The sequence below is a fragment of the Mirounga angustirostris genome, unplaced genomic scaffold, assembly GCF_029215605.1.
Source record: "Mirounga angustirostris isolate CCGP_5_RB_7025 unplaced genomic scaffold, mMirAng1.0.hap1 SCAF_16, whole genome shotgun sequence".
Classification (NCBI taxonomy): domain Eukaryota; kingdom Metazoa; phylum Chordata; class Mammalia; order Carnivora; family Phocidae; genus Mirounga; species Mirounga angustirostris.
This window is the reverse complement of record NW_026991724.1, coordinates 49,377,546-49,449,634: the sequence shown is the minus strand read 5'-3', so window position 1 is coordinate 49,449,634 and position 72,089 is coordinate 49,377,546. Positions and strand designations below refer to the sequence as shown.

General features: G+C 40.2%; 1 protein-coding gene across 1 annotated transcript; it reads left to right on the top strand.

Annotated features, from left to right (window-relative positions):
• Positions 1-21,698: 21,698 nt before the first annotated feature.
• On the top strand, positions 21,699-53,033 carry ZNF235 (zinc finger protein 235). The gene is made up of 5 exons (XM_045891691.3): positions 21,699-21,941; positions 23,405-23,467; positions 26,315-26,441; positions 27,375-27,458; positions 49,288-53,033. The coding sequence occupies exons 1-5, from the start codon at positions 21,714-21,716 to the stop codon at positions 51,225-51,227; spliced, it is 2,442 nt and encodes an 813-aa protein (XP_045747647.2). The 5' UTR covers positions 21,699-21,713; the 3' UTR covers positions 51,228-53,033.
• The last annotated feature ends 19,056 nt before the right edge of the window (positions 53,034-72,089 follow it).

The following is a 72,089-nucleotide window of genomic DNA, read 5'->3' as shown; positions in this document are numbered from 1 at the left end:
CAGTAATTTTTTCTCAAGTGACAGTCTTGTTTTGTTCATTTCCAAAAGTTCTGCCAAATACCTAGGTGTGAGCAACTGTAGTTTGTTAGTTCTTTCAAGAGAGGGGTGTCCAATGGGAAAAGATGCCTAATTCACCTCTTAGCTCAAAGAATGGCACAACTGCTTTTCCTATGAACCATCATTGTATGCAGCAGTGCTTTATGCTCATCTGATAAGTAAGTAAACATAAATTTTACCACAGAATATTACAAGAACATATACTCAAGGATTGAGATGCAATAAAATTTATAAGTTTACTATTTCATCAAGTAATTCTTAAGTGAAACTTGGGGTGCCTGGGTGGCTCAGTCAGTTAAACGTCTACCTTCAGCTCAGGTCATGATCCCAGCATCTTGAGACTGAACCCCACATCAAGCTCTCTGCTCAGCAGGGAGCCTGCTTCTCCCTCTCCCTCTGACCCTCACTCATGCTTGTTCTCTCTCTCTAGTGCTCTCTCTCTCAAATAAATAAATAAGTAAAATCTTTTTTAAAAAAGAGTTCATGGTTGCTGACTTACAAGTGTTTATAAATCTAGAAAATATGATTAGGTGTACATGTTTGTGCACTAAGATATAAGCTCTATGAGAGCAGAGACATTATTCACTGCTGAAGCTACAGTCTTTTTTTGCCCCAAAAGCTTATATTTTATTTTTTAAATATTTATTTTATTGCTTTAATTCCAGTACAATCAATGTACAGTTTTATATAAGTTTCAGGTATACAGTATAGTGATTCACCAATTCTATACATTACTCAGTGCTCATCATGGTAAGTGTTCTTGTAATCCCCTTCACCTATTTCACCCATCCTCCACCCACCTCCCCTCTGGTCACCATGAGTTTTTCTCTAAGGTTAAAGAGTCTGCTTATTTTTTTTAAAGATTTTATTTATTTATTTGAAACAGAGAGAGCGATAGAGAGAGCACGAGCAGGGGGGAGCGGCAAACAGGCAAAGGGAGAGGGAGAAGCAGGCTCTCTTCTGAGCAAGGAGCCCAATGTGGGGCTCGATCCCAGAACCCTGGGATCATGACCTGAGCCAAAGGCAGCTGCTTAACCAACTGAGCCACCCAGGTGCCCCAAGAGTCTGCTTTTTTTGTTTGTCTCTTTTTTCTGTGTTTCATTTCTTAAATTCCACATATGAGTGAAATCATATGGTATTTGTCTATTTGGCTTTCTCTGAATGACTTATTTCACATAACATCATTCTTTCTAGCTCCACCCATGTTGTTGCAAATGGCAAGATTTCTTTCTTTTTTTTTGTGGGTGAGTAATATTCCATATATATATATACATATATATGGAGACTATATATATAAATCTCACATCTTCCATATATATATGTACATATATATATATATATATATATATATATATGAGAATATATATATCTCTCACATCTTCTTTATCCATTCATCTGTGGATGGACAATTGGGCTGCTTCCATAACTTGGCTATTGTAAATAATGCTGCAGTAAACATGGGGTGCACATATGTTTTTGAATTAGTGTTTTTGTACTCTTTGGGAAATAACCTGTGCTGGAATTACTGGGTCATATGGTAATTCTATTTTTAATTTCTTGAGGACCCTCCATCCTGTTTTCCATGGTGGCTGCTTGAGTTTACATTCCCACCAACAGTGCAGGAGAGTTCCTTTTTCTCCACATCTTTGCCAACATTTTTTGTTTCTTGTGTTTTTGATTTTAGCCATTCTGACAGGTGTGAGGTGATACCTCATTGTGGTTTTGATTTACATTCCCTGATGATAAGTGATGTTGAGCATCTTTTCATGTGTTTATTTCTGGGCTATTTTGTTCCATTGATCTATGTTTATTTTTGTATCAGTATTGTACTGTTTTGATTACTATAGCTTTGTAGTATATCTTTTAATATGGGATTGTGATGCTTCCAGTTTTGTTCTTTTTCAGTATTGCTTTGGCTGTTTGGGGTCTTTTGTGGTTCCATACAAATTTTAGGATTATTTGTTCTAGTTCTGTGAAAAATGCTGTTGGTATTTTGATAGGGATTGCAATAATCTGTAGGCTGCTTTGGGTACTATGGACATTTTAACAATATTCATTCTCCCAGTCCATGAGCATGGAATATCTTTCCATTTGTTTGTGTGTCATCTTCAATTTCTTTAATCAGTGTTTTATAGTTTTCAGAGTACAGGTCTTCTTTCAGTTCCTTGGTTAAATTTCTTCCTAGGTATTTTTAAAAATACCTTGTAAAATAGGATTGTTTTCTTAATTTCTCTTTCTGCCACTTCATTATTAGTGTATAGAAATGCAACAGATTTCTTTATATTGATTTTGGATCCTATGACCTCACTGAGTTCATTTATCAGTTCTAGAAGTTTTTTGGTGGAGGCTTCAGGATTTTCTATATATAGTGCCAAGTCATCTGCAAATAGTGAAAGTTTTACTTTTTCCTTGCTGATCTGGATGCTTGTCATTTCTTTTTCTTGTCTGATTGCTGTGGCGAAGGCTTCCAGTACTGTGTTGATTAAAAGTGGTGAGAGTGGATGTCCTTGTCTTGTTCCTGACCTTAGGGGAAAAGCTCTCTATTTTTCACCATTGAGTATGATCTTAACTGTGGGTTTGTCATGGCCTTTATTATGTTGAGGTATGTTCCCTCTAAACCTACTTTAAGACTTTTAGTCATGAATGGATGTTGTACTTTGTCAAATGCTTTTTCTACATCTACTGAAATGATCATTTGGTTTTTATCCTTTCTCTTGTTGATGGGATGTTGATTTGTGAATACTGAACCACCCTCACATCTCAGGAATAAATCCCACTTGCTTGTGGTGAATGATTTTTTAATGTATTGTTTGATTCAGTTTGCTAATATTTTTTGAGGATTTTTTGCATCTATGTTCATCGGAGATACTGGTCTGTAGGGTTTTTTTGTGGTGTCTTTATCTGGTTTTGGTATCAGGGTAATGCTGGCCTCATAGAATGAATTTGGAAGCTTCCCTTTCTCTTCTATTTTTTGGAATAGTTTGAGAAGAATAGGTACTAACTCTTCTCTCAATGTTTGGTAGAATTCACCTGTGAAGCTGCCTGGTCCTGTACTTTTGTTTGGTGGGACTTTTTTGATTACTGATTCTATTTCATTGCTGGTAGTTGGTCTGTTCAAATGTTCTATTTCTTCTTGATTCAGTTTTGGGAGGTTATATTTTTCAGGGAATTTATCCATTTCTTCTAGGTTGTCCAATTTGTTGGCATATAATTTTTCATAATATTCTCTTATAATTGTTTGTATTTCTGTGGCATCAGTTGTTATTTCTCCTCTTTCATTTCTGATTTTGTTTGAGTCCTCTCTCTCTCTCTCTCTCTCTCTCATGAGTCTGGCTAAAGGATTATCAATTCTGTTGATCTTTTCAAAGAACCAGCTCCTGGTTTCATTGATCTGTTCTACTGTTTGTTTCTATTTCATTCACTTCTGCTCTAATCTTTTTATTTTCTTTGAAGTAAATATTTATTATTTAAAGGTGTGATCACTGTGGCCATATCTTTCTTTTTTTTATTTTATTTTATTATGTTAATCACCATAAATTACATCATTAGTTTTTGATGTAGTGTTCCATGATTCATTGTTTGCGTATAACACCCAGTGCTCCATTCAATACATGTCCTCTTTAATACCCATCACCAGGCTAACCCATTCCCCCTCCCCCTCCCCTCTAGAACTCTCAGTTTGTTTCTCAGAGTCCATAGTCTCTCATGGTTCGTCTCCCCCTCCAACTTCCCACCCTTCATTTTTCCCTTCCTACCATCTTCTTTTTTCTCTTTTTTTCTTTTTTTTTTTAACATATAATGTATTATTTGTTTCAGAGGTGCAGGTCTGTGATTCATCCGTCTTACACAATTCACAGTGCTCACCATAGCACATACCCTCCCCAATGTCAATCACCCAACCACTCCATCCCTCCCACCCCCCACCACTCCAGCAATCCTCAGTTTGTTTCCTGAGATTAAGACTTCCTCATATCAGTGAGATCATATGATACATGGTCTAATCTTTATTTCCTTCCTGCTACTGATTTGAGGTTTGGTTTGTTCTTTTTCTAGTTCCTTTAGGTATAAGGTTAGGTTGTTTATTTGAGATTTTTCTTGCGCCTGGAGTTCAGCCTGTATTGCTAAACTTCTGTCTTGGAACAGCTTTTCCTGCATCTCCAAAATTTGGGACTATTGTGTTTTCATTTTCATTTGTCTCCATGTATTTTTTTATTTCCTCTTTTTTTTTTTTGAGCAATACAAATAGGAAAGTTTATTAAAGTGAGAGTATACTCTCAAGATGTGAGAGTGGTGCCTGGGGTTTGGATCTCTTTTATACTCAATTAGCCAACATATAGAACATCATTAGTTTCAGATGTAGTGTTCAGTAATTCATCAGTTGCATATAACACCCAGTGCTCATCACATCATGTGCCCTCCTTAATGATTTCCTCTTTGATTTCTTGGTTGACCCATTCATTGTTTAGTAGCATGTTATTTAACCACCATGTATTTGTGTTCTTTCCAAATTTTTTCTTGTGGTTGATTTCTAGTCTCACAGTGTTGTGGTTGGAAAAGATGTAAGGTATGACGTCAGTCTTTTTGAATTTGCTGAGACTTGTTTTGTGGCCTAATTCATTTGGGACATATTCCTCTGTCTCCTCATTTTGTCTAACTCTCTGTGCCTGTTTCTATGGGTTAGGAAAGTCAGCTATGTCTCTCGATCTTGAAAGTAGTGACCATATGAAGAAGAGGCCCTGTAGTGCCCTGCAGTGCGATACCCCCGTATCCACCAGAACCTGGCACTTCAAGTGTGTCTCCTCTGTGTTGTGTGCACCCGACTGTTGTGGCTGAGCTACATTTGCCTTCAGTCCAGTCATGTGCAGTGCCTCTGTTTCCTGGCTATGGGCAGGCTATTTGGCCTTTGTGTTGTTAGTGAGAAGTCTGAGGCCACCTTGGGCTTGAGTTGGGTCAGATCAGGCATTTGCCAGAGATGCAGCAGTACTGAACTGCAAGGCACTCTCCCTGTGTTGTCTCCTGAGAAGCTTTCATTGGTTGGCAGGGCCTGCAGTCAGACCAAATATTTGCCCCCCAGCCCATTGCTAGGGCCACAGTTGGACGGATGTGTGTGCTTATCTTTCCTTATCCCTGGAAAAGGAGTTACTTTGGAGTGGTACCGGCCTCTGTTGTGGCTACTTGCAGACTGCCATGTTTGTGTCACCACTTTGGATGGACTCCTACTGAGGGTGTGTGCAGGAGAGTGCAGGGCACATGATGTTAGCCAGGTTTGCACAGGTCTGCTTTGGGGGACCTGTAGCCACTTTGGGATACTGCTGAGGGTGGGCTAGAGGGGGTCATCTGCAGGAGACGTGGTGGTGGAGCACACTGTTAGCAAGCTAGATGGAGAGTGTTCACACTGCACTGGTTCCTGCAGGTGTCTATGTATCTAGACTGGGGGAGTGGAGGGAAATTGTGCCTGCCAGTTCTTTTGATCTTGCAGAAGTCTCCTAAAAATCCCTGCCCCTCTAGCACATGTTCTGAGATTAATAAATAAATCTCCTTCCCATATACCCCAGGCATTTTTCAAACTTCTGCTTCTATGCTGTATCTCAGTGGGGCTGTTTGTTATGCTCTTTTTAAGTCGGGGGGCAGGCGGGGGGAGGCTCTGCTACCTGTCACCCTCCAGTTCTCCCAGAGCCAAGCCCCACTTATTTTTAAAGTTCTAGGTATTAAAGCCCACTGATTGTAAGAACTCACGAGGTTAAGCCACTCTGGTTTTCAAAGCCAAATGTTACTGGGATTTGTCTTCCCATTTGTCTTACCCCATGCCTAGGGTGCCTGATGTGGTCTGCTTCTCTCCCTTCTCTCTACTTGAGGCATCCTCTCTCGTGTACAGCCCTGCAGGTCAGTTTGGTTCCTATCCACATCTTCACCCTTCCTACCCTTCTTGATGTGTCCTCTTCTCTACATTTAACTGTAGAGAGTCTGTTCTGCCAGTCTAAGAGTCATTTTCTGGGTTATTTACACAGATGTGGGTGTTATCTAGACGTATCTGTGGAACAAGGAGAGCTTAAGATCCTCCTACTCCCCCCTTCCTGAAGCTACACAGTCTTACCATTGCTTAGCACTTTGTAGCTGTGCCCAGAACTTGTTTGTTAAATAGGTAAAAGGGAGAAAACTATATTGAGTTAATCTCAAAAATTTCATATAAAATTTATTCAGAAGAATCCTGCAAAAGGTCTTAATAAAATTAATTCAGGTAAATAGTCAAAATGAAGGCCAATGATACCGCAGTCCGTGATACTAATTTGGCCTGACACTATTGTGATCAGCTCCCATCCTCTCCAAGGCCTCTGTTCTTGTAGCTCAAGTATTTGGGAGGTGATCAAAGGAAAAGACATGACCACGAATTGGCAGTAGCACAGAATGCGTTTTATTTGCGTGGTGCTTTGACAGATATTCGTGTGAGGGGGAAGTTTCTCACAACACAAGAGCTTCCAGAGACAGCAGGGTGTGGCCCCCACCCAGAAGAGGAAGAGGCAAGGGAACTCGAAAGGGGAAACAGAAATTGGAAAGGGAATTTATAGGTCCAAGTGATGGTGCAATAAGGAGTCTCTGGGGCAAAGACTGCAAAAGGTGGCAGCAGTTTAGGGTCTGTTACAGCTGTAGGATTTGCTTTATCTATGGCTGTCAGATACTGGATGCAGTTTTGCAGAATATACAAAAGAAGCATGCCCTAAATGATTAAAAATGTGCTTATTTGGGCTATAATTTAAACAATTGAATGTGTTTAATTGGATTTGAGTGTGGCACCATCAGGCTTCTAAGCTAATGGTCCCAGCCTGCTCTGAAGAACTAAACAACATAGGGCCAAGATACAGAGGCCATCTTTGGCTAATTTATAAAACAGTTCTCAAGTTGGGCTCTTACCATTTGGGACTCTGTCTAGTGTTCCACTGCTTATAGACAATGTGAGTTTAACCATCCTTTGTGATTTTTATGACAGTACAGCCTAACTGAAAATTATTTTTGTTAGCTTTTCAGTAAAAGGACACTACATAACACTTGGATCTTTTGTCCCCACTACAGTGTTAAAGTAGAATTTTAATATAACATTTAGAAAGTGTCAAAAGTACATAATGAAAAATTTTAAAAGTAGTTACTAATAACAAAAATTGTCATAGTAAACTCTTAATTGGTAATTGCTTTTTTTATTCTGTATATTTTCTTTCTTTCTTTTTTTTTTAAGATTTTATTTATTTATCTGACAGAGAGATAACAAGAGCAGGAACGCAAGCTGAGAGAATGAGAGAGGGAGAAACAGGCTTCCCGCCGAGCCGGGAGCCCAATGCGGGGCTCTATCCCAGGACCCTGGGATCATGACCTGAGCTGAAGGCAGATGCTTAATGACTGAGCCACCCAGGTGCCCCTATTCTGCATATTTTCATTGAGGCTTTGATATGATTGTATTCAGAGTGTGGTAGCATTTCTTCCATCAACTTTTCAGGTAGGGTTATGTTGAATTTAAAGGATAGTAGTTTTCTCAAGTTTCCTATTCAGTATTCTCCCTCCCAACCCCCAAAGGAAAAGATTTTTTTTTTAATTGTTAGCATTTGGTCATTTAATTTTTCTTTTAAAAGTAGGCTCCATGCCCAGCACGGAGCCCAACATGGGGTTTGAATTCACGACCCTGAGATCAAGATCTGAGCTGAGATCAAGAGTTGGACACTTAACCATCCAGGCCCTCCTGGTCATTTAATTTTCTTTTCTTTTTTTTTTTTTTTTAAGATTTTATTTATTTATTTGACAGAGAGAGAGAGACACAGCGAGAGAGGGAACACAAGCAGAGGGAGCAGCAGACTTCCTACGGAGCAGGGAGCCCGATGCGGGGCTCGATCCCAGGACCCTGGGATCATGACCTGAGCCGAAGGCAGACGCTTAACGACTGAGCCACCCAGGCGCCCCTGGTCATTTAATTTTCAAATGTATTCATTATTGGGGCAGGGTTGACATCTTTACGCACTTTTCTCTATGGGTGCCAGTAAAAACATGCACAGAGGTTGGAAAGGAATTGGCCAGTATATTTTAAACTGTTTAATGTGTATCTCTTAGATCTACAAATCCTAGAATAGGAAATTTAAAACATAGAAAAGATAAGTATCATATCAATGATGTCATTGAGTTTTTACAAATGGATATAACAAGTGTTCATCAATAGGATTCTGAAAAGATTTGATCTATTCCTGTAACAACATGGAGTTGTTAAAATGATAGCATAAACATGACAAAACATGGGGCACCTGGCTGGCTCAGTCAGTGGAGCACGTGACTCTTGATCTCGGGGTTGTGAGTTCGAGCCCCATGTTGGGTGCTTAGATTACTTAAAAATAAAATCTTTAAAAAAAATGACAAAACATAATGTAATTTACAGGTTTTTTTTTTTTTTTTTTAAGATTTTCATTTATTTAACAGAGATAGAAAGCACAAGTAGGCAGAGTGGCAGACAGAGGGAGAGGGAGAAGCAGGCTCTCCGCCGAGCAGGGAGCCCGATGTGGGGCTCGATCCCAGGACCCTGGGATCATGACCTGAGTCAAAGGCAGATGCTTAACCAACTGAGCCACCCAGGCGCCCCTACAGAAAACAGGTTTTAGTTTTCACAGATTAATATAAAAAATATGTGTTTGTGTCCGTATACATGCATCAAATAACGTGCAGGATACCTCACATAATTATTCTCATAAGGAGGATTTTATGTGGGTTTCTTCTGTCTTTTAGATTTTGCAGTGAATGTCACTTTACCAAAGTAGTAAATCTATGTGAAATGTGGTATCTGAAATTATTAAGTAAATATTAATCCTTTCTTAATTTCAGTTTTGGATTGTCCATTGCTAGTGAATAGAAATTAATTTTTTATGTTCATCTTCTATAGTCTTGCTGAGCTTACTTATTCTAATAATTTTAAGTCAACTTCATAGGATTTTCAACATACAAGATTATCATATGCAAATATAGTTTTACCTCTTCCTTTTCAATCTGAATGCCTTTTTTTCTTCTTCTTGCCTACTGGCCCTGGCTAGAAACTCCAGTACAGTGCTGAAGTAACAAGAGCAGATATTCTTGCATTATTCCTGAAAACATTCAGTGTTGGCTGAATGTGGGTTTTTCACAGATGTCTTTTATCAAATTGTGGAAGTTTCTTCTCTTCCTATTTTATGGACTTAATAATGTGGGTTTTGTCCTTTATTCTATCTGTATGGTACATTGCATTAATGATAACTCAGATATCAAACCAACCTTGCATTCCTGAGATAAACCCCACTGGTCATGCTGTATAATCCCTTTTATGTACTGCTGGATTAAGTTAGCCAGGATTTCATTCAAGACTTTTATATCTACATTCACAAGGAATATTAGTCTTTAGTATTCTTTATGATGTCTTTGTTTGATTTTGGTGTTAGAGTAATATAGGTCTTATAGAATGAGTTGAGAAGTTTCCCTTGCCTTCTATGTTCTGGGAGAGTTTGCAAAGAATTGGTGTTAATTTTTGTTTAAATATTTGGTGGAATTCACCAGTAAATCCATGGGCCCTTTTGTAGGGCTTTGAGGCTTACCCCAACCTGAGGAGGGCTCTTCTTAGCCATCTCTCTCTCTGGTTCTCTCTGTCAAGCCTCTCAGAGGTATTCTGGTTTGGTTGCTGCTACCATGGAGGTACCAACCTCCTCTTAATTCCTCTTCTCCAAAATCTCCCTTATTTTGAACAATGACCTTAGGCTTGCACTCACCCACGCTCTTTCAAACAAAGTCAGTCCCTTTAGGGAGAGCTACAGAGCTCTCTGTTCTTATGGTCTACCTCTCCTCCTGGGCAGAATGACACTCCTCTGGGGCCCACAGGGGCTAGGACAGTGACCCTCCTCTCTATAAGCAGAGTACTGTACAGAGATAGTAGCTCTTGGTTTATTAGCTAGCCTTTCGTGGGGTAAGACTTCTGTCCCATGAGCAAACTGGGACAGGATCAATTAGGGTCCATTTTTCTGGTCCTCGCTCCAAGTGGGGACTGAGTGTGGAAAGGAGTCCCGGACCTCTTGGCCATGCTTGCCTGGAATAGAGTTTCTGCAATATAAAGCTGGAGGGGAAGACAAATGATGTTAGCTTGTCCCTCCTGGGTAGAAACCATAGCCCTATACTGGGAAATGGAGGGATAGGGTCTTTTCTTCTTGGCCCTACTTGCCTAGAGTAGAGCTTATGTCACACTGAGCTGGGGGATTCCGTTAGAGGAAATGATTCATGGCTGACATGGCATGGACTTATTGGTCCTAATGAGATTTAGTGGATTTTCTTGAATAAGTGTTTCTCCATTTCCTGTATGCCTTTGGGACAATTTACAGAGACCAAGTGATTGTTGTTTTTAAATTTTCACCGTTTTGGTGGTTTTTCTGGGGCGAGGTCCTATGGAGCTCCTCACATGGCTATTCCAGAAGTACTTCTGAAAAACTTCACAAAAGACAGGGAATTAGATGCTTACACAACTGTGGGCAGGACTAAGGAAAATAAAGATCAGCATCAAAATGGTGGTTTTCAAGAGCTTCCCCTGAGACTTCTGTCAATCATAAGACTTTCTGGAATGACTCCATCAATAATCTGAATTTGTAGCAGGAAAGTGGGTGATCTGGAAATTGTTTTATACTTTACTTCTTCCTCCAACCACCTTCAGAGAATAATTCCTCTCTTCTTCCACCTTCTGAATATACACAAGGGCTTCCTTAATTGTTGTTTGTAACTTAGAACCATGTTGGGGAGGAGTATCTGGGAAATGGAGAGATACTGACTTATTTTCTTCAATGTAGAGTAGTCCTTAGAAGGGATTAGTGATGGTGCCAGGTCAACAACAGCCAATCCAACACAGGATTCTAAGGGCTTGCCATACAGCACAAGTCTCAAGAGACATCAGAATCCACACACCTGTGTCCAAACCATATAAAGCCATACCTCAGCAATATCACAGGTTTTGTTCCAGACCAACACAATAAAGTGAATATCACAATAAAGCAACTCAAATGAATTCTTGGGTTTCCCAGTGCATGTAAAAGTTATGTTTATACCATACTGTATTCTATTAAATGTGCAATAGCCTTGTGTATAAAAAAGTACATACCTTAATTTAAAAATTTTTTTTTATTTTTGAAAGAGAGAGCACAAGTGGGGTGGGGACAGAGGGAAAGGGAGAGAGAGAATCTCAAGCATGGAGCCCAATGCGGGGCTCGATCCCACAACCCCCTGAGATCATGACCTGAGTCGAAATCAAGAGTCTGACACCCAACCAACTGAGCCACTCAGGTGCCCCTAAAAATATTTTTAATGCTGAAAAATGTTAACCATCATCTGAGCTTTTAGCAAGTCATAATCTTTTTGCTGGGGGAGGGTCTTACCTCTCTATCTTGATGGCTGCTGACTGATCGGGGTGATGGAGCAGCTGTGGGAATTTCTTAAAATAAGACAGCAATTAGCCATGACATGTCAATTGACTCTGCCTTTTACTTGAATCTTTAGAGGCCATTGTAGGGTTACTGATTCATCTATTTTCAGTGTTATTTTGTCAGGGAAGAAGGGGCCCTGCGAGAGGAAAGGAGACAGGGAACCAGCTGCTGAGTGGGGCAGTTAGAACACATTTATTGACAAAGTTTGCCATCTTTTTTTTTTTTTTAAGATTTTATTTATTTGCGAGAGAGAGAATGAGAGACAGAGAGCATGAGAGGGAGGAGGGTCAGAGGGAGAAGCAGACCCCCCGCCGAGCAGGGAGCCCGATGCGGGACTCGACCCCGGGACTCCAGGATCATGACCCGAGCCGAAGGCAGTCGCCCAACCAACTGAGCCACCCAGGCACCCCAACTAAGTTTGCCATCTTATATAGGTACGGTTCCTGGTGCCCCCAAACCATTACAATGGTAACATCTAAGATCACCCATCACAGATCACCATAAGAAATATAATAATGAAAACGTTGAAATGTTTTGAGAATTACCAAAATGTGACACAGAGACATGAAGTGAGCAAATGCTTTTGGAAAAATGGTGCCAATAGATTTGCTTGACACAGGGTTGCCACAAGCCTTCAATTTGTAAAAAAAAAAAAAAAAAAAAATATATATATATATATATAATATCTGTGAAGCGTAATGTGATATGCAATAAAACAATGTATGCCTGTATGTGTTGCTGCAGTAAGGGCTAGAAGTTCTCACCTGCTTGTAGACATCAAAGTGGTTGACCATCCCTATCAGTGATGTGTGAGGCAAGGGTTTTAGCGATAGCTCAGATGGAATATTTTCAGTGTGTCAAAAAAAGACAAAGGATTAGAAATCAGAAGAGGAAAACCAACAGCACACATAATTTAAAAAATCAAAAGGTAAAATTAATAGAAAAAAATTGCCACAGGAAATGAACATGCAAGTCACTGAAATAAAAGTCCTAATTGCCAGTGAAGATATGAAAGGATATTCAGCCTTCTTGGTAATTAGAGAAATCAAAATCACAACCAGATCCATCCCCCCAATGTTATAAAAATTAATTTTGATATCAACTATTAAAGGAATGGAGAAGCAGCTACTCTCATAAACTGCTAGTGGAAGTGTAAATTAGTGCAGTCACTTTGAAGGATTACTCAGCAGTAGCTATGAAATACTTAAATGCGCAGACCACATGACCTTACAATTCCATTCCTAGGCCTCCTCCATGGAGGGTGCTCATACTTGAATGATCACAAGCATGCATGAACACGATGTTTTCTGCAGCTTTGTTGTAATAGTGAAAAACTGAAAACAATTTCAGTATCTTCCATCAGCAGGAAGATTAAATAAACCATATGAGCACATTTGTAAAATATTATGCAGCATATAAAATGAATGATGTTGTTTTCATCTTATAACAACATAATCTACACATTTAAATGGATAGAAAGTAGTCTTAAAGGATAGATACTAAACTGATTTTGGCTTCTACTTCAGGGAGCGGAAATGGGAGAGAGTACGAGGCAGCTATGGTGGTCAAAGGAGAATTTTGCTTTATCTCTAATGTTATGTTTACAAGAAAATAGTTTATTGTTATTTTTTTTTAAAGATTTTATTTATTTATTTATTAGAGAGCGAGCGAGAGAGAAACAGCATGAGAGAGGAGAGGGTCAGAGGGAGAAGCAGGCTCCCCGCTGAGCCGGGAGCCCGATGTGGGACTTGATCCCAGGACCCTGGGATCATGACCTGAGCCGAAGGCAGTTGCTTAACCAACTGAGCCACCCAGGCGCCCCAGTTTATTGTTATTTTTATGATTAAAATCAGTAATATGAACATCACTACTAACAGTAATGGAAATTAAAGTGATAAATGGCCCATGACATCACAGGAATAGAAAATGCAGTTTCTCAAGCTTGAATGAACGGAGGAAATATTTCTCAAAGTTTAACTAAACATGCTATCAACAGAAGTGTGTACTGGGTGATATTCCAGATTGGCATCCTTTCAGGGAAAGCAGGCTTTTTGCCCCACAGAGAGCCATTGTTGCAAGTTGGGTTCTTTGGGCAGAGGCTCTGAAATGGACATGCAGATTGTTGATGCAAGTACTCTTGAGATCACCACCTGAGGAAGGGCCAGGAAGAAAGCAGGATTGGGCAGGGGGAGACACTGACCTGCAGTTCAGTCTAATAAAAGATTCATCAGACCCCTTGGGGAGCATGAAGATACAGTGGCCCTTCAGAGTTGTCCCAAGTTGGAGCAAAGCGCTAGGTCATTGTACCCCCACGTCAGTCAGTGGATGTGGGTCGCCCCAGGAAAGAGATGTGGCTTAGGAGAGGTGTCACTTTAGCTGAGGAAGTTCCAAATGCACTTAAAAATATTTGTTGAATGGGGGCCCCTTGGTGGCTCCGTTGGTTGAGCATCTGACCCTTGATTTCAGCTCAGGTCTTGATCTCAGGGTCATGAGTTGAAGCCCTGTGTTGGGCTCCCCATTGGGCATGGAGCCTACTTAAAAAAATATTTGTAGGGGCACCTGGGCAGCTCAGTTAGTTAAGCATCCGACTTGTGGTTTTGGCTCCGGTCATTATCTCATGGGTCTTGAGATCAACCCCTGTGTCAGGCTCCATGCTCAGCCGGGAGTCTGCTTGGATTCTCTCTCTCTGCCCCTCCCCCCTCGATAAATAAATAAATCTTTTAAGAAATATTTGAATGAAGGAATGAATGGAAAAAAGTACAGTATCTCAATGCTCCAAGTTTATAATTCTTGCCAGGCTTTCTCATTCTGGATCTTTGCTTTCTCTTTTTTTCTTTATTTCTTCCTTGCTTCCTTTCAAACAATCGATTTAAATTTAGTTATTACATAATCACAATTACAGCTGGGATGTATGCACCTCTTGAGCACAGTAAAACTTCTCAAACCTTGACATCAGATTGGATACTGACATCCTCACTTCCTCACTCTTGAGACACCCACTGAGGCTTTTTCCAACAAAGAGGAAGAAAGCTCTGGCTCCCTCACCTGGACTACAGGGAAGCCCACAGTGTTATTCACCTACAGTCTGAGCAGCTGTGGGCTGTCTCAAAAAATACAGGTAACTGGGAATTAGGAGTAGAGAGGAACGGGGGCCCATTCAGGACATCCTGTTCCTGTAATATGCCTTTCAAGTGTCTTGACTGTTTTTCTTTCTTTCTTTTTTTTTTTTTTAAAGATTTTATTTACTTATTTGAGAGAGAGAGAATGAGAGAGAGCACATGAGAGGGGGGAGGGTCAGAGGGAGAAGCAGACTCCCGGCCGAGCAGGGAGCCCGATGTGGGACTCGATCCAGGGACTCCAGGATCATGACCTGAGCCAAAGGCAGTCGCCCAACCAACTGAGCCACCCAGGCACCCCTTGACTGTTTTTCTATTGGCTTGTGCCTCTTCTTATTGAATTGTAAAGTTCTTTTTATATCTCTAGCCTCCTTCCCCCCTACAGATTGATATCACCTGGTTCAAAGTACCAACCCTTGAGTCACGTGGTTAGTTTTTCTGGTGTGATCAGCCCCCATCCTGAGTCATCCCATCATCATAAACTATCTAGGGGCCCCCCATAACTCATCTTTCCAGCATAAACTAGCAGGTGTAGTCTGAGGGACCCCCATGAATAAGAAAGACTCCTATCACTCAGCAGATTCTGAGGATTTAATGGCTGTCTTCCAGGACCTGGAGACAGAGTTCAGCCAACCTATTTATTACACAGGTGCATACAATTTAGAATTGTTCTATGTTCCTAGTGAATTTAACATTTTATCATTATGAAGGGTCTCTCTAGCAATGTTTTTTAAATAGCTGTATTGATATAATTCACGTATTATAAAATTCACCCTTCTAAAGTATACAATTCAGTGGGTTTTCAGTATATTCATAGACTATGCAACCATTTTTCTCACTCCAGAACATTTCCATCACTCCAAAATGAAACTCGATACCTATGCACAGTCACTCCAATTCTGTGTTCCTCCCAGCCCCTGGCAACTACAGACCTACCTTCTGTCTCTTTGAATTTGTCTCTTCTGGACATTTCATGTAAATGGAATCATTTAATATGTAGCCTTTTGGGCTGGTTTCTTTTATTTAGCATAATGTTTTCAAGGTTCATCCATGTATCAGTACTTCATTCCTTTTTTATGCCAAGTTATATTCCATTGTGTGGATAGACCACATTTTATTTACCCATTATCAACCCATCAGTTGATAGACACTCGTTTCCACCTTTTTGGATATTGTGAGTAATAGGCTATGAACATCCATGTGCAACTTTTGTGTGGTCTATCAATGCTTTTTGCCTTAAAATATATTTTATCTGATATTAACATTAAAAAATTTGTCAAAATAATTTCAGGCTTAAGGTGTTATCTTTTGTCCAAAGGGGATATTCACTTGACTCTCAGGTAGCTGAGGGTATTAGCAAATTCAGGATTCTTTTTATAAAGTTTCAAGGATATAGCTAATTTGGATTTGGGCTTCAGACTCCTGCCGGGGCAGATCTATGAGCTGTTTACTCTTTCCCCTAGGTGCAGTGGTTCCTGGTATCCAACACAAAATATAGCAGTTTTTTTTTTTATTAAAGATTTTATTTATTTATTTGACAGAGAGAGAGAGAGATCGAGAGCAGGAACACAAGCAGGGGGAGTGGGAGAAGGAGAAGCAGGCTTCCCGCCGAGCAGGGAGCCGATATGGGGCTCGATCCCAGGACAATGGGATGATGACCTGAGCCAAAGGCAGACACTTAACGACTGAGCCACCCAGGTGCCCCAAAATATAGGAGTTTTATCAGTTCCCTACTTTTCGCAGGCCCTGGACTCAAACTTTTATAACCCTACACCCATGCCCATGTCAAAAATAAGTGTCTTGCTTCTCAACCTTACTGTTTCCAGAACTGGCCTATGCCCCCGAGGGGAAAAGTAGCTCCAAGTAACCAGCTTTCTCTCTAGGTTTCCCTATTCTCCTAAATTACAGGCTTATTCATCCTGTACACATTGTCAGCTTACTGATGCTTCCCAATAGACTTCGTGTGTGTGTGTGTGTGTGTGTAAGTTAATGGTAATTACCTATTTTGCCATTACTCAAAATGGAAGCCTCTGTTATATTTTTTAATTTGGTAGTCATTTTTGTCTTTCCTATTATCAGATTGATCCTGTTTAATATAAGAAACTGCAAAACAAATATTACCAAACATTTTTACTTTTGAGAGGAATCCTTTGATCTTAAAATGGTTAATCCTTAAAATGGTTCTTTTCTTTAAAACCATTATTTTTCTATTGTGGACATTGCTGCTATAAACATCGGGGTGCACGTACCCTTTCAGATCCAGACTCTGAGAAACAAACTGAGGGTTCTAGAGGGGAGGGGGGTGGGAGGATGGGTTATCCTGGTGATGGGTATTAAAGAGGGCACGTATTGAATGGAGCACTGGGTGTTATACGCAAACAATGAATCATGGAACACTACATCAAAAACTAATGATGTATGGTGATTAACATAATAAAATAAAATTTAAACAAAACAAAACAAAAAAACCCATTATTTTTCACATACTTACTGTTACTTATTTTCCTACTCAGAGGAACACTGCCCAGGATTTGAATTGGCTTCAGTTGGTCTTGTTCAGATATTTCCAGTATCATCCATGGCTTTTTTGTCAAAAGAGATGAACCCAAATCTAATCAGGACTTTAGATTTAAACTTGACAGGAATTGAATCACTATATTGTACACCTGAAACTAATATAATACTGTATGTTAACTAATGGAATTAAAAACTTGAAGAGGTGCCTGGGTGGTTCAGTCGGTTAAACGTCTGCCTTCAGCTCAGGTCGTGATTTTGGGGTCCTGGGATTGAGCCTTGCATCGGGCTTCTTGCTCAGCGGGGAGTCTTGCTTCTCCCTCTGCTACTCCCCCTGCTCTTGCTCTCTCTCTGTCTCTTGAATAAATAACATCTTTTAAAACAAAATAAAAACTTTACAAAATAGGGGTGCCTGGCTTGTTCAGTCAGAAAAGCATGCAACTCTTGATCTCAGGGTCATGAATTTGAGCCCCAAGTTGGGTGTAGAGATTACTACTACTACTACTACTAATAATAATAATAATAAACAACTTAAAATAATAAACTTTACAGGAAACACATAGGATAGAGGAACAAATTATTTAATGACACAAAACATAATTGGTGAGATCCAGGATGTGGGACATCATGACAACTGACTCAATTCCTCAACAGGTCAAAGGTTTGAAAAAAGGAACAGAAGGATAGTATTCAAGAATAAATGTGCCTGAGCAGATAAATAGAATGAATGGACTCTGTTTGGACATTGACTTGAACAAAGCAGTTATGAGATTTTGGAGGTAATTGACAAATTTGAATAGGGATTGGGTATGTCAAAAAGCCATTTCTGCTTACTGAATAAAACAAAGCAGAAGGATGTGTTTACTGCAAGGCTTTTGACCTGCAAACCAGGAAACTCAAGGCTACAGAAACAATGAGTTCTGAGTTGTTCACAGGCTAAGGGATACTTATGGGATAAATATAAAAGTCATTTGGCTTTTTTTTTTTTATAATTGAAAGTAATTTTTTTTTTTAAGATTTTATTTATTTATTCATGAGAGACAGAGACAGAGAGAGAGAGGCAGAGGGAGAAGCAGGCTCCCAAGGAGCAGGGAGCCCGATGCGGGGCTCGATCCCAGGACCCTGGGATCATGACCTGAGCCGAAGGCAGACGCTTAACCATCTGAGCCACCCAGGCGCCCCTCATTTGGCTTTTTTTAGTTGATTGGTTGCCTAGTCATCTTCTTTCTTATTTGGATCAGGGTAGCTGAGTCAAGGAAAGGAAGTCCAGAGATGGCCAGGAACAGACTTGGCATTTGGGAATTGGCTGGTGTCTTCTGCTGATTTCTGAGAAGAGATGTAAATTCCTTGAAGGTTGGGTTATAAGTTTCCTTTTTTGCACTTGCATTAACCATCTCCATTTTGTCCCTGATATAAAGAGACTCCATTTTAGTTTGTTTCTGTAACCAAACTAATGTGAGCTTGCTCCTTGGGGAGTTACAGATAGAGACTGTACCAGGTGGAGTTGTCACACAAAGGAAATTTTATTTGCAGCAAATAAGGCGATCACAGGAAATAACTTCCGAAGCTGTGACTCCCCTAGCAGGGATGTGATGTTTCTTTTTAGGGGTTAGAATGAATATTCAGCAAAGGGAGCGTTGTCATTGTATGCAAAGGTGGACATAAGGTTGTGCATACTATTTAGAAAACATGCCTATACAGGCATTCTGTATTATGGAAATGAATCTTGCGGTCCTCCTAGGGTGAAGACTTTAGTAGTATAATGAAGCAGAGGTAACTGTCGGGCAAGGGTAAGGGGCTATGGGCCTGCTCTGAGACCCAGTATAAAGTGAATGAGGTCTTGGTCACATTGTCTTGGGTAAGGAACGCAGGGTCTTGCTTACTTTTGAATTTATTTATTTATTTGATTTATTATCTCTGATGTGGCTAGGCCATATCCTGGGCTGCTAGAGACAGTTTTTGCATTTCCTTTGTTCCCTTAAAATCCACAACTACTGAGGTTTTTGCATTTCTTTGTGATTTTGACACCTCCTAGGAAGTTCCCAAAAGGTGTGCTAAGGCAAGTAGAACCAGGAGGGCATGGATAACGGAAAATAGCTGGGGGTCTAAAGTAACTTCTGCTCTGAAAGCCATGTCTCTCTCCTTTCTTTTGCTGGAGAACCCTAACTCTTTCTGCTTACAGTTCTACAGGTATTAGGAGATATGAAGGATTTATTGGTAATTATTTATTGAGTGTGATAATGATATTGTGGGTTTGAAATAAAATATTTTAAGCAAATATTTAGCAAAGTATTTAGGGGTTAAAAACATGATGCCAGGGGTTTGCCTGGGTGGCTCAGTCGGTTAAGCATCTGCCTTCCGCTCAGGTCATGATCCCAGGGTCCTGGGATAGAGTCCTGCATTGGGCTTCTTGCTCAGCGGGGAACCTGCTTCTCCCTCTGCCTGCTGCTCCCCCTGCTTGTGCTTTCTCTCTCTCTCTCTCTAATAAATAAATAAAATCTTTTTTAAAAAAATGACGCCAGGGATTTGTTTGAAAATTCCGTAAAATTTAAAAATGACAGATGAATTAGATGGTTAAAACAGTTATTGACTTAAATTTGGGATATGAGTATATGGGGTACATTTCACTATTCTCTGTTTTTGTATATGCTTGAAAACTTACATAATAAAAAGCTACAGATGCATTTCTGGCTGAGGAGAAAAATCGTGGCTTCTTGGTTTCACTTGGGTTATTCAATCACAAAATATTTATGTCTGGAGCAAACAGTGAAAGTATGTAATGAAATAATCTGAAGCTGAGCGGGAATTACAAAACAATTTAAATTTTATATAGACACACATCACTGTATTTTCTGAAATTCCCTGCAATAGAGCTATTTTCATCTGCCACAACTATAGAGAGAGAGAGAAAGAGGAAGAGAGAGAGAGAAAAAGAAAGAGAAAGGAAGGAAGGAAGAAAAAGAAAGAAAAAAGAAAGAAAGGAAAGAAAAAAGAAAAGAAAGGAAAGAAAGGAAGAAAGGAAAGAAAGAAAAGAAAGAAAGAAAGAAAAGAAAGAAAGAAAAACAAAACGAACGAACAGGACTAAGGTGTCACTTGCCCCCAGGACAGCAAACTAAGACTTATTTCCCAGGAACGGAATTTTAAACCCATCAGCCTGGAATTCCCTGGTCAGCATTAGTGAGGTAATTTGCCTGATAAGACTCCCTGCCTTCCCCTAAGACAAGGTAAGCTGGCCTGAAATAATCCTTTCCTTCTTTCTTTCTTTCTTTCTTTCTTTCTTTCTTTTCTTTCTTTCCTTTCTTTCTTTCTTTCTTTCTTTTCTTTCTTTCTTTTCTTTCTTTCCTTTCTTTCTTTTCTTTCTTTTTTTTTTTTTTTGCTAATAACCTCCTTATATGGGAGCTCCCTTCCGTTTACTAGAAGGGAATGCTGCTCAATTCATGAATCGTTAAATAAAGCCAATTAGATCTTTAAATTTACTTTTTTTTTTTTTTAACACAACTCATTTTTGTAAATGAAATTCAAGATACTTCTCTTTGGAGCATAATCAATGTTTGTATCAACTTTTTCTAAATTCCCAGCTTATTGGAATGAGTAGCTCATGCCACAAAACAGCGTCAAGTGCCCTTAGGTGCCTTGTGGAATAAAGGAGGCAGAGGAGTCAAACAGATTCCCCTTAACCTCTGTTCCCTCCCCTCCGCACAAGACACACTGCGTGGACAGCTTGGACACAGAAGAATGAAACTTCCTATCTACCTCCCTCCCTTCCCACAATTTACCGTCTATGTTAACATAACTGTTCAGTTGTCATTAGCACGCCTTTACTATTCCAGGAGATTGCTGTCCAAGCAAATTGCTTGATTGTTCATCACAGGTTACATCAACTCTTAAATCCTCTATCAGCTCTTCAATCTCTTCGAAAGAAAGCAACGGCTGGCACCTAAAAACCCTTGCTGTTCCCCCCAATCCTGGACTGTAGTACCATGATCCTTGCGCAAACCTAATCAAGTCCGTCGCATTGAAACCAAGCTTGCAATTCCCAGTGAATTCCAACCTTGACTTCGTGGCCCCGTTAAGGGGCTGTCTGTAAACTCCGTTTATTATCGACGGTTGTATTGGTGATATCGGAGGAGCTGACATTTGATGCAGGTTTGAGATCTTAAGTTCGGCGTTCAGCGGTTCAGCTTGAGTCACTACGTTTTCCATTTTTAGCCTACCCCTTACTCCCGCTAAAGATTTTGTTAACTTCACAGTGCAAGCTTTGTTTTTCTCTTTTATACGACCGAATTTTTTCTTTTCTTTTTTTTTTTTAAGATTTTATTTATTTGAGAGAGAGAGAGAGCACATGAGAGGGGGGAGGGTCAGAGGGAGAAGCAGACTCCCTGCCGAGCAGGGAGCCCGATGCGGGACTCGATCCCGGGACTCCAGGATCATGACCCGAGCCGAAGGCAGTCGCTTAACCGACTGAGCCACCCAGGCGCCCACGACCGAATTTTTTCAATTCGCAATTACTTTCTCGTGAGCTGTAAGAAACGTATAAAACAAAAAGAAATCTGACAGTTACAGCGCCAGAGGAATGACTCAAACCGAAACCCCCTCTCGGTCCGAAACGAGGGCCAGCTGGTGGACATTGCGGTCCCGCGAGCTGCATTCTGGGAAATGTAGTCCAGCAGGTGCGCGAAACCCGAGGCGCTTCCCCTTGGGCATTCTGGGAAGTGTAGTCCAGGAGCTGGGTACAGTCGGAGGGTCGGCGGCACTTCCGCTCGGGGAAGGCGAGGTCGGGGCCGAGACTGCTGGCCGTGAGGTGAGTTAACCCGCGTCCCTGCCGTCCCTCCGAGGCTTCTCGGCCTCGGCGTGGGGCCAGCAGCCAGCCGGCCCTCGCTGCTGGCGAAGGGGAGCCGCGGCCGGCGGCTGAGGGCGGGGACAGAGGCAGCGGCGGCAGAGTGCCGCTGCCCGGCGGAGCCTCCGCGTCGGGGCGGGCGCGCGTGGCGAGCGGAGTTTGAAGGTCTCCCGCGCTCTCCGCGCCCGCAGCCTGGGTCCCGGACCTGCCAGCTGGCTCTGCGTGCGCCTCGCGGTGACACCCTGGGCGAGTGACATAGCATCTCCTTGCGTCGGTTGCCTCTCGGCTAAAGAGCGTTAGTGTCTTCCCAGTGGTGGTCTGAGAATGAAATGAGATTAGATATGAAAGCTAAAAATCAGTGCCTAGTGCAGCATTGGATGGGACCGTGACTTCTGTCATCATCCTCGGGCCCCCTGTTGTTGGGAAGATCCTGGGAGCCCGGCGTGGGCTCGGAGCCCCGGTTGCAGCTCCGCTGGCCCTTCACTGATCTCTGCTGCGGGGCCGGTCCTGGATTCCTGGACTCTTCCGAGACACTTGTTTAGGAAGCAGAGTTATCTTCAGCCGGACCCTGAGGAAAGTTCTCTGTGGTTTATCGCAGAGAAACAATCGTGATCACGGCTTCGCAGAGTGCCTGCGGCGTAGCGAGTCCTTAACTGTTCACAACGTGTAACAGCTGCGTGTCGTTAATTTAAATGCAACAGGATTTCTTAGTCTGCGGTTTTTATTAGTCATCATTTGCCTCCGTGCACACGGGAGAAGAAACTTTGTTGAGGCCCTTCCAGCTTAATAACATGCTCAAGTAATTACACCTGTTAAAATGGTGTAATTGGGGGGAAAATCATGGCAGCTTATCATTAGCCGCAGAACAAATTACCTGTGGGACAACCAGTCAGAATTAGACTTTCCTAGGGTAACGGTAACTCATGGCTCTGAATTCTAGGTTTCTTAAAACAGTCCTTTTCTGAACAGCACATCTGCAAGGGAGGTTTTATGAAGCACAATAGCATCTGCTTGTCTGATACTGGAGGAAATAGGGAATACCGGCATTATTATGATCCCCATTTACAGGTGACTGGATTGAGGCACAGGAAGATTAATACCTCGCTCAGGGTTTGCACTGCTGGGAAGTAGAAAACAATAAGTAGAAATGCAAAATTTGAACCCAGGCACTTTGGCCCCATTAAGTTAAATTATATTGCCTGGATGTCTCTCATTACCTCTCCTACCCAGGCTCAGGAATGCTCTGGAAGCTACCAGAAGCACTTAGGTTAGGGACTGTTCATGAACAAAGGCAGCTGACTGAGGGGGCCTAGGGGATGCTGGAATCCAGCCCCTGTTCTAAATTTTGCCTGGAGAAAGCAGCTTCCTGTTGGCACAAAGCGCTGCACCGACTACCAGCTCTCTCATGAGGACTTTCCCTTCCACAGTTTTGCCTTTCCAGAGCTCTGCCTCTCCCCAGAAGGAAAAGAAGAAAAATGACCAAGTTCCAGGTAAGTTGGGTTTGCCTTTCTGTTACTTAAAATGACATCTCATTTCATAAAGATTGGATGCATTTTTCCCTTGCCTGGGAAGGGTAAAAAGGAACCCAAGGCACCTAATTGTTGTATACCAGGCTCTTTTTGTTTATTTCCAAATAATAGTGTGAAAAGTAATAGATATTTAAAAAAAAAAAATAACTCCCACATTACAAACGTGTTTATAAATCAGCAGTTTTAATTGTCCCGCATTCTTTCTCATTTGTGTTGACATGTCTAGATTTATAATCCTAGTTTAAGTACCATTTTGGGTTTTTCAAATGTAATTTTATATTACCTACAATTTAAATGGTCACATCATTTCCCATAATTTACCTATTGCTTTACCCCATTCTCCATTTATATGCGGATTTTACTATTTTAAAGATGTTTACAACAACAGTTTGCTAACATATAACCTTTCTTCCTGTACAGAAACTCTGAGATTTCAGCCTTTTTTTTTTTTCCCTCTTTAAAGTTCCAGGGACTCCATGGTTTTCTCACATGTGGTGCCTCCCATTTTGTGATAAGAATGTCTAAAGTACGGCTTGGTGCAGCAGAGTCCACCTCAGACTGAACTCAGAGAAAATAATTTTAGTTGTTTTCAAACAAGAAGAGTTAGATTTGGAGTGTGCCTGGCTGGCTCAGTCCATAGAGCGTGCGACTCCTGATCTCGGGATCTTGAGTTCAAGCCCCACGTTGGTCGTAGAGCTCACTTAAAAAATAAATAATTTTAAATAATAAAAAAAAGCTAGATTCCCTTTTTTATTTTAAGTTAAACTGTGTGTGTTATAGTTAGATGTTTATTTTATTCATTGAGATGTTAATATGTTTTAAAGAAGTACATACTTAGTTTTAAAAATCCTTAGTACTAGGGATTTGCCAGGCATTTACTCTGTGGAACAGAGTGTGTGTGAGGATATAGATGGTCTTACCTGCATTTTAACATGAAGAAACAGATTTGTGAACCTTCAGATACCTACTGACATCCACTCGGTGCCCAGTGACACTAAAGTTCCTGTTGTCTAAGCAGGGAGGTTCAGGTGTTTAATCACAGTAAATGGAAAGACCCAGAAGAAAAGAGACTTCTATTCGGGGACCTGAGGCAGCCTGCATGTGTGCATGTCTGGTAGGCGGAGGCCTCCAAAAGTAATATCGTCCTCAGCTAATTCCTTTTCTTAGTGGCTTTCTTTCCTTTGTCAGATGTATCAACTAGTTGTTTAATATATAGATGCTCAGAACTCTAGCTAGAGTTGAGATAATTTTTATTGCCATACAAAAGGTTGTGAGACATATAGGAAACAGGAGCCGGGGGTGGGGTGAAGGTGGGAATTTATACATACTAGGAAAAAGGCTTAATATTCTCAGTAGGAAATTTACTGATATATAAGATATTCCAGTAGGATTATAAACAAAGGAAATGAACAGGTAATATATTTTTAAAAAATCAAAAGATTTTTTATTATTTGAGTATAGTAAAGACCATCTTTTTAAATAAGTGGAGGGCACCTGGGTGGCTCAGTTGGTTGAGTGTCTGACTCTTTGTTTCAGCTCAGGTCATGATCTCAGGGTCATGAGATCAAGCCCTGAGTCAGGCTCCACACTCAGCACAGAGTTGGCTTGAGATTCTTTCCCTCTCCCTCTGCCCCTCCCCCTGCTCGCATACACACACTCTCTAAAATAAATAAAATCTTTTTAAAAAATTAAAATTGTTAGTGGAAAATTTTTAAAAAGTTTATCACTTACCAAATTACCCAAGATTTTAAAAATATTGTCCAATTTTGGCCAGAAGATAGAGAATCAGGGATACTTCTAATCTCTTACAGGAAGAGTTAATTGGGAAAATTGTCATTATATTAGCAAAATAAAGGTGCATATTTTTCAACAGTGCAATTGCCACTTCTTGGAACTTATCTTAGGGAAATAAGACAGTTGGCTGAGATCTGTATAAAAATGTTTTCTGCAGCATTAATAATTAAAAAAAATACTGTTTAATTACTTGGAATCATTAAATATGTTCTAGATCACCACTTTTGTGGAATACTGTGCAACCAGGAACAAGGATGGTAGCCGTAATCACGATGGCTGACGTTTGTTGAGTACTTAGTGTGTGTCAGATGCTGTCCTAAGTCCTTTATGTATTCTGTTTGGTCCTTTCAAGTACCTTATGATGTGGTACTATTACACAGATAAGGACATTGAAGTATTGAGAAGTTAGGTGACTTGACCAGGGTCCCAAAGCCAGTAATGGACAGAGCCTTAGAGGCATGTAGTCTCCAGAACATATGCTCTGAACCCTCAACACTGAATGCTGCTGCGGTTGACAGATAGGTCATGCTCCTGAGATCATAGAGAATGAACTGCGCGCCTGCCTGGGAGGGGTGCTGAAGGCCTGTTAGGTGCGCACACGTGGACGAAATCGTGGTACTGCCCAGTGAGAGGAGGAGACGGGCACTATTAAATACTGTTGGGATGAATTCCTGAAACATTTCTTGTAAAATTTGTCACTATCAGTCAAGTTCTAAAACGTGTATATGCCATGATTTGACCATGGCAGTTCCAGAGACTTAACTATATAAAGGGCACCACGTCACATGTACACAGGTATTTTTCTTTTTCTTCTCTTTCCTTCTCCTCGCCCCGTGACCCTCGCATTTTTGGTATGATTGTGGAAGGGGAGGAGGAGAAACTATTAAGAAGAGTTGCTCAGATCCCTCAGAATCTGGAACCACTTCCCACATAGCTCCTCCACCCCCTCAGCGTTGCCCTGCTCCCCGTGGCCACCGGGTGCGAGATTGAGGTTGCGTGTGCTCGGTGTTGTAGGAGACGGTGACGTTCAAGGACGTGGCCGTGGTCTTCAGTGAGGAGGAGCTGGGGCTGCTGGATTCCACCCAGAGGAAGCTGTACCGAGACGTGATGCTGGAAAACTTCAGGAACCTCGTCTCTGTGGGTGAGCACAGGATCTTTCTGTAACTCATCCCCTCAAGCAGGGTTTCTTAACCTAGGCACTATTGACATTTGGGGGCAGATGATTCTTTGTTTTGAGGACTGTCCTGTGGATATTAGGGTGTTTAGTGGCATCCCTGGCCTCTGCCCACTAGTTCATGGCTTCAGGACTCCTCAGAGGCCAGAGTTTTCCAGTCCCTTTGGAGCACGGAGACAAGACGTTTCTAGTCTTTGTTTCAAGGCAGACGTTGTCGCATGTAGATGAACTATAAATGAACAGTTAAGCTTGTCTTCACCTGGCTCCATATTTCATAGATATTTTTTAAACATGTAGATCATGATCTATTGGTGGGTCAGGAAACTGATTTAGTAAATTGCATCAGCAGTCTTACAGAACACTTACAGAACCGAGTAATAGTATCAGAGCTCCTTAGAATGGTGCACGTTGGTGCACATGGTAGCAGTAACAGCAAGCTGTTTCTAGTGAGGGGTGTCAGACTGGGAAGAATGTGACAAAAACAGACATTGGTTAGAAACCGTTCATTTGAGGGGTGCCTGGGGGGCTCAGTTGGGTAAGCATCTGACTCTTGACTTTGGCTCAGCTTACGATCTCAAGGTTGTGAGATGGAGCCCTGAGTGGGGCTCTGAACTTGGCATGGAGTCTGCTTGAGATTCTCTCCCTCTATACCTCCCTCCACCCCCTCTTAAAAAAAAATAAGAAACAGTTCATTTGATCATTTATTTCTAGACTTTGTGTGGTAGTGATATATCTCTAATGATACCAAGTGTATTTCTTACTATGGGTGGTGATAGGAAAAGTGTTTGACAAACACTGCTTTGGGGAGGGGCAGAGCCTTATTGTATTATGGGATGAGAACCAAAATTTTTCAGTACTTTCGCCCTTAATGGTTTTCACTTTTATCTTATCTTTTCATAGGGCATTCATCCTCCAAACCAGATATGATATCCCAGTTGGAGAGAGAGGAAAAGCTTTGCATGAAGGAGATCCACACTGAAAGAGGTAGGCACTCAGGTAAAAACTGTGCAACCGGGGTCTTTTGTAGGTGACGGTCCCATTGTTCTGCCTCTGTTCTGGATAATCTTCATGCAGCAGCCAGAGAGACCCTTTGAAAACATTAATCATATCATGTCACTCATCTGTTTCAAACCCTCCACAGCCTTCTCCCTTCACTCAGAATAAAACTGAAAGTGTTTGTGGCCCCAGGGTGGCTCAGTCATTTAAGCATCCAACTCAGTTTGGGCTCAGGTCATAATCTCAGGGTTGTGAGATCGAGCCCTGCATTGGGCTCCATGCTCAGTTCAGAGTCTGCTTGAGATTCTCTCTCTCCCTCTGCCCCTGCGTGTGCTGTCTGTCTCAAAACAAAACAAACAAAAACCAAAAAATGGGTGCCTGGGAGGCTCAGTTGGTTAAGTGCTTTCAGCTAAGGTCATGATCCCAGAGTCTCAGGATCAAGCCCTGCATCAGGCTCCCTGCTCAGTGGGGAGTCTGCCTCTTCCTCTGCCCCTCACCCTACTCATGTTCTCTCTCTCTCAAATAAATAAATAAAATCTTTAAAAAAACAAAAAGAAAAACCAAAGTGTTCAAGCAGCCTGGAAGGCCCTATGGTATGTGCTCATTCCCCCAGCTTAAACATTCATTCTACATTTTTCTCCAGTCATCTCCCCCCACCCCACTGCTTTGTCTGCCGGCCTCACTTTTGCCTCAGACAGCACAAATATGCTCTACATCAGGACCTTTTCCATTCTCTTCTCTGGCTGGAATTCTGCCAGCCCGTACACATCCAGTCGCTCTGGCTTTCTTACTCATGTCGAAGGCCTTTCTTCCAAGGCCTTCTCTGACCACCGCTTAAAATGCCATGTCCCATCACTCTCCATATCCTTGACTTGCCTTAATTGTGTGTAAGCGCTATACCACCAGGCTTACTAACATATATGATTTTTAAATTGTGGTAAAATATACATAACATAAAATTTATTTTAACCATCTCTAAATGTACAGCCCAGCGGCATTAAGTACATTCACGTTGTTGTGCAACTGTCAACACTGTCCATCTCCAGAATGTTTCCATCATCCCAGACTGAACTCTACACATCAAACAATGACTCCCTGTTCTTCCCTTACCCCGGTTCCTAGTAGCCACGGTTCTCCTTTCCGTGTCTATGGATTTGACTCTTTCAAGTACCTCACATAAGTGGAATCATGCAGTATTTGCCATTGGTGTCTGGTTTATTTCTCTTAGCATAATGTCTTCGAGGGTGATCGTGTTGTATGTCAGAATTTCCTTTTTTTTATGACTGAATAATACTTCACTGTATGTACATACCACATTTTCTTCATCTGTTGATGGACATTTGGGTTGTTTGTACCATTTGGTTATTGTGAATAATGCTGCTGTGAACATGGGTGTACAAATATCTGTTCAAGTCCCTGCTTTCCAATTTTTGTGTACATATCCAGAATAGAGATGCTGGATTGTATGGTAATTTTTTTTTTTTAATATTTTTATTTATTTATTTGACAGAGAGAGATAGTGAGAGCAGGAACACAAGCAGGGGGAGTAGGAGAGGGAGAAGCAGGCTTCCCGCCGAGCAGGGAGCCCGATGTGGGGCTCGATCCCAGGACCCTGGGATCATGACCTGAGCCGAAGGCAGACCTTAACGACTGAGACACCCAGGCGCCCTGTATGGTAATTTTTTTTAAATTTTATTTATTTGAGGGCGACTGGGTGGCTCAGTCATTAAGCGTCTGCCTTCGGCTCAGGTCATGATCCCAGGGTCCTGGGATCGAGCCCCACATCGGGCTCCCTGCTCGGCGGGAAGCCTGCTTCTCCCTCTCCCACTCCCCCTGCTTGTGTTCCCTCTCTGGCTGTGTCTCTCTGTCAATAAATAAAATCTTTAAAATAAATAAATAAATAAATAATAAAAATTTTATTTATTTGAGAGAGAGAGCGCACACATGCACGGGGTGGGGAGGGGGGCAAGGGGGCGGGAGGGGCAGAGGGAGAGAGAGAAGCAGACTCCCCTTGAGCGGAAGTCTACCAAAGGCAGATGCTTAACCGACAGCCACCCAGGCGTGCCTCGTATGGTAATTCTATTTTTAATTTTTGAGGAACTGCCATACTGTTTTTCACAATAGCCACACTATTTTATGTTCCCATCAGTGATACACAGGGTTCCAGTTCTTCTCATCCTCACCGACATTTGTTGTTTCCTGTCCTGTGGGGGGTTTTCCTTAATAATAACCACCTTGATGGGTATGAAGTGGTATCTTGTTTTGATGTGCATTTCTCCAATAATTAGTGATACTGAGCATCTTTTCATATGCTTATTAGCCATTCGGGTATCTTCTTTGGAGAAATGTCTGGGCAAGTCTCTTGTCCATTTTTGAGTCAGGTTGGTTGTTTTCTGTTGAGTTTTAGGAGTTCTCTGTATTCTGAATATTAATCCCTTACTGGATATGTGATTTGCAAGTATTTTCTCATTCTGTGTGTGGCCTTTTTACTCTACTGATAGTGTCCTTTGATGCATAAGAATTTTTAATTTTCATGAAATTTTCAAATGTTTCTTTTATTCCCTGTGCCTGTAGGGAATTATCCAAGAAATCATTGTCAAGTCCAATATCGTGAAGCTTTCTATGTTTTCTCCTAGTAGATTTATAGTTTTAGCTCCTGTGTTTAGTCTTTGATGCATTTTGAAGTAATTTTTGAATATAGAATAAGGAAGCGTCTGACTTCATTCTTTTGTATGTGGATATCCAATTTCTCTAGCACCATTTATTGAAAAGACTGCCCTTTTCCCATTGAATGGTCTTGGCACCCTTGTCAAAAACCATTTGACTGGGGCGCCTGGGTGGCTCAGTCGTTAAGCGTCTGCCTTCGGCTCAGGTCATGGTCCCAGGGTCCTGGGATCGAGTCCCACGTCGGGCTCCCTGCTCTGCGGGGGGTCTGCTTCTCCCTCTCCCACTCCCCCTGCTTATGTTCCCTCTCTCGCTGTGTCTCTTTCAAATAAATAAATAAAATCTTTAAAAAAACAAAACAAAACAAAAAAAACCATTTGACTTTGTATGTGATGGTTTAGTTCTGAGCTCTCTAGACTATTCCCTTGGTCTGTATGTCTTTATGCCAGTACCCCACTGTTTTGACTATTGCAGCTTTATAGTGAGTTTTGAACCTAGGAAGTGATTACCTCCAACTTTTTTCTTTTTTTAAAGGTTGTTTTGGCTACTCAGGATCCCTTGAGATTCCATGTGAATCTTAGGATGGGTTTTTCTGTTTCTGTATTGTTGGGATTTTGATAGAGATTGCACTGAATCTGTAGATCCTTTTGGGTAGCATTGATATCTTAACAACATTAAACCTTCCAATCCATGAACATGGTCTGTCATTCAATTTTTTTATTTTTAATTTATCAGTGTTCTGTAGTTTTCAGTGTACATGTCTTTCACCTCTGTGGTTAATTCTCAAGCATTTTATTCTTTATGATACTATTGTATATGGAATTGTTTTCTTAATATCCTTTTAGATTGTTCATTGTTTATATATAGAAATGCAACTGATTTTGTGCATGACTTTATACCTTGCTACTTTGCTGAATTCATTTATTAAACAGTTTTTATATGGAATCTTAAGCATTTTCCACATAGAAGATCATACCATCTGTGAACAGTTTTACTTCTTGCTTTCCAATTTGGATGCCTTTTATTTCTCGCCCATTTCTCTGGCTAAAACTTCCAGTACTATGTTGAATATTAGGGACAGAAGTAGGCATCCTTGCCTTATTCCTAATATTAGAGGAAAAGCTTTCATTCTTTCACCATTGAGTCTGATGTGTACTGTGTGTTTTTCATTTAAGACTTTTATTATGTTTAGGCAGTTTCCTTCTATTCCTAGTTTGTTGAGTGTTTTTATCATGAAAGTATTTTGAGTTTTTTCATATGCTTTTTCTACATCAACTGAGATGATTATGTCGTTTTTTCCTTTATTCTGTGAATGTGGCATATCACATTGATTTTTGTGTGCCAAACCATCCTTGCATGTCAGGAATAAATACCACTTGGTCATGTGGTAGTATCCTTTTAAGATACTACTGAATTTGGTTTGCTAGTATTTTTAGATCAGTGTTCATAAGGGATATTTGTCTTTAGTTTCCTTTCTTACTGTGTCTCTGTCTGGCTTTAGTGTCAGGCAGTCCTGGCCTTACGGAATAAGTAGGAAGTGTTCCTTCCCCTACCATTTTTTGGAAAAGTTTAACAAGGATTGATATTCTTCATTTTTATTTTTTAAAAGATTTTTATTTATTTGAGAGACAGAACGAGAGAGATCACAGAGGGAGAGGGAGAAGCAGGCTCCCCGCTGAGCAGGGAGCCTGACATGGGGTCCGACTCCAGGACCCTGCAATCACAACCAGAGCCAAAGGCAGACGCTTAACCAACTGAGCCACCCAGGCGCCCCAAGGATTGGTATTCTTCTTCAAATGATTGGTAGAATTCACCAGTGAAACCATCTGGTCCCTGCTTTTCTTTGTTGGGAAGTTTTTGATCACTTATTCAGTCTTTGCAGTAGTTATAGGTCTACTTAGGTTTTCGGTTTCTTCGTGATTCAGTCTTAGGTTTGTTTCTAGGAATTGTCCATTTTATCTAGGTTATCCAATTTATTGGCACACAATTATTCATAGTGCTGTCTTATAATCTTTTTTTGTTTCTCTACAGTCAGTAGTAACATCCCCACTTTCTAATTTTAGTAATTTGAGTCTTCTCTCTTTTCTTAGCCACTCTAGCTAAATTTTTGTCTATTTTTTTGATCTTTTGAAGAACCAGCTGTTGTTTCTCATTGATTTTCAATTCTGTATTTTATTTATCTCTGCCTTTTGTTATTTCCTTCTACTAGCTTTAGGTTTAGTTCTTTTTCTTTTTTTTTTTTTTTAAGAAAGAGAGAGTTTGCATGAGCAGGGGTGGAGGGCAGAGGGAGAGGAAGAGAGAATCTCAAGCAGGCCCCACGCTCCGTGCAGAGCCTGATGTGGGGCTCGGTCCCACGACCTTGAGATCATGACCGGAGATGAAATCAAGAGTTGGACGTTCTGCTGTTTGAGCTATCCCGGCACCCCAGTTTGTTCTTTTTCTAGTTCCTTATGATGTAAAGTTCCTTTTTTTAATGATGTAAAGTTTCATTGTTGATTTGAGATCTTTTTAATTTTTTTCCAGTACTGTTGAGGTAAAATTGACATATAACATTGTCCACGTTGTACAACGTAATGATTTGATATTTGTATATATTACAAAATGATTAATAAGCTTAGTTAACATGCATTACCTCATATAATTTTTTTCCTTGTGTTGAGAACTTTTAAGATCTACTCTTTAGAAACTTTTAAACATATAATACAGTATCGTTAACTATAGTTATCATGTTGTACATCTCCAGAACTTACCTTTTTTTAAAAGATTTATTTATTTGAGAGAAAGGAGGGGAGAGGCAGAGAGAGAGAGAAAGATAGGGAAGGACTTTTGCCATTTTGTTACTTGTTTTGTATTTGTTTCATGTATGTTTTTAAATTCTTTTTTTTAATTTAAATTCAGTTAGCCAATATATCATTAGTTTCAGATGTAGCATTCAGTAATTCATCAGTTGTGTATAATACCGAGTGCTCATCACATCACGTTCCCTCCTTAATATCTAGCACCCAGTTAAATTCAATTAGCCAACATATAGCACATCATTAGTCTCAGATAGTGTTCAACAATTTATCATTTGCATATAACACCAGTGTCTTAAACCTTTTTTGCCCCTATTTCATTATCACATTTGTTTGTGTTTAGTTGATTTTTTTTGTAGTGACACATTTCAGTTCTATAATTTTTTAAAGATTTATTTATTTTAGGGGTGCCTGGGTGGCTCAGTCATTAAGCGTCTGCCTTCGGCTCAGGTCATGATCCCAGAGTCCTGGGATCGAGCCCCACATCGGGCTCCCTGCTTGGCGGGAAGCCTGCTTCTCTCTCTCCCACTTCCACTCTCCCTGCTGTGTTCCCTCTCTTGCTGTGTTTCTCTCTGTCAAATAAATAAATAAAATCTTTAAAAAAGAAAGATTTATTTTAGAGAGAGACCATGCAAGCAGGGGGAGGAGCGGGGTGGAGGGTAGAGAATCCTCAAGCAGACTCTCCATGGAGCACAGATGCAGGGCTCAATCCCACGACCCTGAGATGATGACCTGAGCTGAAATCAAGGAGTCAGACCCTTAACCAGCTGAGCCACTCAGGTGCCCCTCAATTCTGTAATTCTGACACTGACACCAGTTCTAATATGTGGATGTTATTGCCATACTAAGCAATTAGTCAGGATGCCAGCTGGGTGTCACACATTTCTACTCAATTTTGACACCATCTGTCTGGATATAGCATCAGATCCTACAGGTTAAGGGCTTGGTCCTATAGGATTCTCACCCCTCACCCTTCACCCCCTTTCAGCGGCCAGTCACAAGTCCAGGTTGTTAACTGTGCTTTAGAGGTTCCTGCAGCCCCCACCTGGGGTTCAGTTAATTTGCTCAGTGGCTCACAGAGCTCAGAATATAGTTTATTTACTAGATTGTCAGTTTATTATAAAAGGATATAACCCAGAACAGCCACATGGAAGAGATGCACAGGGCAAAATATGTGGGAAGGGGTGCGGAGCTTCCAGGCTCTCTCTAAGCTCACCACTCTCCCTGCATGTCCACTGACCTGAAAACTCACTGAACCCCTTCCTTTCAGGTTTTTAGGGAGGCTTCATTACTTAGGCATGATCAATTAGGTCATTGGCTATTAGTGATTGGTTCAGCCTTCTGCCCCTCTCCCTTTCCCAGAGGTCAGGAGGTGGGACTGAAAGTTCCAAACCTCTAATCATGGTTGATTGCCCCACATCGTGGCAACCGGCCTGCCATCCTTAGGGGGATTTCCAAAAGTCACCTCATTAACCTAAACTCAGATATGGTTGAAAGAGGTTTATTAGGAAGTACAGGATCCATGTCACCTTTATGGCTACGGAAGGGTTTCGGGAGCTGAGAATGAGACATCAAATATTATAACAAAGATACTCCCGTTGTTCTTTTGTCTTAGGAAATTCCAAGGGTTTTGGGATGTGGGCTGGGAACTGATGACCAAAATACATATTATAAATCACAATATCACATTTTATAGTATTCAGTGGATATGTTTTATTAATCTTTAATTTTTCAGAAGTTTATTTTTTGATGCTAAATAGAATTATTTCATTTTTCAGTTATTTGCTTTTACAACTTAGGAATATAATCAGTTTTTGACATCAACCTTGTAGGCTGCAGTCTTCCCATATTGGTATATTCTAGAGGCATTTTTGTACTTTTTTGTACATTCCTAAAGATTTTCTATGTAGAAAATTGTGACACAAAAATGTACATTCTTTCTTCTTTTCCAATATGAACACTTTTGATGGCTAGTTTGTTTACCTGAATGCATGTGGACAGCATTCAGTCTTTCACCACTGTTAATGGTGTGAACCACAGGTTTTCTTATTGGGTTGAGTTCCCGTCTGTTCTTAGTTTCAGAATTTTTATCATGAATGGGGATCAGTATATGTATATTTGTATTTTATAATATGCTTAGTCTGCATTTACTGAGATGATCATAAGATTTTCTTCTTTATGCTGTGAATATGGTAAAATGCATTGGTGATTTCACATGTTAAAACCACCTTGCATTCCTTCTAGTAAACAAAATTCAGCTGACTACATATTCAAGATCTTATTGGCTTCATTCAGTGATTCATGAATCAGGCAACATTCATTATAGGAGATAGAAAAGCTCCCTGAGGAGCTATATAAAATAAGAGACTTTTATAGGCAGAAGGGAACAGGAACCAGGAAGTTAAATGAGGCAAAAAAAAAAAAAAGCTGGTTGGTTATTGCAGGGTTAGTTTCCCTTAAAAAGATAGCAGAGGTAACTAACTAGAGCAGATGGGGATTGGTTTAAGATTTTGTTTCTGGGTGAGCCAAAATTGATAAGTCTTGGTTTGGTGGCATGGGGCTTAGCATAAGCAACTCCATTTGGGGCCTGTTGTCTTGTTTTAACATTGGGGATTAACCCCACTTTCTCATGATGTACTAGTATTCTTTTTATTACGTTCCTAGAAACAAGACTTGACCTTTGTTAAGGATTTTTGCACCTGTGTTGAGGAGGGCTTTTGTCATATTCTTGGGACTTGATGTCTTTGTCTGGTTTTGATATCAAGGTAACACTGCCCTTAAACAATAACTTTCAAGTATAGCTTCCTCTTCTGTTTCCTGAAAGGACTTTGTATAGGACTGGTATTACTCTTTTCCTGAGTGCTAAGTGGAATTCACTGGTGAATTCCATCTGGTCTTTTTGTGTGAGTGTGATAATTTATGAATTAAATTCCTGAACTGTTTAGATTTTTTGCTTTTCTTGCAACAGATTTGATAATTTGTTTCAGGGTATTAGTACCTTCTTAAAAAACCTAAGTTGTTGAATATATCTCCTTATTTTAATGCCTCTAAGATCTATAGTAAAAGTCTATCTTTGGGGCGTCTGGGTGGCTCAGTTGTTAAGCGTCTGCCTTCGGCTCAGGTCATGATCCCAGGCTCCTGGGATCGAGCCCCCCATCGGGCTCCCTGCTCCGCGGGAAGCCTGCTTCTCCCTCTCCCACTCCCCCTGCTTGTGTTCCCTCTCTTGCTGTGTCTCTGTCAAATAAATAAATAAAAAAATCTTAAAAAAAAAAAAGTCTTTCATGCCTGAAGTTGAATTTTCCTAATGTTTCCATTTATTTGATTTTTACTCTGATTTCCTTAATTTCCTTTTTTCATGGCTTCTTGAGATGGAAACTTAGAAAACAAAAAGTCTAAAATCAAAAACCTACTATAAACATTTAAAGCTATAAAATTATCTGAATGCTATTTAACTGCACATCAGAAATTGTGATATTTTTCATCATTTCAAAATTTTTTTGAGAGCCAAATTGAGACTTTTTTTAAATTTATTTTTTATTATGTTCAGTTAACCACTGCCTAGTATATCATTAGTTTTTGATGTAGTGTTCAGTGATTCATTAGTTACATATAACACCCAGTGCTCATCACAGCACATGCCCTCCTCAATACCCATCACCCTGTTACCCCCTACCCCCACCCCCTTCCCCTCTGAAATCCTCAGATTGTTTCCTGGGGTCCCTAGTCTCTTATGGTTCATCTCCCCCTGATTTCTCCCCCTTCGGATTTCCCTCCCTTCCCCTATGGTCCTCTGTGCTATTGCTTATGTTCCATATATGAGTAAAACCATATGATAATTGTCTTTGCTTGACTTCACTTAACATAATCCCCTCCAGTTCCATCCATGTCGATGCAAATGGTGGGTATTCATCCTTTCTGATGGCTGAGTAATATTCCATTGTGTATATGGACCACATCTTTTTTTTTTTTTTAAGATTTTATTTATTTATCTGAGAGAGAGAATGGAAGACAGAGCATGAGAGAGGGAGGGTCAGAGGGAGAAGCAGACTCCCCGCTGAGCAGGGAGTCCGATGTGGGACTCGATCCCAGGACTCCAGAATCATGACCTGAGCCGAAGGCAGTTGCTTAACCAACTGAGCCACCCAGGCACCCCTGAACCACATCTTCTTTATCCATTCGTCTCTTGAAGGGCATCTTGGCTTCTTCCACAGTTTGGCTATTGTGGACATTTCTGCTATGAACATTGGGGTGCATGTGGCCCTTCTTTTCACTACATCAGTATCTTTGGTGTAAATACCTATTAGTGCAATTGCTCGGTTGTAGGGTAGCTCTATTTTTAACATCTTGAGGAACCTCCATACTGTTTTACAGAGTGGCTGTACCAGCTTGTATTCCCACCAACAGTGTAAGAGGGTTCCCCCTTTCTCCACATCCTCGCTAACATTTGTTTCCTGTTTTGTTAATTTTTGCCATTCTAACTGGTATAAGGTGGTATCTCATTGTGGTTTTGATTTGTATTTCCCTGATGGCTAGTGATGTTGAGCATTTTTTCATGTGTCTAAATATTTTCTAATTTCCCATGCAATTTCCTGTTTGACATGTGGGTTAGAGTATATTTAACTTTGATATAAGGCCATTTCTGGATATCTTACTGGCTTTAAATCTAATTTTTTTATTGAAGTATAGTTGACATAAGGTTACATTAGTTTCAGGTGTACAACATAGTGAATAGACAACTGTATACATTATGTTACTATGTGTCACCATACAGCACTATTACCTGACCGTTGACTGTGTTCCCTATGCTGTACTTTTCATCCCTATAACTCATTCATCCCACAGTTGGAATCCTGTACTTCCTACCCTCCCTGCACCTATTTTGCTCATCCCCCGACCCCCTCTGGCAAGCACCAGTTCTCTCTTATTTATGGGCCTGTTTCTGCTTTGTTCACATGTTTTGATTTTTAGATTCCACATATAAGTGAAATCAAATGTATTTGTCTTTCTCTGACATATTTCACTCAGCACAATACCTTCTAGGTCTATCCGTGTTGTTGCAAATGGCAAGATCTCGTTTTTTTATGAGTAATCCATTATGTGTGTGTATGTATACATCTTCCTTATTCATCTGTTGATGGACACTTGGGCTGCTTTAATGTCTTGGCTCTTGTAAATAATGCTGCAGTAAATATAGGGGTGCATATATCCTTTTGAATTAGTGTTTCATTTTCTTTTGGTAAATATCCAGTAGTGGAATTACTAGCTTATGTGGTAATTCTAATTTTTTGAGGAACCTTCATACTGTTTTCCATGGTTGCTGCAAAAATTTACGTTCCCACCAACAGTACACAAGGGTTCCTTTTTCTCCACATCCTCACCAAAACTACTTATTTCTCATCTTTTTGATTCTAGCCAGTCTGACAGGAGTGAGGCGATATCTCATTGTGGTTTTGATTTGCATTTTCCTGATGAGTGATTTTGAGCATCTTTTCATGGGTCTCTTGCCCATCTATATGTCTTCTTTGGAAAAATGTCTATTCAAGTTTCTGCCCATTTTTTAATTGGATTATTTGGGTTTTTGGTGTTGAGTTATAGAAGTTCTTTGTATATTTTGGATATTAACCCCTTATCAGAGTATCATTTGCATATATCTTCTATTCACTAGGTTGCCTTTTTATTTCATTGATGGTTTCCTCTGCTGTGCAAAAGCTTTTTATTTTGCTGTCGCCCCCATAGTTTATTTGTGCTTCTGTTTCCTTTGCCTGAGGAGATAATCTAGAAAAATGTTGCTAAGACCGATGTCAAGGAGATTACTGCCTGTGCTCTCTTCTAGGATTTTTATGGTTTCAGGTCTCACACTTAGGTCTTTCATCCATTTTGAGTGTATTTTTGTATATAGGGTAAGAAAGTGGTCCAGTTTTCCCAGCACCAGTTATTCAAGACTGTCTTTTCCCCATTGTATAATTGTGCCTCCTTTGTCATGCTCTCCTTAATGCCCTTCACTGTTTTACCTCATCCCCCCCACCCCCTCCCTTCTGTAACCCTCAGTTCATTTCCCAGAGTCTTTCATGGTTTGTCTCCCTCTCTGATTTCTTCCCATTCAGTTTTCCCTCCCTTCCCTATGGTCCTCTGCTCTATTCTTTATGTTCCACATATGAATGAAACCATATGATAATTGTCTTTCTCTGCTTGACTTCACTTAGCATAATACCCTCCAGTTCCATCCATGCTGATGCAAATGGTGGGTATTCATCCTTTCTGATGGCTGAGTAATATTCCATTGTATCTGTGGACCACATCTTTATCCCTTCATCTGTAGAAGGACATCTCAGCTCCTTCCACAGTTTGGCTGTTGTGGACGTTGCTGCTATGAACATTGGGGTGCAGGTGCCCCTTTTCACTACATCTGTGTCTTTGGGGTAAATACCTAGTAGTGCAATTGCTGGGTCGTAGGGTAGCTCTATTTTTAACGTGTTGAGGAACCTCCATACTGTTTTCCAGAGTGGCTGCACCAGCTTGCATTCCCACCAAGAGTGTAAGAGGGTTCCCCTCTCTCCACATCCTTGCCAACATCTGTCATTACATAACTTGTTAATTTTTTGTCTTTCTAACTGGTGTAAGGTGATTTCATTTTGGTTAAAGTGGTTGACTTTAGGGGTTCAGATCTTGTTTTGTTTCAGATTTTTTTTTTTTAATGGTCTAATTGTTTTTTCAGCAACTAAGACAAGTGTGTTGAAATCTCTAACTCTGTGGTTTTGTCCATTGCTCAGTTTGTTTTTGCTTTATTTTGTAGTCTTTGTTAGATACATAGGCATTTGTAATGGTTACGTTTTGCCATATTGACCCTTTTGTTACAGCTCTCTTTGTCCTTAATGGTGTTCTATTTTGTAGTCACTTTTTGTCTGATATTAATTTAGCCACTTAAGCTTTCTTAGGCTTTGCAGAATGTATAGGTCTTTCTATTCTTTTAATTATTTGTATTTAGAATAGGTTTTTTGTTGACAGCATATAGTTGGATCTTTGTTTTTATGTGATCTGCCAACATCTGCCTTCTGATTTTAGGATAGTACATTTACACACAGTGTATTTATATGGGTGTGTTTACATTTACATTTGCTTTTGTTTTGGTCTTCTATTTTTGCTCATCTGTTTGCTCTTTCCTGTAATATTTTGGGCAGGTTGAATATTGTTTAGTTTTGCTCTAATGTCTCTATTGACTTTTGGCTGCTGCTTTTTCAGTCCATGCCCTTGGGGTCTTTGCTACATAAGCATAGTTGAGAGATCTGCCAAAGATGTGGGCAGAGTTTAGTCCTAGTTAGGAACTGACCCTCAGTGATTCCCTTACCTTTGATTTTTCTCCCTTAAATGTCCAGTGGTATTTCCAGCCTTGAGTTCTGACCTCTGACACCTCAAACTGTGTGTGGGTTAAGTAATGCATTGAGTCAAAAGAGAATCAAACTCGCAAATTTTACCCTGTGCCATTAATTGTCAGCCAGGGATTTGGGAGAAACTTAGATTAATGTTACTCCTGTGGCTCTCAGGGCAGAAATTCTGGAAGCCAAAGTTTCCTACTCCCTGGCCCTGAATAGTTTTGGCTTTTTCCTGTCTGATCTGGAAGGGGGGTTAATTTGGGAAGCACTCTAAAGCAAAAAAAAAAAAAGAATCTTTAAAAGTTGTACAAAATTCTCATTCCCATTTGTAATCTCTCCCTCTCTCCCCTTCCTGTCCCCCACCCATCCCCAGGCAACTACTGATCTACTTCCTGTCACTCTACATTACTTGGAATTTTTAAAAATTTTTTTATAAATGGAATCACAATATTTTTTTTTCAGTTGTCTTATTTTACTCAGTATAAGTTGAGATCCACCCATGTTGTTCCATCTATCAGCAGTTCATTCCTTTTTATTTCCAAGTAGTATTCCAGTGTGGATATACTACAATTTATTCATTCACCTGTTGATGGAGGTTTGTTTCCAGCTTTGGGCTCTTGCAAATGAAGATCCTGAATGTTCTTCTGTCCATGGGTGTATTGCCATAGGCCTTCGTTTTTCTTGGGTAAGAATAAGGAATGGAATGGTTGGCTCATGTGGTTGGTATATATGTTAATTTTCATTCATTTTTTCACTGATGTGTGTGTGTACATATATATTTTTAATAGATTTTCACACCACTTTCAGGTTCACAGCAAAAGTGAGAAGAGAGTTCCCATAGATCATGCACACACATCAGCTTTCCCCTACCAACATTTGATACAAGAGTGGTACCTTTGTCATAACTGATGAACCTACACGGATATATCGTTGTCGCCCAGTGTCTGTAGTTTACACTGGAGGTCACTCTTCGTGTTGTACGTTTTAGGTGTTCAGATTTATAATGGTATGTATCTACCCTTAAAGTACCATACAGAATAGGTTGCCTTACAATTCTCTGTGCTCCACCTGTTAATTTCCCTTCCCCTCTCCCCACGGTCAACCAGCGATCCTTTTGTCTCCACAGATTTGCCTTTCCCAGGATGCCATGCAGGTAGACTCAGAGCTTTTAGCTGTTTCAGATTCACCTCTTTCACCTAGTAATTTACAGTTAGTTGAAGGCTCGGTAGGTCTTTTCTTTTGAGCACTGGATAATAGTCCATTGTCTGGATGTACCAGTTTATTCATCCATTCAATTGATTGCTTCCAAGTTTTGACAGTTACAAATAAAGCTGCTGTAAACTTCTGTGTGAGGATTTTTGTATGAACATATTTGGGTAAAGACCAAGGTCCACAATTTACTTTTGTAGTTTTAAGAGAAACTGCCAAACTGTCCTCCAAAGTGGCTGTATCATTTTGCATTTTCAGCAACGGTGAATTGAGAGTTCCAGTTGCCCCACATCCTCACCAGCAATGGTGTTGTCATTGTTTGGGATTTTGGCCATTCTAACAGGTGTAGTGGTATTTTAATTTGCAGTTCACTAAAGACATATGACGATGTCGAACACCTTTTCATGGGCCTGTTTGCTGTCTGTATAATTTTCTTTGGTGATGGGTCTGTTCAGGTCTTTTTACCCATATTTTAAATGGATTGTTTTCTTATTGTTGGCTTTGAAGAGTTCTTTATGTATATGTTGGGTAACATTCCTTTATCACATATATTTTTTACAAATATTTTCTCCCTGTGGCTTGTCTTATTCTCAACAATGGCTTTCACAGAGCAGAAACTTAGGAGTTTGACAGTTTTGTATTTACATTAAGGTCTATGATTTAATCTTTGTGAAAAGTTTAAGCTCTATAGATTTTTTTTTTTTTTGCATGTGAATGTCCAGTTCCAGCACCATTTGTCAAAAAGACTATCTTTGCTTCATTGTATTGCCTTTACTTCTTTGTCAAAGATCAGTTGATTATATTTGCTTGGGTTTTAGGTCTATTCAGATTGTCTGAGTTTGGCAAATTGTTTCTTTCAAGGAATTGGTCCATTTCATCTAGGTTATTAGATGTGGGCATAGAGTTATTCATAGTGTGTTTGTTATTCTTTTCATGTCCATAGTATCTGTATTGATTTTTTTTTTTAATTTTATTATGTTAGTCACCATACAATACGTCATTAGTTTTTGATGTGGTGATCCACGATTCATGGTTTTCGTTTGCATCTGATTATATTTGCTTGGGCCCATTTCTTAGCTCTTTATTCTATTCCAGTGGTCTGTTCATCTGTTCTTTTTCCAATACTACATCATCTTGAATACTGCAGCTTTAGATAGTAAACTTAGAAGTTGATTAATGTCAGTCCTCCAGCTTTGTTCTTCTTCAATATTGTTCTGGGTCTTTTGTGTTTCCATATAAACTTTTTTTTTTTTTTTAAGATTTTTATTTATTTGACAGAGAGAGAGATAGCGAGAGCAGGAACACAAGCAGGGGGAGTGGGAGAGTGAGAAGCAGGCTTCCTGCCGAGCAGGGAGCCCGATGTGGGACTCGATCCCAGGACCCTGGGATCATGACCTGAGCCGAAGGCAGATGCTTAACGACTGAGCCACCCAGGCGCCCTCCATATAAACTTTTAAATCTGTTGGTCAGTATCCACCAAATATCTTGCTGGGATTTTGATTGGGATTGCAAAGGACTGACATCTTGACAGTATTGAGTGTTTTTATCCCTGAACATAGAATATTTTTCCATTTACTTAGATTTTGTTCATCAGTTTTATAATTTTTCTCATACAGATCTTGTTAGATTCATACCTACATATTTCATTTTGGAGGGTGCTAATGTAAATGATAATGTGATTTTAATTTCAAATTCCACTTGTCCATTGCTTATGTATATGAGAGCAATATACTTATCTATATCTTGTGTCCTACATCTTTGCTGTAATGGTTTATTCCAAGAGTTTTTTTGGTTGATTCTTTGGGGGTTTCTACATAGACAGTCATATCATCTACCAACAGTGAGTTTTATTTCTTCCTTTGCAATCTGTATCCTTTTTACTTCCTTTTCTTGCATTTGCTGGGACTTACAGTACAGTATTGAAAAGGGGTACTTTTCAAATCAGAAGGGACTTTCAAAAAGGATATCCTTTTTCCTGATTTTAATAGGAAGGTGTTGGGTTTCTCACCATTAAGATATGGATAAAGAAGATGTGGTCCATATATACAATGGAATATTACTCAGCCATCAGAAAGGATGAATACCCAACTTTTACATCAACATGGATGGGACTGGAGGAGATTATGCTAAGTGAAATAAGTCAAGCAGAGAAAGTCAATTATCATACGGTTTCACTTATTTGTGGAACATAAGGAATAGCATGGAGGACGTTAGGAGAAAGAAGGGAAAAATGAAGGGAGGGGGGAATGGGAGGGAGAGATGAACCATGAGAGACTATGGACTCCGAGAAACCAAACTGAAGGTTTTAGAGGGGAGAGGGGGTGGGGGGATGGATTAGCCCCGTGATGGGTATTAAGGAGGGCACATACTGCATAGAGCACTGGGTGTAAAATGAAAACAATGAATCGTGGATCAGTACATCAAAAACTAATGATGTACTGTATGGTAACATAATAAAATAAAATTTAAAAAAGATATTAGCTGTTAGTTTTACAGGTGTCCTTTATCCAGTTGAGTAATTTCTTCTATATTCCTAGTTTGCTGAGAGTTTTTATTATAAATGAGTATTGGATTTTATCAAATGCTTTTCCTCTTTTGATAGTATCATGTGATGGATTATATTAATTTTCATGTTTTGAACCAGTCTTATGTGCCTTGTGCACTTGGTCACAGTGTGTAATTCTTTTTATACATTGTTGCATTTGATTTGCTAGTATTTTTTGACGATCTTTGCATCTGTTTTTTTTATTATGTTAGTCACCATACATCATTAATTTTTGATGTAGTGATCCATAATTCATTGTTTTCATATAACACCCAGTGCTCTATGCAGTATGTGCCCTCCTTAATACCCATCACTGGGCTAACGCATCCCCCTCCCCTCTAAAACTTCAGTTTGTTTCTCGGAGTCCATGTGTTAATGAAACATACTGGTCTGTAGTTTTTTTTGTCGTGTCTTTGGTTTTGGTGTTAGGGTAATGATGGCCTCATAGAATGAGTTAGGAAACATTCCCTCTGCTCTTGTAGAGAATTAGTATTATCTCTTTCTTAACTGTTTGGTAGAATTGACACGTGAACCCATCTGGGTCTGGTGCTTTCTCTTTTGAAAGATTTAGCTCTATTCAGATTGTCTGAGTTGGGCAAATTGTGTCTTTCAAGGAATTGGTCCATTTCATCTAGGTTACTAGATGTGGGCATAGTTATTCATGGTGTCTTATTCTTTTCGTGTCCATAGTATCTATATTGAGGTCTTTTTTAATTTTATTAGGTTAGTCACCATACAATATGTCATTAGTTTTTGATGTGGTGATCCACGATTCATGGTTTTCATATAACACCCAGTGCTCCATGCAGTACATGCCCTCCTTAATCATGGGGCTAATCCATCCGCCCCAACACCCTCCCCTCTAAAACCCTCAGTTTGTGTCTTTTTCTTTTTTAAGATATAATTGACCTAAGCACTGTAAAATTTTAAGGTGTATATCATAATGACTTGATTTACATATATTACAAAATGATTTACCATAGTAAATTTAGTTAAAATCCATTACCTCACATAACCATTTTTTAAAAACTTTGATGAGAACTTTTAGGATTTACGTTCTTAGCAGTTTTCAAATATACTATATAGCAGTGTTAACTATATTCATCATTACATTACATCCTCAGTACTTATTTATCTTATAACTGGAAGTAGGGACCTTTTGATCCCTTTCATCCATTTCCCCCATACTTGGTAACCACAAATTTTATCTTTTTTGAGTTTTTTTTCCCCTACCTATGAGAGATTATACAGTATTTGTCTTTGTCGGACTTATTTCACTTAGCATAATGCCCTTGAGGTCCATCTATGTTGTCATAATGGCAAGATTTCATTCTTCCTTATGGCTGCATAATATCCCCCCCCATTTACACACAATTTCTTTACGCATTCATCCATCGATGGACACTTGTTTCCTGTGTGCTAGCTATTGTAAATGCTGCTGCAGTGAACATGGTGCAGATCTCTCTCCCACAGACTGATTTTGTTTCCCTCAGATATATACCCAGAAGTGGAATGCTGGGGCATGTGGTAGTTCTGTCTTAAATGCTTTGAGGAGGGACGCCTAGGTGGCTCAGTCAGTTAAGCGTCTGCCTTTGGCTCAGGTCATGATCCCAGGGTCCATCGGGCTCCCTGCTCAGCAGGGAGTCTGCTTCTCCCTCTGCCGGCCGCTCCCCCTGCTTGTGCGTGTGCCTGCATGCTCTCTGTCTGATAAATAAAATCTTAAAATCCTTTGAGGAACCACCACTGTTTTCCATACTGGCTGCCCCAGTTTCCAATCCCGCCAACAGTGCACAAGCTTCCCTTTCTTCCACATCCTCTCCAACATTTATAACCTCTTGTCTGATGCTAGCCATTCTAACAGGCATGAGGTGGCATCTCCTTGTGGTTTTGATTCGCATTTACCTGATGATTAGTGATGTTGAACGTCTTTCGTGTGCAGGTTTCCCCTGCTCTCCGAAAGTAGAGGGTTCCTATGGAAAAATAACAGCAACAATGACAAAAAAGATACAACTCTTTCTAGATTAACTAGAAATATGCCAGATTTATATGAAGGCAATTATAAAACTTTCCTGAAGGCTATGAAGTATTGTGGTCCTGAATGGGAAGAGTCAATCAATAGCTTAAAGAAGTCAGTCCTGGGCGCCTGGGTGGCTCAGTCGTTAAGCGTCTGCCTTCGGCTCAGGTCATGATCCCAGAGTCCTGGGATCGAGCCCCGCATCGGGCTCCCTGCTCGGCAGGAAGCCTGCTTCTCCCTCTCCCACTCCCCCTGCTTGTGTTCCTGCTCTCACTCTCTCTCTGTCAAATAAATAAAATCTTTAAAAGAAAAAAAAAAAGTCCTTCCCAGATTAATATGTACAGCCAATGCAATATCAATAAAAATATGCATGAATAAAAAAAATATTTGGTAAACAAAATGGCATAAAGAAACAATTACCAATAATTTCTATGGAAAATTTTTGGCTGTTCCCAGACCCCAAAAATAACCTCAGGCTTTTTTGGTACCTAAGACACATCTTGCTAGTGGATGCACAGAATAAGTTGAGATAAAGCACAGATGCCCCCAGACACAGTTCAGAGCCGTAGTGGCTGAATGGAGTCCCTGAGAGCCTCACCGTCTGCCGCCCCGGGTACACGCGGTGTCTACAAGGGCTCACTGCAAAACACACACTAAATTCAATGTTCACTTTTCACCTATTTTCATAAAAGTGAAAGATCCTCTTTGGATTTCTTTTGGTTAGCAAATGCCAGTACAAATGGAGGTTTTTGTCAGAATGAAGTGGAGTAACACAAACTTTCAGAAAGCAGGTACCTGTAACTGTTGGCTATTTGAATACAGGCGTACCTGCTCTACAGAACTTCACAGATACCGGGTTTTTTGCACTTCTGATATTTGTGGGTTTTTTTGTTTTTGTTTTTTTTTATGTTAGTCACCATGCAGTACATCATTAGTTTTTGATGTAGTGTTCCATCATTCATTGTTTGCTTATATACACCCAGTGCTCCATGCAATACATGCCCTCCTTAATACCCATCACCGGGCTAACAAATCCCTCCACCCCACCCCCAAAACCCTCAGTTTGTTTCCCGGTGTCCATAGTCTCTCATGGTTCATCTCCCCCTCTGATTTCCCCCCTTCTCCTAATGTCCTGCATATTCCTTATTTTCCACAAATAGGTGAAACCAGGGATAATTGACTTTCTCTGTTTGACTTATTTCACTTAGCATAATCTCCTCCAGTCCCATCCATGTTGATATAAACTTTGGGTATTCATCCTTTCTGATGGCTGAGTAATATTCCATTGTATATATGGACCACATCTTCTTTATCCATTCATCTGTTGAAGGGCATCTTGCTTCTACAGTTTGGCTATTGTGGACATTTCTGCTAGAACATTGGGGTGCATATGCCCCTTCTTTTCACTACATCTGTGTCTTTGGGGTAAATACCCAGTAGGGCAATTGCTGGGTCATAGGGTAGCTCTATTTTTATACATTGAAGGTTTATAGCAGCCCTGCATCAAGTCTTTCAGCACGGTTTTTCCAACAGCATTTGCTCGCTTCATTTCTCTGTGTCACCTTTTGGTAATTCTCACAATATTTCAAACTTTTTCATTATTATTATATTTGTTGTGATTATGCCCGGTTCCTGATCTATAGAGGAAAGTGTTTCATCTGATTTTTGAATGTTAAACCAACCTTGCATTCTCGAAACAATCACTCCTTCATGATTTAGTGCCCTTTTTATACATCATTGGATTTAGCTGGCAAAGCTTTGTATGGATCTGTAGTTGTCTTTTCTTGTCTGATTTTGGTGTCAGGGTAACGCTGGCCTGATAAAATACATTGGGAAGTAGTCACTCTTATTCACTCTTCTGGAGTCGTCTGTATGTCATGATTACAGCTTTGTAATTCAGCTTGAAGTCTGAATTGTGATGCCTCCAGCTTTGGGTTTTGTTTTTTTTTTTCAGTATTCCTTTGGCTATTTGGGGTCTTTTCTGGTAGGTTTGGTTTTTTGGAGATATTTTCCTTTGTAGGAGTTAGGCTTCCTTGTTTGCAACCAGGAACTGGGCAGCCTCCTCCCACCCTTGTCGCACACTCGCCAGGAGGGGTGGGGCAGGCAAAAACTCTGGGAAATTCTGTAGAGCTTTGAGTACATCTTTTACTTGGTTAAACATTGTATTAGTTGCTGCAGCTTAACTGGTTTTCAGAGTTCTCACAAAGTCATTGCTGTCTGTGTGGTGTTGGTTATCTGTTGCTCCTATGTGGTACTGAGGGCTGGACCATCCCATTCTGTCTTCCTGCTTACGTCGCTCTCTCGTGTAGCTCTTTGAGTGTATTTCAGACAATTCTAAAGACCTTGTCTGATATTGCTGATACCCGTCACAGACTATTCGTTGCTGCCACTTTATTCCTCCAAATAGGCCATATTTTTCCTGGTTTTTTTTGGTGGGGTTTTTTGTATGCTTTTGAGACCAGCTCTTTTTTCCAGGGAAGACCTTCACTAATGTGCAGGGTGTGTTGTGAACCCCGGGGTCTCCCCGTGGTGAGGGCTTAAGGTCTTCTCAGGAATGTTCTGAGCCTGTGTCTTGCCTGTGCCTGAGTGGTTTTTTTCAATTCTATCATATACAAAGATGCTTAGAAGGGTCTGAACCTCCCAAAGATGGTCACCCTAGCTCTATGGGGACATAGGTGTTCTCTTGCATTCCTTCACACATAATCATTCTCCCCAGCCTTCTGCAGGTCTGTAATCCCCCTGCAGCTCCCACGAGGTTCTGTCTCCAAGTCAGGCAGAACAGACACTGGTCCCTCCAGCAGCCCCCAAACAGGTTAGACCAGTGCAAATAAAGTCTGCTCTGCTCTGCCCAGTTTGAAGTAGGGAATTGCAAGGTGGGCTCCTGCATCCTTCAGACTGCACCTTACCATAAGTAAAACTGCCACTACCTTTAAAAGTAGCTGCATATGGAGAATGGGGAAAAACCCACACAGCCCCAAGGTAAGACATACTCCGTAAAGACCTGAGAAGACCTTAAACCCTCACTCTGGGCTGATCCCAAATTTCCTCCCATTTTAAGTGTGTTTTTTCTACTGGAAGGTCCCTTGTTTGCTATAGATCTTTTTCAGCTAGCCTTTTTTTTTTTAATGTTTTCTTTGGGGAACAAGGGCTTGGAGCTTCTCCATTTACCACCTTGCTGATGTCTCTTTCTGTCCCTAATTCTTTATCCTTATTCTTTCAGGAGGCAGGAATCAAAATGAGGTGGAGACTCTTCATGAAGCAGGAATAAGGTGCCTTTCATTGGGAGAGCTTTCATGTTGGCAAATCAAGAGACATGTTGTGAGCAAATTAAACAAAAATCACGACTCTGTGATAAATATTCAAGGAAAGAGTTCTCAGTTCTCCGACCAGTGTGAGTCCCCCTGTCAAGTGGGAGCAGGAATATGTATTCAGGCTTCTGTGGAGGACAGCTGTATCATGAATCTTCTAGAGGATCATTCCAAGATTATTGAAAAGCAAGAATTTCTGGCTGGGAGAGCTCATAATTCTTGGAGTAAAATATATCTCAGTGAAACACAGAATTATCAGAGAAGTTGTAAGACTCAGATGAAAAGCCAGTTATGTATATTTGCTCCATACGTTAACATTTTCAGTTGTATTTCACACCACCATGATGACGGTACAGTGCACAAAAGAGACAAAGCTCACAATAGTGACTGTGGTAAGGTGTCCCCTCTTATCCAGCAGACCTACCACTGTAGTGAATGTGAGAAAGCATTCAGTGATGGCCCCAGTCTTGAACTTCATCAACAGGTACACTCGGGAAAGAAGTCCCCCGCTTACAGTGCACATGAGAAGGACACCAGTTATAGCCCAGCTGTTCCCATTCAGCAAAGTGTTTACACAGGAAAGAAACGCTATTGGTGTCATGAGTGTGGGAAGGGTTTCAGCCAGAGCTCAAACCTGCAAACTCACCAGAGAGTCCACACAGGGGAGAAGCCCTATTCATGCCTTGAGTGTGGTAAGAGCTTTAACCAGACCTCACATCTTTATGCCCATTTGCCTATCCACACAGGAGAGAAACCCTACCGATGTGAAAGTTGTGGGAAGGGCTTCAGTCGTAGCACTGATCTGAATATTCATTGCAGAGTTCACACTGGAGAGAAACCTTACAAATGTGAGGTGTGCGGGAAGGGCTTCACTCAGAGATCACATCTTCAGGCCCACGAGAGAATCCACACTGGAGAGAAACCATACAAATGTGGAGATTGTGGTAAACGCTTTAGTTGTAGCTCAAATCTTCATACCCATCAGAGAGTCCACACTGAAGAGAAACCATACAAGTGTGATGAGTGTGGGAAGTGCTTCAGTTTGAGCTTTAACCTTCACAGCCACCAACGAGTCCACACTGGGGAGAAACCGTATAAGTGTGAAGAGTGTGGGAAGGGTTTTAGTTCAGCCTCAAGTTTCCAGAGCCATCAGCGAGTTCACACAGGAGAGAAACCATTTCGCTGCAATGTGTGTGGTAAAGGCTTCAGTCAGAGTTCGTATTTTCAAGCCCACCAGAGGGTCCACACTGGAGAAAAACCATACAAATGTGAGGTGTGTGGGAAGCGCTTCAATTGGAGCTTGAATCTTCACAATCATCAGAGGGTCCACACAGGAGAGAAACCTTATAAATGTGAAGAGTGTGGGAAGGGCTTCAGTCAGGCCTCAAATCTTCAAGCTCATCAGAGTGTCCACACCGGGGAGAAGCCATTCAAGTGTGAAGCGTGTCAGAAGCGATTCAGCCAGGCCTCACATCTTCAAGCCCATCAGAGAGTCCACACCGGAGAGAAACCATATAAATGTGATACATGTGGTAAGGCCTTCAGCCAGAGGTCAAATCTTCAAGTTCATCAGATAATTCACACTGGAGAGAAACCATTTAAATGTGAGGAATGTGGGAAAGAATTTAGTTGGAGTGCTGGGCTCAGTGCTCATCAGAGAGTTCACACAGGAGAGAAACCCTATACATGTCAGCAGTGTGGTAAAGGCTTCAGTCAGGCCTCGCATTTTCACACACATCAGAGGGTCCACACTGGGGAAAGGCCATACATATGTGATGTCTGTTGTAAAGGCTTCAGCCAGAGATCACATCTTGTATACCATCAGAGAGTTCACACTGGAGGAAATCTGTAGACATGTGAGGTGTGGTGTAGCCTTCAGTTAAAGTTCACATCCTCCTCTCTACTGGAAAATCGATGCTGAGAATTGTGGAAAGTTCCTTCAGAACTCAGAAGCCTCAAGGAATCTTCACATGCAAGTAAGCTCTGTAAAGTGCTGTTTTAAGGACTCAGTTGGGAGATAAATTCTTTACAAACATCAGATTTCACAGAGAGAAAACCTATAAATACAGTCAATGTTTGAGTTCTGAATGTCCCAACCTTCAGGATGCAACGCAAAAGAATTTCAAAATTCATCTGAGTCTACCCAGGAAAGAGGCCTTATAAATGAAGATTAGGGGCAGAACTTTAATGAAAGTATCATAAGGGACAAGTAAAATTAACGGCAACGGCAATGTAACCTCCATGTAGGGAAGGATGTTTTTCACTGCTTTATCTCTACCGTGTAGAAGTGTGCTTGGCTCCTAATAGATGCCCAGCAATTACTGAACAAGGAGAAAATCTATCATTAGGACAAGTATTTGAAAATTGTACTCCCCTACCCAGATTTCATAACAACATACTCAAAAGGAATCCTGCAAGTAGCCTTAATGAGATTTCAGGACAAGTACAGAAAATCATGTCATGCTGCCATCTGCAGTAATGCAAATTTGGGATGCAATTTGTGAATGGCCCCCATCCTCCATCCGGCCCTGGTTCTTTATAGTATGTCAGCCCTTGTGTACAGTGTAATATTTAGTATCATTAGTTTGTATTTTATAGACTGAAAATACTGTTTTTAACTAATAACATACTATAATTTATATGCCTGGAAATTTTGGACCCTAATTCATTAAGGTAGGATTTCACTGTTACTCTTTGAAAGTGTTAAAAGTAGTTACTAATGACAAGAAGTTTTTTAGTAAACTTGAATTGTTAGTAATTGGTTTCTTCTCATTATTTCTCTTCACGCATAGGTCAGATTGCCTTTCCTGTGCACAGTCCTTCATCCAGACCTGTGTAGGCAGGGGCTTTGGCAGATTTCAAGGACATTAATTTTGTCACACCCCACCTCCATCTCTTCCCCCCCACCCCCAACAAAGGAGGGCAGAGCAAGAAACCAGTTGGGTTCTTATTGGGGGATGTAACAATTTAGGTGGATTACCATTGACAGGGCATTCTGTGTTCAATACCTCTTGTCAGGAGTGGACATAAACTGGTCAATATATATCAAAATACCCTTTGATCTGGCAATCCTAGCACTAGATGCTTTGTTTAAGAGATTATAGCAAAAGTGAGCATGTATATAAGGATGTTTATACTGATTTTTTTAAAGGAAATAAGTATTAGCAAAATAATGGAATAAATATATTCTAATACACAGCCACCAAAAAAAAAAAAAAAGGACCTGGTTTGTAAGGACAGAGAACCATCATTCATGAGAAAGCTACATTAGAGGCTTCCCAGTATGTGTGGCCCAAGTAATAATATGTATACCTACAGATGCACTTACATACAAGGAGGTAATATGTAGAGGGATGTTCACAGACATGCTACCTGGTTTACTCTGGCAGAGAGGCTTAGGGAGGTTTTAGCTTTTTGAAAAATTATCTACAGTGACTATTATTACTGTTTACCAAAACAGTAAAACTATGAGACAGTAAAATTAAATAAATATTCCTTAATGCTAAATCTAATGTAAATCTAAAGCTTGGGGTGCAAGCGTCTGCCTTCAGCTTAGGTCATGATCCCAGGGTCCTGGGATCAAGCCCCACATCGGGCTCCCTGCTCTGCAGGAAGCCTGCTTCTCCCTCTCCCACTCCCCCGCTTATGTTCCTTTTCTCGCTGTCAAATGAATAAATAAAATCTTTAAAAAATAAAAATTAAATCTAAAGCTTAGAGCTAAATCTAATAATCTTATCTCACCATAGGGCATGAAACCTATTTACAGATCCACATGAAAGGATGTTCATTGTTTCATTATTGGTAATGGCACAATTTGCATTCATCAGTTAGACTGACAAAACAATTTAGGACCTATCCATTCAGTGGAATATTATGCAGAATACAATGAAAAAGTAAATTTATGGTTACTAACATTGGTAAATACCCAGAATATGCATAGAAAAGTGGCCAGAGACATAAGGTTTTGTAGGAGATAGATATACATGTAAATCTCTAATGCCCCCTTTAAAGGTAACCAAATCATATTCATACCTATAAGTTTGTGATCTATATGTAGAATATTCTCATATATGTATAAATATGATCTGATTATTAGTCACCATACAGTATTTCATTAGTTTTTGATGTAGTGTTCCATGATTCACTGTTTGCATATAACACCCAGTGCTCACTGCAATATGTGCCCTCCTTAATGCCCATCACCAGGCTAACCCATCCCATCCCCCTTCCCTCTGAAACCCTCAGTTTCCCCGGAGTACATAGTCTTTCATGGTTCATCTCCCACTCTGATTCCCACCCCCCTTCATTTTTCCCTTCCTTCTCCTAATGTCCTCCATGCTAGTCCTTATGTCCCAATGTTCATAGCAGCAATGTCCACAATAGCCAAACTGTGGAAGAAGCCAAGATGCCCTTCAAGAGACGAATGGATAAAGAAGATGTGGTCTATAGATACAATGGAATATTACTCAGCTATCAGAAAGGCTGAATATCCACCATTTGCATCAACATGGATGGAACTGGAGGGGTTTATGCTAAGTGAAGTAAGTCAAGCTGAGAAAGACAATTGTCATACGGTTTCACTTATAGGTGATCTGATTACTTTAAAAGGGGTTATTATAATACATTTTTAAACTTGTAATGTTTTGAGAGTGTTTTAAAGCCTGTATTTTCAATGTATTCTCAACTTTCAGGAATGATGCAAGAACAACAAAATTCCTAAATAGCCTTAGTGTATCTACTGTGATTAGAGTCCAGCCAGATCATTCAGTTGTCTAGCACCTGAGCTGAGAGAACCCAAACAGCTTTTGTCCCTCAAGCATGTCTTTCTAGCTTTATGTGGACCCTTTGGCATGGCCACTTCATACTGACTGGATGCTATGTGGAGGCTCAGAGTATCCTAAGAGAAACCAGCAGGAGTACTATGGCCTTGTCTAATCTACCGTTGGAGGTTACAGTGTTAGAATCTGAGGAGGCCGTCACAAAAACCTATCTAGGATCAAGGAGAGGGAGCATGGACTCCACCTCTTGATAAGAGAAGTGTCAAGGAATTTGCAAACATATTTTAAGACTACCGGACTTTGCTTACAATATTTTCTAATCTACAACTTATTCAAATTCCACAGTTGTCCCATATGTTTATATCAATTTTTTTTTTCCTATTCCAGGATCAAATCTTAAGATGGGTCATACCACCCTGCATAAAGTTGTCGTGTTTCTTTAGTCTTTGAATCTGGATCAGTTCCACGGCCTTTCTCTGTCTTTCATGAAATTGGTATCTTCAAAGAGTATGGGGTATTTTGTAGATTATCCCTAAATAGGAGTTTGATTCCTTGTGATTAAATCCAAATTAGTGTGGCAAGAATATTCCACGAGTGACACATAGTCTCAGCACATTACAACAGGAAACATGTTTTATCAGTGATAGTTTTGATCCCTTGAATATACTGATGACTTCAAGGTTCTCCACTATAAAGCTGCTGTTTTGCCCTTGAAATTAGTAACTAATTTGTGGGAGATCTTTATGTAGTAACTACCTCATTATCTTTCACCTGCTAGTTTTAGTGTTGATATTTTTGTCTGAAACAGTTATTACTATGATTGCAAAGTGATGGCTTTCTTGGTCCATCCTTCCTCTTATATTTAGCATTTGGCATGCTATCTATAGAGGAGCTTTCCCTTCTTCCCTAGGTCTCTTTTCTCTATCATCAATATGAATGCTTGTTTTCTGATATAATAAAATCTTGGGTTTATCTTGTATACGGTCTGCTGCAGCCACAGATTCTACAGAGACCTGATTCCTTTGAGCAGTTTGGTATTTAGAAACTAAGATCTGGGTGCTGTGTGTTATCATTATTGAGATACCAGTCTTTCATGTTTATGTATGTATGTGTAAAATGTGGATACCTTCAACTTCAAGTAAGTATTTCTAGTTTTTCCGTATTCCATGTTAACTTCCAACAGTCAAATTGGCTCCAACTATCATCAATCTGTTTACTGATTTGTTCAGTCCTCTAATACATAGCAAGTAGTTTGGAGTTGCTACACAAGAGCATTGTAAAAAACAAACCTGATTGTGTTCAGGATTTGTTTATGGGTTCTTTTTCTCTTTAGACCAAGTATACATAGACAAAGTACTTTTAAACAAAGTTAGTTTGCCTATTTCTTTTATCTCCATTCAACCAGTTATATTATTCATGTGAAATAAAGTTAGATTATTTTCTTAAATGTTGATATTCCCTTTCAGGTTCTCCTCTCCCCATCTTGTAATTTATAAAAATTGGGAAGGGAATTAAATTCAGATGAAACTCTAGTTCCCAAAGTACCCTAATATATTTTTTATTTGTGCTGATTTTATTTAGCTATATGGTTTAGACATGTTTATTAAAGTTTTTGATTTACCGCCTTAGAAATATACAATAAGTACTTTTTTTCATGAAATTAATCTTTAATGACTGTATTATATTCCTTTGGGGGACAGGTCATAGGAATGGGGAGGTTATAATGCATGGTGGAAATTGGGTAGATTCACAAAAGTTGGATGGCTTGTAAATGGATGGCTTGTAAATGGTTATATTTTTCTTTATATTTGAAATGTGCCAGGGTTAAAATTTATATATATTTTTATATATAAATGAAAAGAGAGCTAGCGAGTATAGACGTTTAGGGTCAAAGAAAGTTTACCAACTCCGCAGTTGATACAGTTGCCCTGAGGCTTGGACAGTTTAATGGGAAAAAAATTCTACCTGTAAATGAGGCATTGTTAATAACTATTATGAAAGTTCAATGAAGAAAGTTGTCCTCCCACCAAGGACTCTAACTCTTCCAAATGGTCTCCTGTTTTCTCTCATGCTCCTTACCCTAGTTACCAGGTTTGGACATAGGATGTATGTATCTTTGTTCATTTTCCCTTCCAAATGATTGTCTCCCTCTCCACCCATTAATTTGCACAAACTACCCACTATTCCTTCGTTCAGCCACCTACCAGTCTCTGTTCATTCTTCCTTGTTCCTTGGTTTTTATCTCCAGAACCAGTCTTGCTACCCTGTCACTACTCTTGTCAGACTACTTGCAGATTATTATATCCACTTCCAAAACCCTGGCCTCTCAGTTCCTTGACTACTCTGCCACCAACGGTCTTGTCTTCCACAGCACCTCAGCCCCTGGCTCCAAAGGTAAAATCTTGCCAGCAAGAAAGTAAACGGAGGGAATGTGATGTAATGAGCATTGGGTGTAATATGCAACTGATGAATAACTGAACTCTACATCCGAAACTAATGATATACTATATGTTAATAGAAATAAAATAAGATAATGTAAATGGAAACCCCTCTGTAATCGCAGATTCAAACACTCCATTCTATCTAATCAACTCTTGTTTTACCAGCTTATACCCTCTTTGTTCTCATTTTAATAACTCTTAGAACTCACAAGGGCCTAAAATCCATTACTTCTACCCCCCTTTCACTCTCTCTTACCTTAATTCCCCCTATATCTGGAAAGGAGAGCAGACTTCCATTTACATCCCAGTGCCCAAAACTGTGTCTCATGTCAACCTCTAACACAGGAAGAAATACTTCAAGAGTGTTTGTTTCCCAGTCTATAGAAGAGGCAGAGAAGAGCAAATTGGGTTAGGAATATATGCTAGATGAAGCAATCTACAATATGTGGTTCAGATAGGCTGTGACTTATGTGTATTTTTGCCCACTAGTTCCAACCCTAATTTTTATCTTTCACTTAAGAATATTGCAATTCTCAGAAAAAAGGCTATTACAGTAATAATGCCAACACTCAGGATTAAAAAAAAAAGTTTCAGACTTTTGAGATTGATCAATTGTTAGAATAAGTTATCTGTGCAACATTTCATGAGTTGTCATGATGTAGCTGGAAAATGGCTTTAGAGGTGCACTGCTTAATAGTGTAAATATATGTAAACAAGTAACCATAAGTAACCATATATGAATTTTATGATGATAGAAGCATTTTAAATGTGCTGGCCAAGTAGTTCTATTTTGCATTAAAACCCCAGCAGATAACAAGTATAAATTCTAGACCAAATATTAAAACTATCCAAAGGCACTGGAGAATGAACAAAAGCAGGCAGATTCTGGAGATGGGTCAACAGTTGGAAGAAGGAAATAATAGAAGGTCAGTTTCCTACTTTTTATGGCTTTAACCCTGAAAGCAAGTCCAGTCTGCACTATTTTAGGGCAGCTAAAACATACACGGAAAACCCTAAGTTTTCCAACAAAAGGATTCAAGGCCTATACGTAACTGCTATTGGAAAATGAGGTATGTAGGATATCCTGGAAGAGGGCCAGGGAAGGGAAGCTCCAAATTCTGTGTATAAGCATTTTGCAAATATGTGGCTGACTCCTCAACTATAAAGGACAGAGGATACTTAAAGGAGCCAAGCCAATACTAACAGAAGTGAATTAAAATTTGAGCTGCCACCCACAGGAAAGTTGAGCCCAACTAAATTAAGTGCCTAATAAAAATATTTTTAAAAATACTCTGGAGGAACATAATGAAATCCAGTTTCCTCAGTATATTAATCACAATGCCCAGGATATAATTTAGATATTTGAGAAAATGAAAACTGGAAAACATGATCTATTCTCAAGAGAAAACAGATCAATGGAGATCAATGCCAAGATGATCCAGATGTGGGAATCAGAGAATGATTTTTAAAAGCTATTATTTAAAAAAAGCTATTATAAACTATGCTTAAAATGTAAAGGAAAATATCCTTACCATGAAGGAAAAAATAAGAAATCTTAACTAAGAAATAAAGACTATCAAAAAATAACCAAATAAAAGTTCTAGGGGGTTGACAGTGGAGTAGGAGGACTCTAAGCTCACCTCTTCCCACAGATATACCTAGATAACACCCAAATCAGTGTAAATACTCCCCCAAAATGACCCAAAGACGAGCAGAACAAACTCTCCAGGCCTACATGTAAAGAAGAGGCCACATCAAAGAGGGTAGGAAGGGCAGAGACACGGAAGCTAAATGAACCTGTGAAACAGTCTGGGCGGGGGGGTGCAGAGGACACACTATGGATGCAGAGTGGGGAGAAAACCAGACCCCAATCCAGGCACCCAGGCATGGGGGACCCACACAGAAGAAAAATCTCCATAAAATTTGGCTTTGAAAACCAGAGGAGCCGAATTTCATGAGTTTTTACTATCAGTGGAGCTGAGCAACTGGAACTTTAAAAATTAGCAGGTGGCCCTGCAAAAGCTTGGAAGGCGGCCCTGCAAAAGCTTGGAAGGCAATAGGAAATGGAGTTCTTACCCTTAAAGAGACAGCAAAACAAACAGCCCTACAGATATAGCATAGAAGCTGCACTATGAAAAATGCCACGCATTCTCCTGTGGACCTGCCCTGCCCTAAGCAGGAATTCTGGGTGGCTGCAAGTCCCCTCTTTAGCTGACCAGTGCTGACCTTGCTGGTACCATGCACCCTGTCCCCACATTCTCCTGAAGACCTGCCCCCTCCAATATGTCCTTGGCCAGATCCTATCCAAAGCAGTGCCACAAGCCTGGCAGTGTTCAAGCATCCCCGACAAAGGCCACCACCACTCCACTCCTGCCCAAGGGAAAGGGGAAGACAACCACAAACACCAGTTGGACTGCGGCCCCAGCAGTGGGCATGGGGGCAGACATTGTTTCGGACTACAGACCCCACCCACCGATGAAAGCTTCTCCAGGGACAACACTGGGAAGAGTGCAGTTCAGTGCTGCTGCAGCTCTGGAAAATGCCTGGTCTGACTCAGTTTAAGCCCAAAGCAGCCCCAGACTGGCTCACTAACAACCCTGCCCTCAACAGGCAAAGAGAACCATTGCAGATGATTGGACTAAAGGCAAAGCAGCTCAGCCACAGCAGCAGAGTGCATGTAACACACATAGGAGATACTAAGTTCCAGATTCTGGAGAATAGGGGACATTTCACCGCAGGGCACTACACTATCTTTTCTTCATAAGGCCACTACTTCCAAGAGCAGGAAACATAACGGACTTTCCTAACACATAGAAATAGACACAGAGTTAGACAAAGTGAAGAAACATAGGAATATGTCCCAAATGAAAGAAGAGCACAAAATCAAAGAAAGAGCTAAACAGAGATAAGTAATATGCATGATAGAGAATTAAAGTACTGGTCATAAAGATATTCACTGGACTTGAGTAAAGAGTGGAGGACCTCAGTGAGACCCTTAACACAGAGATAGAAAACATAAAAAAGAACCAATCAGAGATGAAGAACTCAGAATGAATAGACTTGAGGAAGCAGAAGAATGGATCAGCAACCTGGAAGATGGAGTAATGGAAAGCAATCAAGCTGAACAGGAGAGCAAAAACAAAAATGAAAATAGATTAAAGGAACTCTGACACAATCAAGCCTAATAACATTCACATTATTGGGATCCCAGAAAGGGAAAAGGGGGCAGAAAAATTAACTGAAGAGATAATAGCTGAAAATCCAAATCTGGGGAAGGAAATCAGATCCAGGAGGCAGAGAGCCCCCAACAAAATTAACCCAAGGAAGTTCACATCAAGACATATAGTAATTGAAATGGCAAAAAGCAGTGATAAAGAGGGAATTTTAAAAGCATGAGGAAAGAAAATAGTTATGTACAAGGGAAACCCCAGAAAGTATTCAGCTGATTTTTCAGCAGAAACTTTGCAGGCCAGAAGAGAGTGGCATGATATATTGAAAGTACTAAAAGAAAAAAACCTGCAACCAAGAATACTCTATTCAGCAAGCTATCATACAGAATAGAAGGAGAGATAAAGAGTTTCCTTTCCCATACAAACAAAAGCTAAAGGAGTTGATGGCCACTAAAGCAGCCCAATAAGAAACGCTAAAGGGGGCTATTTGAGTGTAAAGGAAAGACCATAAACAGGAGTAAGAAAAACAGAAAGCACAAAAGGAAAAAAGTATATCTATAAAAATCAGTCAAGGGACTCACAAAATAAAAGGATGTAAATTATGACACCATAGACCTAAGATGGAGAGGTGAGGGGAGTAAAGAATGAGTTCAAACATAAGTGACCATCAACTTAATATAGACTGTAAATATGTAGATGATATTATATACAAACAGAATGGTAACCATGAATCAAAAACCAGTAACAGATACGCAAACAATAAAAAGTCAAGTATATCAATAAACAAAGCTAACAAACAGAAGACAGCAAGAGAAAGAAAAGAGAAAAACAACCACAAAACAAGTAACAAACTGGTAATAAGTACACAGCTATCAATAGTTACTTCGAATGTAAATGGACTAAGTGCTCCAATCAAAAGACAGTGGAAGCATCAAAAAATTAAAAATAGAACTACCATATGATCCATCAATTCCACTACCGGGTATTTACTCAAAGAATACAAAAACAGTAATTCAAAAAGCTTTATGCACCACTGTGTTTACTGCAGCATTATATACAATAGCTAAATTATGAAAGCAGCACAAGTGTCCATTTATTAATGGATAAAGAAGATGCGGTGTATATATGTACACATGTTCCTGACCATAGAGGAAAATCTTTCAATTTTTCCCCACTGAGATGATGTTAGCTGTAAGCTTTTCATATATGCCCTTTATGATGTTGAGGTACGTTCTCTCTATCCCTACTTTGAGGGTTTTTATCAAGAATAGATGCTGTACTTTGTCAAGTGCATTTTCTGCATCTATTCTAATCCTCTCTTTTATTAATGTGGTGCATCATATTGATTGGTGAAAATATTGAACCACCCTTGCAACCCAGGAATAAATCCCATTTGGTCATGGTGAATAATTCTTTTAATATACTGTTGGATTTGGTTTGCTAGTATTTTGTTGAGAATTTTTGCATCCCTGTTCATTGAGGATATTGGCCTGCAGTTCTCTTTTTTTTTAGTGAGGTCTTTATCTGGTTTTGTATCAGGGTAAAGCTGGCCTCATAGAATGAATTTTCAAGTTTTCCTTCCTTTTTTTTTTTTTTTGAATAGTTTGAGAACAGGTATTAACTCTTTAAATGTTTGGTAGAATTCCCCTGTGAAGCCATCTGGCCCTGGACTTTTGTTTGTTGAGAGATTTTTTATTACTGACTCAATTTCTTTGCTGGTTAGCAGTCTGTTCAGGTTTTCTATTTCTTCCTGTTTTGGTTTTGATAATTTATATATTTCTAGGAATTTAGCCATTTCTTCCAGGTTGCCCAGTTTGTTGGCATATACTTTTTTTTCTTTTATTTCCTGAACCCCCTTGTCTCCAAGTCTTAGTAAGCAAGAGTTTCTTCATCGGAAAACTGGATAATGATACTTGTCCTGTCTACTTTAGAAGAGAAACAAAAATTATGTTTAATATGGTACTGGCACAAACAGATATATAGACCAATGGAACAGAAGAGAGAGCCCAGATATGGACCCTCAACTCTATGGTCAAATAATCTTCAACAAAGCAGGAAAAACTATGCAATGGAAAAAGACAGTCTCTTCAATAAATGGTGCTGGGGAAATTGGACAGCTATATACAGAAAGAAACTTGAGGGGGCGGAGCAAGATGGCGGAGGAGTAGGAGACCTGGATTTTGTCTCCTCTCAGGAATTCAGCTGGATAGGGATCAAACCATTCTGAACACCTACAAACTCAACAGGAGATCAAAGAAAAGAATAGCAACAACTCTCTGAACAGAAAAGCGACCACTTTCTGGAAGGTAGGACGTGTGGAGAAGTGAATCGAGGCAATATTCAGGAGGATGGGCGGTGGGGGAGGGGCCTCCGTCAGCCGCTTCTGGCAAGTGATAGAGCCGCGGAGCACAAAATCGGAACTTTTAAAAGTCTGCTCCACTGAGGGACGTCACTCCGGTGGCTAAGCGGGGGGTGGAACCCTCGCGGGACAGTGTGGTCTCAGGACCCTCGGGGTCACAGAAAGACCGGGGGTGCCTGAGTGCGGCAGAGCTCCCAGGTATCACAGCGGGGAAGCCGGCTGCAGAGGCGGAGCCGAGAAGCGGGCTCTCAGCTCGGGGTTGCCATAAACCGTGATCTGCGGCACAATCGGGCCACTGCTCCTCCAGCAGGGACCCAACAAGCAGCAGATCCGGGGAGACTCACCTTCCTCCCCTGGGAGGAGCCGCACGGGAGTGCACTGCAGGGATCTGCTGGGTTTGGAGACTCCACCTGGGGTCGGGTGCCAGAGATAGAAACGTGCGGTCACAGGCTGGGGAAGCACAGGGTGCAGCCGGAGACCGGGGAGACGGGAGTGACTGACGGCTTTTCTCTGGGGGCTCACTGAGGAGCGGGGCCCCGAGTTCTCAGCTCCTCCAGGGCAGAGATTGGGAGGCCACCATTTTCACTCTCCGCCTCCAAAGCTGTACGGAAAGCTCGCAGGGAACAAAAGCTCCGGAGAGCAAACCCGAGCAGATTACTTAGCCGGGAGGGGGCAAGGGCTGGGCAGTTCCGCCTCCGGCAAAGACATTTAGAAACCATGGCAACAGGCCCCTCCCCCAGAAGATCAACGAGAACAGCCAGCCAAGACCAAGTTTACTGATCAATGAGAACCACAGAACTCCAGCACTAGGGGAACACTGCACATAGAATTCATGGCTTTTTTACCATGATTCTTTAGTCTTTCAAAGTTAATTTTTTTTATTTTTTTTTATTTTTCTTTTTCCCTTTTTCAACCAAAATCTTATCAATCCCTTTTTTCAAAAAGCATTTTTTTCATTTTTAGAGTCATATTCTATCCCTTCATAGTAGTTACCCGTATTTTTGGCATATATATATATATAAGTTGTTCTCTCTTTAAAATTTTGAGATAGTTTCTTCTAACAGATCAAAATATACCCTAAATCCCTAGTGTATGGTTTTTTTCCTACTCCCCTGCCTGATCACATTCTTTCCTTTTTTTTTTTTAAATCCTCTTTTTTCAAACTTATCAATTCCTTTTATAAGAATTTTTATAATTTTCATCTTTACAATCATATTCCATCCCTTCATCATATCAACCCTTATTTTTGTACATATATAAGTTTTTCTTTCTTTAAAATTTTGGGAGGCACTTTCTTCTAACAGACCAAAATACACCCAAAACCTAGTGTGTGGCACTGATCTATATACCAGCCTGATCATATTTGATCACATTCTGGTTTTTTGTTGTTGTTGTTTTGTTTTGTTCTGTTTTTGTTTGTTTTTATCTTTATCTTTACTTTTTTTTTTTCTTTTTCTTTTTTCTCTTTCCCTTTCTTTTCCCCCGGATTCAGGTCTTTTCTGATTTCTTTAGAGTATATTTTCTGGGGATGTTGTTACCCTGCTAGCATTTTGTTCTTTCATTAATCTAGTCTCCTCTGCACAAAATGACAAGATGGAAAAAATCACCTCAACAAAAAGAACAAGAGGTAGTACCGACTGCCAGGGACCTACTCAATATGGACATTAGTACGATGTCAGATCTAGAGTTCAGAATCATCACTTTAAAGATACTAGCTGGGCTTGAGAAAAGCATGGAAGTTATTAGAGAAACCCTTTCTGGAGAAGTAAAAGAACTAAAATCTAACCAAGTAGAAATCAAAAAGGCTATTAATGAGGTGCAATCAAATATGGGGGCACTAACTGCTAGGATAAATGAGGCAGAAGAGAGAATCAGTGATATAGAAGACCAAATGATGGAAAATAAAGAAGCTGAGAAAAAGAGAGATAAACAACTACTGGATCACGAGGGCAGAATTCGAGAGATAAGCGATACCATAAGACAAAACAACATTAGAATAATTGGGATCCCAGAAGAAGAAGAAAGAGAGAGAGGGGCAGAAGGTATAATGGAGCAAATTATAGCAGAGAACTTCCCTAACTTGGGGAAATAAACAGGCATCAAAATCCAGGAAACACAGAGAACCCCTCTCAAAGTCAATAAAAATAGGTCCACACCCCGACATCTAATAGTAAAACTTACGAGTCTCATAGACAAAGAAAAAATCCTGAAAGCAGCTCAGGACAAGAGATATGTAACCTACAATGGTAGAAACATTAGATTGGCAACAGACCTATCCACAGAGACCTGGCAGGCCAGAAAGGACTGGCAGGATATATTCAGAGCACTAAATGAGAAAAATATGCAGCCAAGAATACTATATCCAGCTAGGCTGTCATTGAAAATAGAAGGAGAGATAAAAAGCTTCCAGGACAAACAAAAACTAAAGGAATTTGCAAACACAAAACCAGCCCTACAGGAAATCTTGAAAGGGGTCCTCTAAGCAAAGAGAGAGCCTAAAAGCAACATAGACCAGAAAGGAACACAGACAATATACAGTAAACAGTCACCTTACAGGCAATACAATGGCACTAAATTCCTATCTTTCAATAGTTACCCTGAATGTAAATGGGCTAAATGCCCCAATCAAAAGACACAGGCTATCAGATTGGATTAAAAAACAAGACCCATCGATATGCTGTCTGCAAGAGACTCATTTTAGACCCAAAGACAGCCCCAGATTTAAAGTGAAGGGGTGGAAAACCATTTACCATGCTAATGGACACCAAAAGAAAGCTGGGGTGGCAATCCTTATATCAGACAAATTAGATTTTAAACCAAAGACTGTAATAAGAGATGAAGAAGGACACTATATCCTACTTAAAGGGTCTATCCAACAAGAAGATCTAACAATTGTAAATATGCTCCCTAACATGGGAGCAGCCAATTATATAAAGCAATTCATAACAAAAGCAAAGAAACACATCGACAACAATACAATAATAGTGGGGGACTTTAACACCCCCCTCACTGAAATGGACAGATCATCTAAGCAAAAGATCAACAAGGAAATAAAGACTTTAAATGACACACTGGACCAAATGGACTTCATAGACATATTCAGAACATTCCATCCCAAAGCAACGGAACACACATTCTTCTCTAGTGCCCATGGAACATTCTCCAGAATCGATCACATCCTAGGTCATAAATCAGGTCTCAACCGGTACCAAAAGATTGGGATCATTCCCTATTTTCAGACCACAATGCTTTGAAACTAGAACTCAATCACAAGAGGAAAGTCAGAAAGAACTCAAATACATGGAGGCTAAAGAGCATCCTACTAAAGAATGAATGGGTCAACCAGGAAATTAAAGAAGAATTAAAAAAATTCATGGAAACCAATGAAAATGAAAACACAACTATTGAAAATCTTTGGGATGCAGTAAAGGCAGTCCTAAGAGGAAAGTATATAGCAATACAAGCCTTTCTCAAGAAACAAGAAAGGTCTCAAGTACACAACCTAACCCTACACCTAAAGGAGCTGGAGAAAGAACAGCAAATAAAGCCTAAACCCAGCAGGAGAAGAGAAATAATAAAGATCAGAGCAGAAATCAATGAAATAGAAACTAAAAGAACAGTAGAACAGATCAGCGAAACTAGGAGCTGGTTCTTTGAAAGAATTAACAAGATTGATAAACCCCTGGCCAGACTTATCAAAAAGAAAAGAGAAAGGACCCAAATCAACAAAATCATGAATGAAAGAGGAGAGATCACAACCAACACCAAAGAAATACAAACAATTATAAGAACATATTATGAGCAACTCTATGCCAGCAAATTAGATAACCTGGAAGAAATGGATGCATTCCTAGAGATGTATCAACTACCAAAACTGAACCAGGAAGAAATAGAAAACCTGAACAGACCTATAACCACTAAGGAAATTGAAGCAGTCATCAAAAATCTCCCAAAAAACAAAAGCCCAGGGCCAGATGGCTTCCTAGGGGAATTCTACCAAACATTTAAAGAAGAATTAATACCTATTCTTCTGAAACTGTTTCAAAAAATAGAAATGGAAGGAAAACTTCCAAACTCATTTTATGAGGCCACCATTACCTTGATCCCCAAACCAAAGACCCCATCAAAAAGGAGAATTACAGACCAATATCCCTGACGAACATGGATGCAAAAATTCTCACCAAAATACTAGGCAATAGGATCCAACAGTACATTAAAAGGATTATTCACCACGACCAAGTGGGATTTATCCCTGGGCTGCAAGGTTGGTTCAACATCCGCAAATCAATCAACGTGATACAATACATTAACAAAAGAAAGAACAAGAATCATATGATCCTCTCAATAGATGCAGAAAAAGCTTTTGACAAAGTACAGCATCCTTTCTTGATCAAAACTCTTCAGAGTATAGGCATAGAGGGTACATACCCCAAATCATAAAAGCCATCTATGAAAAACCTACAGCTAATATCATTCTCAATGGGGAAAAACTGAGAGCTTTCCCCCTAAGGCTGGGAATGCGGCAGGGATGTCCACTATCATTAATGCTATTCTACATAGTATTGGAAGTCCTAGCCACAGCAATCAGACAACAAAAAGAAATAAAAGGCATCCAAATCGGCAAAGAAGAAGTCAAACTCTCACTCTTTGCAGATGATATGATACTTGATATGGAAAATCCCAAAGACTCCACCCCAAAACTGCTAGAACTCATACAGGAATTCAGTAAAGTGGCAGGATATAAAATCAATGCACAGAAGTCAGTGGCATGCCTATACACCAACAAGACAGAAGAAAGAGAAATTGAGTCGATCCCATTTACAATTGCACCCAAAACCATAAGATACCAAGGCATAAATCTAACCAAAGAGGCAAAGGATCTGTACTCAGAAAACTATAAAATACTCATGAAAGAAATTGAGGAAGACACAAAGAAATGGAAAAACGTTCCATGCTCATGGATTGGAAGAACAAATATTGTGAAGATATCGATGCTACCTAGAGCAATCTACACATTCAATGCAATCCCCATCAAAATACCATCCACTTTTTTCAAAGAAATGGAACAAATAATCCTAAAATTTGTATGGAACCAGAAAAGACCCCGAATAGCCAGAGGAATGTTGAAAAAGAAAAGCAAAGCTGGCGGCATCACAATTCCAGACTTCCAGCTCTATGACAAAGCTGTCATCATCAAGACAGTATGGTACTGGCACAAAAACAGGCACATAGATCAATGGAACAGAATAGAGAGCCCAGAAATGGACCCTCAACTCTATGGTCAACTAATCTTCGACAAAGCAGGAAAGAATGTCCAATGGAAAAAAGACAGTCTCTTCACAAATGGTGTTGGGAAAATTGGATAGCCACATGCAGAAGAATGAAACTGGACCATTTCCTTACACCACACACAAAAATAGACTCCAAATGGTTGAAAGACCTCAATGTGAGACAGGAGTCCATCAACATCCTAAAGGAGAACACAGGCAGCAACCTCTTTGACCTCAGCCGCAGCAACTTCTTCCTAGAAACATCACCAAAGGCAAGGGAAGCAAGGGCAAAAATGAACTATTGGGACTTCATCAAGATAAAAAGCTTTTGCAAAGCAAAGGAAACAGTCAACAAAACCAAAAGACAACCAACAGAATGGGAGAAGATATTTGCAAATGACATATCAGATAAAGGACTGGTATCCAAAATCTATAAAGAACTCATCAAACTGAACACCCAAAGAACAAAGAATCCAATCAAGAAATGGGCAAAAGACATGAACAGACATTTTTCCAAAGAAGACATCCAAATGGCCAACAGACACATGAAAAAGTACTCAACATCGCTTGGCATCAGGGAAATCCAAATCAAAACCTTAATGAGACACCACCTCACACCAGTTAGAATGGCTAAAATTAACAAGTCAGGAAACGACAGATGTTGGCAGGGATGCGGAGAAAGGGGAACCCTCCTACACTGTTGGTAGGAATGCAAGCTGGTGCAGCCACTCTGGAAAACAGTATGGAGGTTCCTCAAAAAGTTGAAAATAGAGCCACCATATGATCCAGCAATTGCACTACTGGGTATTTACCCCAAAGATACAAAAGTAGGGATCCGAAAGGGTACGTGCACCCTGATGTTTATAGCAGCAATGTCCACAATAGCCAAACTGTGGAAAGAGCCAAGATGTCCATCGACAGATGAATGGATAAAGAAGAGGTGGTATATATATACAATGGAATATTATGCAGCCATCAAAAGGAATGAGATCTTGCCATTTGCAATGACGTGGATGGAACTGGAGGGTATTATGCTGAGCGAAATAAGTCAAACAGAAAGACATGTATCATATGACCTCACTGATATGAGGAATTCTTAATCGCAGGAAACAAACTGAGGGTTGCTGGAGTGGGGGGTGGGGTTCGAGGCATGGGGTGACTGGGTGATAAACACTGGGGAGGGTATGTGCTCTGTTAAGCGCTGTGAATTGTGCAAGACTGTTGAATCTCAGATCTGTACCTCTGAAACAAATAATGCAATATATGTTAAGAAAAAAAAAAGAAGAAGAAGGTAGCAGGAGGGGAAAAATGAAGGGGGGGAAATCGGAGGGGTAGACGAACCATGAGAGACGATGGACTCTGAAAAACAAACTGAGGGTTCTAGAGGGGAGGGGGGTGGGAAGATGGGTTAGCCTGGTGATGGGTATTGAGGAGGGCACATTCTGCATGGAGCACTGGGTGTTATGCACAAACAATGAATCATGGAACACTACATCTAAAACTAATGATGTAATGTATGGGGATTAACATAACAATAAAAAATTTAAAAAAAAAAAGAATGAAACTCGACCATTCTCTTACACCATACACAAAGATAAACTCAAAATGGAGGAAAGACCTCAATGTGAGACAGGAATCCATCAAAATTCCTGAGGAGAACATAGGCAGTAACCTCTTCAACATCAGCCACAGCAACTTCTTTTTAAGACCCGTCCCCAAAGGCAAGGGGAACAAAAGCAAAAATGAACTTTTGGGACTTAAGATAAAAAGCTTCTGCACAGCAAAGGAAACAGTCAACAAAACAAAGAGGCAACCCACAGAATGGGAGAAGATTTTTGCAAATGATACTACAGACAAAGGACTGATATCCAAGATCTATAAAGAACATCTCAAACTCAACACCCAAAAAACAAATAATCCAGTCCAAAAATGGGCAGAAAACATCAACAGACACTTCTCCAAAGAAGACAAATGGCTAAAAGACGCATGAAAAAATGTTCATTATCATTAGCCATCAGGGAAATTCAAATGAAAACCACACTGAGATACCACCTTACACCAGTTAGAATGGCAAAAATTGGCAAAGCAAGAAACAACAAATGTTGGAGTGGTTGTGGAGAAAGGGGAACCCTATTACACTGTTGGTGGGAATGCAGAGCCACTTTGGAAAACCGTGTGGAGGTTCCTCAAAAAATTAAAAACAGAGCTACCCTATGACCCAGCAATTGCACTATTGGGTATTTACCCCAAAGACACAGAGGTAGTGAAAAGAAGGGCCATATGCACCCCAATGTTCATAGTAGCAATTTCTGCAATAGCCAAACTGTGGAAAGAGCGGAGATGCCCTTCAACAGATGAATGGATAAAGATGTGGTCCATAGATACAATGGAATATGACTCAGCCATCAGAAAGGATGAATACCCAACTTTTGCATCAACATGGATGGGGCTGGAGGAGATTTTGCTAAGTGAAATAAGTCAAGCAGAGAAAGTCAATCATCATATGGTTTCACTAATTTGTGGAACATAAGGAATAGCATGGAGGACATTAGGAGAAGGAAAGGAAAAATGAAGGGGGGGAATCAGAAGGGGAGATGAACCATGAGAGACTATGGACTCCAGGGAAACAAACGGAGGGTTTTAGAGGGGAGGGGGTAGGGTATGGGTTAGCCTGGCGATGGGTATTAAGGACGGCACGTACTGCATGGAGCACTGGGTGTATATACGCAAACAATAACTCATGAAACACTACATCAAAAACTAATGATGTACTGTATGGTGACTAACATAATACAAAAATTATGTTTAATATGAAAACTTACTGAAAACAGAAAAGGGATAACCTGCAGGGTTTCAAAGAAGTTACATATTGAGAACTCAGTTTTTCATAATATTCTCTTCTAATTGTTTATATTTCTGTGGTGTTGTTTGTTATTTCTCTCACATTTGTGATTTTATTTGGGTCCTTTCTCTTCTCTTTTTGATAATTGTCTGGCTAGGGGTTTATCAATTTTATTAATTTTTCCAAAGAACTAGCTCCTGGTTTCATTGATCTGTTATATTGGGTTTTATTTTCTCTATCATTTATTTCTGCTCTAATCTTCATCATTTCCTTCCTTCTGCTGGCTTTAGGCTTCATTTGTGCGTTTTCTAGCTCCTTTGGGTGTAAGGTTATGTTGTACCAAAAACCGTAAGATACCTAGGAATAAACCTAACCAAAGAGGTAAAAGATCTGTACTCTGAAAATTATAAAACACTGATGAAAGAAACTGAAGAAGAGGGCGCCTGGGTGGCTCAGTCGTTAAGCGTCTGCCTTCGGCTCAGGTCATGATCCCAGGGTCCTGGGATCGAGTCCCACATCGGGCTCCCTGTTCGGCGGGAGGCCTGCTTCTCCCTCTCACACTCCCCCTGCTTGTGTTCCTGCTCTCGCTGTCTTTCTCTCTGACAAATAAATAAAATCTTAAAAAAAAAAAAAAAAAGAAACTGAAGAAGAGGACACAAAGAAACGGAAAGACATTCCATGCTTATGGATTGGAAGAATAAATATGGTTAATAAAAACATGAATGAAAGGGGAGAGATCACAACCAATATAAAGGAAATACAAGCAATTGTTAGAACATATTATGAGCAACCATATGCCAACAAATTAGGCAATCTGGAAGAAATGGATGCATTCCTGGAAACTTATAAACTACCAAGACAAACAGGAAGAGGTAGAAAATCTGAACAAATAACCAGCAAGGAAATTGAAGCAATAATCAAAAACCTCCCAAAAAACAAGAGTCCAGGGCCAGATGGATTCCCAGGGTATTCTACCAAACATTTAAAGAAGAAATAATACCTAGTCTACTGAAGCTGTTTCAAAAAATAGAAATGGAGGGAAATTCCAAACTCATTCTATGAGTTCTGTATTACCTTGATCCCCAAACCAAAGACCCCACCAAAAAAGAGAATTACAGACCAATATCCCTGATGAACATGGATGCCAAAATACTCAACAAGATATTAGCTAGTAAGATCCAACAGTACATCAAAGGCATTATTCACCATGACCAGGTGGGATTTATTCCTGGGATGCAAGCGTGGTTCAACATTCACAAATCAATCAATGTGATAGAGCACATTAATAAAAGAAAAGAACCATATGATCCTCTCAATTAATGCAGAAAAAGCATTTGACAAAATACACCATCCTTTCTTGATTAAAACTCTTCACAGTGTAGGGGTAGAGGGAACATTCCTCAGTATCATAAAAGCCATCTATGAAAAGCCCTCAGCGAATATCATTCTCAATGGGGAAAAACTGAGAGCTTTTCCCTTAAGGTCAGGAACGCAGCAGGGATGCCCACTCTCACCACTATTGTTCAACATAGTACTAGAAGTCCTAGCCTCACCAATCAGACAACAAAAAGAAATAAAAGGCATTCAAATTGTCAAAGAAATCAAACTCTCTCTTCACAGACGACATGACACTTTATGTGGAAAACCCAAAAGACTCCACCCCAAAAGACTAGAACTCATACAGCACTTCAGCAACGTGTCAGGATACAAAATCTATGCACAGAAATCAGTTGCATTTCTATACACTAACAATGTGACTGAAGAAAGAGAAATTAAGGAATTGATCCCATTCACAATTGCACCAAAAACCGTAAAATACCTAGGAATAAACCTAACCAAAGAGGTAAAGAATCT

Excerpts from the sequence above, each read along its gene's own strand:
- ZNF235 (XM_045891691.3), top strand. The coding sequence starts at position 21,714 with ATGACTCAAACCGAAACCCCCTCTCGGTCCGAAACGAGGGCCAGCTGG. Across the intron at positions 26,442-27,374 it reads CAGGAACCTCGTCTCTGTGG|GGCATTCATCCTCCAAACCA; the intron begins GTGAGCACAGGA and ends ATCTTTTCATAG. Across the intron at positions 27,459-49,287 it reads GGAGATCCACACTGAAAGAG|GAGGCAGGAATCAAAATGAG; the intron begins GTAGGCACTCAG and ends TTATTCTTTCAG.